Source organism: Setaria viridis, chromosome 9 (assembly GCF_005286985.2).
Source record: "Setaria viridis chromosome 9, Setaria_viridis_v4.0, whole genome shotgun sequence".
NCBI classification, from domain to species: Eukaryota; Viridiplantae; Streptophyta; class Magnoliopsida; order Poales; family Poaceae; genus Setaria; species Setaria viridis.
In genome coordinates, this window is record NC_048271.2 from 11013509 (window position 1) to 11082438 (window position 68930).

At 46.4% G+C, this 68930-nt stretch overlaps 7 protein-coding genes across 9 annotated transcripts; 2 read left to right on the forward strand and 5 right to left on the reverse strand.

The window, feature by feature from the left end:
* Positions 1–3227: 3227 nt before the first annotated feature.
* LOC140221081 (small ribosomal subunit protein uS12m-like) lies at positions 3228–5558 on the reverse strand. Its single transcript, XM_072290408.1, has 3 exons — positions 5469–5558; positions 4352–4573; positions 3228–3639 (listed from the first exon to the last, which is right to left on the reverse strand). Exons 1-3 carry the CDS (start codon positions 5556–5558, stop codon positions 3247–3249), a joined length of 705 nt encoding a protein of 234 aa, XP_072146509.1. The 3' UTR covers positions 3228–3246.
* A 1888-nt stretch (positions 5559–7446) lies between these two features.
* Positions 7447–11652, forward strand: LOC117839572 (B3 domain-containing protein Os03g0619600). The gene is made up of 7 exons (XM_034719938.2): positions 7447–8051; positions 8365–8507; positions 9423–9870; positions 9954–10159; positions 10310–10670; positions 10759–10985; positions 11199–11652. Exons 2-7 carry the CDS (start codon positions 8370–8372, stop codon positions 11448–11450), a joined length of 1632 nt encoding a protein of 543 aa, XP_034575829.1. The 5' UTR covers positions 7447–8051; positions 8365–8369; the 3' UTR covers positions 11451–11652.
* Positions 11653–13774: 2122 nt separating this feature from the next.
* On the reverse strand, positions 13775–18100 carry LOC117839573 (B3 domain-containing protein Os03g0619800). Its single transcript, XM_034719940.2, has 7 exons — positions 17771–18100; positions 16478–16563; positions 15555–16090; positions 15264–15472; positions 14842–15145; positions 14544–14776; positions 13775–14269 (listed from the first exon to the last, which is right to left on the reverse strand). Exons 1-7 carry the CDS (start codon positions 17771–17773, stop codon positions 14018–14020), a joined length of 1623 nt encoding a protein of 540 aa, XP_034575831.1. The 5' UTR covers positions 17774–18100; the 3' UTR covers positions 13775–14017.
* Positions 18101–26053: 7953 nt separating this feature from the next.
* LOC117837087 (B3 domain-containing protein Os03g0619800) lies at positions 26054–33772 on the reverse strand. The gene is made up of 9 exons (XM_072290409.1): positions 33761–33772; positions 32852–33307; positions 32566–32796; positions 31924–32281; positions 31626–31849; positions 28840–28925; positions 28416–28633; positions 27999–28204; positions 26054–26439 (listed from the first exon to the last, which is right to left on the reverse strand). Exons 1-9 carry the CDS (start codon positions 33770–33772, stop codon positions 26179–26181), a joined length of 2052 nt encoding a protein of 683 aa, XP_072146510.1. The 3' UTR covers positions 26054–26178.
* A 13835-nt stretch (positions 33773–47607) lies between these two features.
* LOC117836607 (B3 domain-containing protein Os03g0619600) lies at positions 47608–51187 on the reverse strand. Its single transcript, XM_034716075.2, has 8 exons — positions 50916–51187; positions 50676–50823; positions 49722–50160; positions 49429–49640; positions 48818–49187; positions 48646–48741; positions 48335–48567; positions 47608–48053 (listed from the first exon to the last, which is right to left on the reverse strand). The coding sequence occupies exons 2-8, from the start codon at positions 50814–50816 to the stop codon at positions 47802–47804; spliced, it is 1743 nt and encodes a 580-aa protein (XP_034571966.1). The 5' UTR covers positions 50817–50823; positions 50916–51187; the 3' UTR covers positions 47608–47801.
* Positions 51188–52782: 1595 nt separating this feature from the next.
* On the reverse strand, positions 52783–58055 carry LOC117840182 (B3 domain-containing protein Os03g0619600). 3 transcript variants are annotated; one of them, XM_034720642.2, is made up of 9 exons: positions 57739–58055; positions 57231–57402; positions 56885–57072; positions 56543–56679; positions 55196–55643; positions 54905–55113; positions 54293–54653; positions 54025–54218; positions 52783–53272 (listed from the first exon to the last, which is right to left on the reverse strand). In XM_034720642.2, exons 4-9 carry the CDS (start codon positions 56672–56674, stop codon positions 53018–53020), a joined length of 1599 nt encoding a protein of 532 aa, XP_034576533.1. In that variant the 5' UTR covers positions 56675–56679; positions 56885–57072; positions 57231–57402; positions 57739–58055; the 3' UTR covers positions 52783–53017. The 3 variants fall into 3 exon arrangements, with proteins under 3 accessions (XP_034576533.1, XP_034576532.1, XP_034576531.1); XM_034720641.2 differs by having other exon boundaries at positions 56885–57082; XM_034720640.2 differs by having other exon boundaries at positions 56885–57402.
* A 3675-nt stretch (positions 58056–61730) lies between these two features.
* Positions 61731–63154, forward strand: LOC117836757 (uncharacterized). Its single transcript, XM_034716245.2, has one exon. The coding sequence runs from the start codon at positions 61862–61864 to the stop codon at positions 62801–62803; it is 942 nt and encodes a 313-aa protein (XP_034572136.1). The 5' UTR covers positions 61731–61861; the 3' UTR covers positions 62804–63154.
* Positions 63155–68930: the final 5776 nt, after the last annotated feature.

The window sequence follows — 68930 nt, forward strand, 5'->3', positions numbered from 1 at the left end:
TCAGACGTTACTGTGCAAAACGCGAAAGTCGGCCCAGCCGCGAAAAACGGCCCACAGCCCGTTCCCGCGCGCCGCCCGCTTGCGCGACGCTGTCGGCCCGCTAACGCGGCCCACGAAAACCGGCCCAGCGCTCGGCCTCCCGCGCGGCCGCGATAGGCAGGCCGTAACCTGGGCTTGGGCCGCGAAAGCGGCCTGCCGCCGCGTCCCGCCTGGGTCGAAAGTGGCCCGGACGATCACGACCGCCCATCCAAATCCGACGGCCAGGCGTCAATCACGGCGGATCAAAACCAGCCGACGCCTGCCCCCGGAAAAACCCTAGTTCATTTCCTCTTTCCCCCGCGAGCGCCCGCCGTGGCGGCGGCGGCGGGGCCGTCTCTCCCGCGCCCGGCGATGGCCGGTGGCGGCGGTGGAGGGATGGCCCCGCCGGCGCACGGCCGCGGCAGCCCCCTCCTCCCCCTCTTTTCTAGCCTCCCCCCTTCCTCCCTCTAGAACTCCGAAAGGTCGAGATCCAGAGGGCCATGGCGAACATGGAGAAGGGCCGGCGCCACCGCGGGTCCCCTCGCCGGCGCGCGCGTCCACCCCGAGGGTTGGGCGCGCCGCCGTCGAGCGGTCCTTGGTGGTGCTGTTGAGCCCCCCCGGGCCCCGAGCGGATGCTCCGGCGGCTCGGGTGAACCTTTTCCCCGGCGAGCCCAAGGCTCGGCCGGCCTTTGCCGCTCGCCGTCGGTGGACGTGCGGCGGTGAAGGCGACAGCAGGTAAGTCTCCCCGCGTCCCTCTTTTCTTTAGATCTAGGGTTAGGGTTAGGGTTTCAAGTTTCTATTTCTTTTCTATCTTCTTCTTTTTCTAGGTTCACTTCTTTTCCCGATCTAGAAGGGCTTCTAGGAGGGCTCTGATACCATTGTTAGGGCCTAGCCTAGGATCTCTAGATGCACATCTAGTTGGGATCGTGAGAGAGATGAGGGTCAAGGTGTTCCTGGTGAGTGCCGAGTGTGAGTGAGAGGGAAATGGGGTTACCTTCACCCCTAGAGGTGGGAGCAGCAGAGCTGCTGGCCATCGCGGGTTCAGTCGGTGAAGTCTGCGCAAGGCAGCGACGCGCAGTGCCGAGCTCGATCGCCGGCGAGGTGGCGGTGGTACTTCCCGCCGCTACTGCGCAACCTAGATCGGTAGGTGTGTCGGTGGGGGGCGGCTGGCTACGGCGAACCTCGTGAGCCGAGCCGGGTCCCCCACCCTGTTTATATAGCGCAGCGCGACAGGGGCCCACCACCCATTGCTTGGGTGAGCGCCCCCGATCAGGGCGCAGATCAAGGTCCTGATTGGCCTTTGGGCCCATCGGGAATGAGATCAATCTAACAAGACTTATGTGCTAAGATCCAAAGCTTGGAGAAAGTCTCACTATGACCCAACTAGGAAGATTGATACTCAAATGGATTATCTTCTGCAAATAACTTCACTGGCATGAGCAACTGTAAGACAAATATGAAGCAGAATTTCAAATAATGCAACAATTTAACCTGATTCCTCAGATGAAGATGGTGAAGCAGCTGTTTCATTTGTAGAAGATTGAGTGGCATGATCACTAGAAGCACTTGAAGTATCAACAGAGTTTGCACTTTCATCTTGAACCATTATATCATTTTTAGTGGGAGCACAGGAAGAGTTTTTATAGCAACAGCACGAACCAAATATTTGAATGATAGTCTGCCACAAAAGTAGAGAAACGTATTTATCCCGAGTCTAAATTGTAAATTGAGCAGGCAGCTTCAATTAAGAATAGAGAACAACAGATAATATGAAATGATGTCGACTTTTTATGCACTTCCTGCATTCATGCAATGCATTAGTAAACCTACCAACCCTTATAAGTCATCCATTCATATCAAATTTTGAAGCACCAAATTTGTAAAAAAATCAAATAATGGAATGATAGATTGTCAATGGTATCACTACAATATGAGGATGTATCACGGTTGAGATAATTGAACACATGATACACTGAGAAGTATACTTCATAATCTACTAGAGCAACACTAATTAAATAAATAAACAATAAAAAAACCAAGAAAGTATGTTTCCCCACTATAAATGCCTAGAATCCTAGTGCATCTTTCACATACATATATCATATATGTTCTGACAAGGACCGCCTCAGCTCAAACTTATCTAAGTGCTAATCAAATGCTCATCTCCGCACTCCTAGTACTCAAGCACGTATAAGCTAGTGGTAATAAAATTGCTCACAGAAAAGCATTTAGGCACAAAAGTAATTAACTGAACTCGTGATGAAGAGCTTACAGTGCCATGCTTGCGATTGGAGTTGGCCTGACTAAAGAGATACTTCATCATTCCATCCGGATGATCTACACATCTATAATTTATAACAGTGACAGGACTTGTCCCTCCGGCAACCTCGCCCAGCCATGTAAACCTGAAATTTGAACCCTCTGTCATCAAATGCAGATTCAATAAATGAACGCGCTGTACATGGTTACATTACATGCAACATAGCACATATATTTTCTCAACACCGGAGTACTAAAATATGCTGTTTAGCATACCATATGCAGGGGGAAAAAATCGAAGTAAAACTGATACAAGAGGTTTCGTGTATAGATGCAGATGAAGAAAAAGCATATGGCTAAATGGAAAACAGAACAGGGGACCTGGGAGAAGAAAGTTACTGCTGCGGCGCTGCAAGGGGCTCAAGCTCAGTGGCCAAAACCCCGTGAACCAAAGGTAATCGGAAGCTCTTATTTATATATGGGCAAGAAGTCCTTCCCCAACAGTCACAATTCAAGTCAAAGTTAACCCCAAAAGCTGGAACTTGTGACCACAGTCCACGGTAGAAATGGTGCTGATTTTGAGCCTTGGAATGAATGCATGCCTCATTTCCAGTGCCGTACTTTTGACTTATTTTGTAGTATTCCTTTGACCCCAAAATGTACCTTCAAAAGTAAATTTGATAATTTCTCTTATACTATAGTATCTGGCAACGATCATTAGAATTTTGAAACGAACAAAATTATTGCAGTTACTAGTAAGACTAAGATTTTTTGGTATTCTTACCCCTATTTTAAAGTGCAATTGTGATTGTGCCCTAACTATTCACAAATCAGCATGTTTTTACCGAGGGTAGAAAGTCAACAAATGGATCATTGTAGCTGTCACAATCCCTGAAATCTTCTCGGCTGGAATCTACAATGGTTGTCTCCCGAACAAAAGAACCAAAAAGTTCCAGAGGCATCTTCCATTCATTTCGATTTTGGTCTTTCTGCACCATATTTAGATCTTCCCTTTCTACGATCCGGAATTCCCAGCAAATCCTTGACTCCTCGAATACGATGGGATTTCACACCTGGCGAATCTTTCACTCTACCTCCTCTGACTAAGACTATAGAATGTTCCTGCGAATTATGACCTTCGCCTGGAATGTGAGCAAATATATCATGTCGATTGCTCAACCGTACTTTTGCTATCTTACGTAGAGCTGAATTAGGTTTTTTCGGTGTTCTCGTCGAAACACGCAGGCCTACTCCTTGCTTCTGGGAACATTGATCCGAAGCTCGAGTATGGTCCGTGCGCCGTTTTTCTTCTCTACCATGACGAATCAATTGATTTTTATAGGCATTCCTCTTTCCTATGTCCTTCCCCCCTTAGCCCTTTCACTAGTGGTTACTCCCGATCCGAAGCACCCCTTTTCCATTCATAGAGAGATCCAATCGTCAAAATCAATAAAAAGGCCATCATGGACCAAGATCCAAACAGATCAATCTTGTTAGGAGGTACTGCCCAAGGAAAAGAAAGAGCTGACTGTTGAGCACATGGTACACTTACGATCACACTCTTTGTTTGATGGAGGAAAGTAGTAGAGATTGGTAGCAACACACAACAACACTGATTTATTACCCAAAGTTACTACTCCCTCCATTTCAAATTGTAGGTCGTTTTGATTTTTCTAGGTTTATAGATATTATTATGCACTTAGACATACACTATATCTATGAACTAAAAAAGCTAAAACGACCTACAATTTGAAATAGAGGGGGTAGTACATAACTCGAGATAGACACTTTTGAGAGCGTCTGAACATAGAGATACAAACAAGGAAAGGTGGCACATGTTACACTTACGTGGATATGATATCCAATTATTTAAACTATTTTTTGCCATTTTGTCAAAAGAGAAAGAGATATGCAAACACCAAGAACAAGTGGCTTCAACGTGAAATTCCCTTTTATGCGCTTGCTGAAGAAACAACGGTGGTGGTGGTGGTGGTGGTGGTGGCAGTGTCAACGTGCTTGGTGCAGAAGCGATAGCATGCTTCGTCGCAACGGTCCACAACATCCTCTTCATTGCCGATAGCTTCATTGTGGAGGCGTCGATGGTGATGTCGTAGGAGCGGACCCCAGATTTGTCAGGACATGGGTTCGGGCGCACGCTCAGGAAGCGGTCGGTGACGCTGTAGAGGCCGCGGTTGACCGTGCCGTCGCTGCTCTCCACGGCGACGATGGCCGCCGTGAGCCCCGCCAGCTGGATCCGCACCGACAGCCGCAGCGGGCGCTTGGCCGTGGCCCGTGGCTTCAATGCCGCAGCAGAGAAGAGAAGTGAAGATCTTATGGTAAAGCAGGTCCTGAGCTAAGGACGGGGCTTTGCACTTCCGGAGGGAATGGAACATGGGCGGACGGTGGCGGCGCGGCCGCCGCCGGGGCCGGAGACGGAGCCGTCTAAACCAGGGAGGGTTCTTTGTGCAAATATACATGTTCGGGATTTTACAAACGGACCCCTAATTGTTGATCGCGATCCAAAACGGGAGTTTTATGAAAATATTTGATCCGATATTTATAAAATAACCTCTAATTTGAATCGTGGTTAATAATCGCGATCCAAACCAAGGGCTGTATGAAATATATCATCTTGATTTTTACAAATGGACCCCTGGATCGGATCGCGATTATTGACCGCGATTGGTGTTTCAAAAATATGATCGGAAACGTTTACGAAAGAGCTCCGATCGTGGCTGTTCGGGCGTGCTCCGCTCCAGGTTTTGTATCTCCGCTCCAAAATCATCTTGCCAAACACCTCCAGCTCCAACTATACCAACTTCAGAAAAAAGGTGGATCTGGGGGGCAACTCCAAGATTTTTCTGGAGCTCCTCAAAGGTGCTCCCAAAAAATTAGTTTCATACCTTCTCTTAGAGTTGGATGAAAATTACTCACCAATGCTACTAGTTACACATACCGCTTCGAGAAAAAAAAGCCCTCCCTCGCGAGACCTCGCGACGCCTCTGCCTCCGCTGGCACCGCCATCTCCCCTTCCTCTGGCCGATCTCCATTCCACCTGCTGGCGCCCATGCCCATGGGCGGGCGCGGCCTAGCCGACGACATCCACCCCTGGCCGGCGCTGATTTGGGCCTAGAGCACACCCTAGTCGGCGTGGCTGGGGCGGCTGTGGCTTGGCCGGCACTGAGCCTAACCTCGAAGAGGCCCTGGACGGAGGGCTCGCCGGGGGCGGCTGTGCCCAGGCCGGCAGCAGCCAGCTCCTGGCCTAACCTCGAAGAGGCCATGGCCGAAGACCTGGCCGAGTGCGGCCGTGGCCTTGAAGAGGCCGTTCTTGGTGCTGAAAATGCAAGTGTCAGCCATGGCCATGGGAAGAAGCGGCCAGGAAGAGGCTGGGGTCACGGACAGAGCAAGAAGCCCTCCAAGGCAGCAAAGAAGAATGAAGAAGAGGAGGTATGTGAATTGTCCTTAATGTATGTCCATCTATGTTGATAGATTTGCTATGCATATATGAATGTGTCATGAGTGTTGTGATATTTGAAAAATTGCTAGTGTTCCAATAGTTGAAAATACATGTGAATATCATGGTCAGGGAGATATGATGGACTGGACCGACGTTGATGTGGGTTATCCTAATCACTCTGGGTATCTAGCTCCTTACAAGGGTGAAAGGTATCATTTACCCGAATGGCATAGGGGTACGGAACCAAAGACTCCTGCGAAAAATTTCAATCGTGTTCACTTATCTATTCGCAATGTTATTGAGCGATCATTTGGACTATTAAAATTGAAGTGGCAAATTCTCTACAAGATGCCACCATATCCCATGTACAAGCAAAAGATGATTGTTGTGGCTACTGTGGTCCTTCACAATTATATCTGTGAATATGAAGGTGAAGACATTGACTTTGATCAGTTTGATCATGATCCTAATTACGTACCTACTATCCCGGAAAGATATAACAAATATGCAGTTTCTCCCTTGGTGTCCGACTGGTCAATTTCGAATGCCAATGCTCCAACTATGGATGTATTTCGTGATAAGTTGACCACCGTCCTTTCTCTTGCTTGGAACTAGTTAATGTTGGTGTGGTTGATTTTGTAATTTCATTTGGTACCCCATATTAGGTATATTAAATTTTTATTGGAACAATGCTGGAAGCATCGTGGACGCGGCACTGTTGTCTGCGTTGCGGACCAAGAACATGTCCGCCGTGAAGTGGATGGAAATAGAATATGTTCTTGTCCGATTCTCTTGTCAGATTCTATTCTTGCGAGTACTAGAGCTCACGGAGTAAATAGAATATGATGCAAATTTTGGTCAAATGTTGGTTGATATTACTTGTTTAAGCCATGCTTGTACTAGTCCGTGGACCGTGATGGAATGATACGGTGACAGTACAACCTTCAGCTAATGATATATACGGTGACCGTGAGATATATATATATATACATATATATATATATATATATATATATATATATATATATTATTTTCATTGCCACTAGTTCCTGTAGCGTCGGGTACTGTAGCAGCGTGGGAAAAAAACCATCTAAGATAAGAGTGACTATTCCCACTGGTTCCTACAATTCTTGGAGCTGGATTTGCATCCGGTAGCCAAACAGGTATGTAACTTCCTATTTTCCTGGAGTTGGTGGAGTGGAGCTATAAAAAGGTAGAGTTGGTGCAGTAGAGCTGTTTTTTTCGGAGCAGTCGTAAACAGACCCTAATTGGTTTCCTAACTCCTTAACATCAGGGAGTTGTCATTTGATCTCTTGGGAGCTGATTGGGCGATGTCTTGCTGTGCTTCACCGGAGCTTATTTTTCTAGATTTTTTTTCTCCTCCCTCGCTACTCGCCTCAGTAAGGACTAAGGACAGGACGGGCTTCTTTGATTAACAAATGGCAGCGCCTTGAACTGCTTTTCTAGAAATATCAAAATTTCTCCTTTTAATCCTACTGCTTTTACAATGGCCGAGAATTTGACTAAAGTGCAACAGGGATGATTAACAACGTACTTTTCCAGAAATGGAAAGAAAAGAATCTCCAATACAAATATGAGTGCTTATCCAATAGACGACAGATTTGGGATTCAGAAGGCACTGCCTAGTGGCTAATGTCAGGCCTGATGACCTGATGGTCGTGTCTGGCTTCGTATTAGGACAGTCCCAGCCCATGATGCCTCCCAACCCTTCGTTTCCTCGGGTGGGCCAACAATCAATTCTATCCGGCCCCTCTCTCTTTCCTTCCTCCCCGTGCTCCCATTTCATCTCTCTTTCACATTTTCTGACCTTTCATTTCCTCCCACTTGTGGCTTGTCCCTCATAATCGCCACTAGTTATTTGCTGGGTGGGATTTTACTATTTTAGTTCATCGGGCATCAAATACACTTCCTGGAAGTTGAAATGCTTCAACTCTGAAGCGGCGATCCACAGTTCGCAATATCAACGTTTCATTTCAAGCTTTTTCACCTGCTGGGCCACAGTAAACTTGTGAATCTTGGAATTGCTAGTTCCTAGGAGACAAAATCGTGGCAACTCGTGCAGATTCCCTGTTGGCATCTTCTCTCGTGTTTGTAGGCTTCGTTCTGAAATACTGCCTGCCAGAAGCTGTCTTCTGAACTGTCTTTCATGGAGTTCTTTTTCAGAACATCGAGATGTGGATACCTCTCTGTATCTGTTCGTTGCCTTGTTTGGTAAAGAGATTCCTCATCTCCCAATACATTATATAGAGGTTTCTCCTCCGCGTCGCCATTATCCGTTGGAGCTTCGGTTGCAAAGGTAAGGTCGTCCCTGATCTCTCTGATACCCATCATGAAAGTAACAGAGCTAAGAAAACAGGTTCAATTTTCTTCAGTTGTTTAGTGATTACTTACGTGGTGGTTATGGGTGAGAGTAGATTGCAGCGTCTTGGAGAAGTGCACACATTTGCTATGTTGAACAAAACATATGCGGCATTGCAGTAACTAACGCAATGGCCTCGAGGCAAAACAAATTTTATTATGTAACTTTTAGTGTGTTAAGATTTCAAATTTTTGCTGGAAGGTTCTGTACTCTTATGGAATATCAGTCCAATATGAGCTTCAAATTCCAGGTGACATGGCTAGAACTAGAAGTGGTTCCCGAACGAAGAAATCTTGCGATTGTTGCAAGAGATACATGGACCATTTGGACGGAAAGGATCAAAAGATGAATTATTTCCTTAGGCGTATGACCACCAGTTCAAAACATAGCATGGTAAGCCTTCACAAGTTCAATTATCTTGCTTGTGTATCCGCGCATCTTTTCTTTTCCATTCAGTCTGGTATTGTTGATTGGCTGCATTAGTACTCCAAAAAGGAGCTGTAACAAACACTAAACATCCTACGGGCCGTGTTTGGGCCAACAATCAATGCAATTTCAGGTGGGGGATCCTCTCCCCTTCCGTTGACCGTAAAAAAAAACATCTCCAATCCTTACAACAGGAGCACTGCAGATATTAGGCAGCTTGTTTCTCGCTTGATGGAAATTAATTTGTTTCATTTTCTTGCCCTTCTTGCACGCACCATTGATAAATGCTGAACAAAGTTAATGTTATTTGCATCAATCCCATGCTTGCTATGCTCTTCAAAATTTGGTCAGCCTTACAGACCTCCCATGTCTGACACTTAATGGCACCCGTCAAATCAGAATAGTAGATAGCTTGCTGATTTTTGTGCCGATTTCAGAATGTTCATGAAATCGAGCCATATGCTCCCAGTTTGTTTCAACAAAAAAACTAATTCATTCATATTATTTTCTAAGTTGATGTTATTGACTTCTCTGTTCCATAATCTCTACTACTGTGAATTTCGTACATGACAAGACCATATGTTATTCTGGTATTAAACTTAATAGTTTTTCAGATGAAGGATTAGCATTGTCCCAGCCACTGTCAACCAAGGATGCACATAGTCACTCCTTATTACAAATTCAACCAAAACACAGGGTAACATACAACGATAATTCAACCAAAAACTTGCTAGTATTAAATACTAAACATGTAAGCAATCTCCAATTATTAATACATTTCCTTACTAGAGAAAATAAGTCTTGCATCATGTATACATCTCAAAGACACCATTGCAGGAATCACTCTGCTTAAAGCAATAATTCTTGCCCTTGTTACTACAGATTGTGCCAAACAGATTTCTGAAGCATTTTGCAAGAAAGCTGTCAGGAACCATCAAGTTAGAATCTCCCGATGGTAGTCTGTATGACGTTGAAGTTGCAGAGCGCTTTAATAAGGTAGTTCTCCGACATGGATGGGAGGCATTTGTTGACGCCAATGGCATAGAAGAGAATGATTTCTTGCTGTTCCGACACACTGAGCAATCCTGTTTTGAGGTTTTGATCCTCGATTCTGATGGTTGTGAGAAAGTGTTTCCCTGTACTGGCATAGTTAACATACCGAGTTTTAAAGAAAGAAGTGTGGATTCTGTTGATATTTCAAGCAGCTCTCATGATGAGACCACAGAATCATCAGAAAGCGAAAGATTCACCAGGTGTCAGAAGGGTAGTTCCTATCATCGTAGGAAAACTGCAAAGGTGACTGCAACATCCTCGTCATCTAAGGAGTCAGGTTATACTGTTAATTAAGTTATTTGCATTTATGCCTCGAATTTTTTACATAATTCTTGTAGTTCTCTTTGTAATTTTGTACAGGAGACATTCCATCTGAAAGCGAATCTTATGAGTCGGATGATCTTCAGACATCCCCAGGGGATGATTATGTTTTATGCAGTAGAAGTTATTTATCTGAAGCACAAGAGGAGAGAGTAGTTGCACTTATCCGGGAAATTCAACCTAAGGTTACTGCTTTTGTAGCAATCATGCGAAAGAGCCATGTCAAAGGTCCAAGTGCTTTTCTGGTGAGTTCACTGCTTACTGCTCTTAATACTTTACCTCTTCTTGATAGTTGTTGACTTTTCCCCTTTGCCTTACGATTGAAACAATCTTGTTTAGTACTACTAGTGTGATTGTTTGTTGACAGAATCACATCATGTTCCATCTTTAAACAGGCTCTTCCCAAGGAATACGCTTCTGCACATTTTCCACATGAAACCACGAATATTACACTTCAGAGGCCAGGCAAGAGCAAGAAGTGGCATCCCAAATTCTATAGAAGCAAAGATATAAGGTTGCACATGCTTAGAGGTCAATGGTTAGACTTTGTACGAGACAATCATGTGCAATTGGGAGATATTTGCCTCCTTTTACCGACAAAGGGTGTGAGAAAATTCGCATTTACGGTCCATCTGCTTCGCACAACAGCACCTCATTCCAGGGTCAGAACTAGTTTTCAAAGTGTTAGCTCATGCCATGGTATATCAAGTCCAAAGATGGCCTCAGTGGTCCATATTAAGGAGGAAACAACTGATGGTATGTATTAGTATCATAGAAAAAGATTGAAAATAATATTCAGAGTTTTTTTTATTAATACTTTCTTATAGCCTAAAACGATTTGCAGAAGAATATGTTTCCTCAGAAGGTGGCATGCATGGAATTTCAAACAAATATCTAGAGAACAAGGACCCTGGGGGATCTTTTGAGCCTCCCTACATTATATCAGTCAGAAGCTGCTTATCTGAATCCCAAAAGAAGATAGTTGAAGAGAAAGTGCGAGCTATCCAATGTGAAGTTCCCATTTGTGTAGCAATCATGAACAAGTGCAGTGTCAGCATTCGCTACGAGCTAGTAAGTTTTTTTTTTGAATTATTATTTATAGTCCTTTAGGTTATGGTTCTTGCCATCTACTCATCTTATCCTGCAGTTTGTTGAACTGAACAGTCTCAATGTAAACTACACATCTGTTTTCATATCAGCAGAATTGTTTTCCACTAAATCACCGAGAATTAGTTGCCCAGTCACCGAGATGTGCATCTAACTTCATTTTCTGTAAAACATCAGGAAATAAGTGCACGGTATGCCGCTGCAAATCTTCCAGACAGAAGGCAGAGTATGATCCTCCGTTACATGGGGAAGTCATGGAGAACCCAGATGGTGGTTCGTAGTGGCAGCAGGTGGTTCCTCTGTGAAGGTTGGTTCCAATTCGTTTGTGACAACGGTCTGCGTGTCGGTGATGTCTGTCTGTTCGAACTGGAGAAGAATGAGAGCAAGCTTACCATGACGGTCCACATCATTTTCAGTGAGCAGCTTTAGTTTGTGGTAGAAGAAAATGGCATCCCCTGTTCTTTCTGCTGGTACTGTTGGTATATTTATTGGTCTCGGTCTGTACTCTGAAATTAAACCATGGCTTGTGGCTAACAGGCTAAGCTCTGCAAGGAGTTAAGAAACCAATTAGTACGATCAACTCTGTAATGCACTGCTTGTGGATTTAGGAAACCTATTATGTTTCGCTTGAGATTGCTTTGTTTATTGCAATTCCAAAACTTGGCCTACCGTTTGAGATGGCCAGCGCGCGTCTTCCTCAACGAGCCCGGTCACCGACGGCTGCGGCGGCGGAAGGGAGGAACAAGGAATTTGAATCCGGCGAGCTGGTAGCAAGAAACAAAAGCAGCGAGCTCTGAAGAAACCTGTACTGCTATGCTATAGCTCCCCCTCACCGTCTCAGCCCGAGAAGCTAGCAACCTGGATGCTGTCCAATTGGCTAGAAACAATTTACCTACATGACTGATTAGGTTCCCAGCTAATATATGCACTTGATTGCTTACATTGATGATTGATATATGCATCAGGTGTGTGGGGTCAGGCAGGTAGGCTTGACGCCATCGTATTGCCATCGTGATTGGATTGGTTCATCTTCCTTTCCAGGTGTATAGTTTTTCCCTAAAGCTAGGACTGCCTTGAGGGAGATTTTTTTTCGCATTTTGTTTGTTCTATATTTTTGCTCTGTTTATAAAAAATTGCAAGATTGCATTGCTTTAAAAAATGTTGGGTCCTTTTTTTTTCCTCTATCAAGGTTCAGCCACTTGCGGGAGCACATGTGAAGTAGCTTCTTCAATGCCAGATTTCTTATGACAGTTACAATTTGCTTGTGCATTTCGTAAAGATTTCTGAAACCTGTAGTTTTATGAGCGTGCCCCTGTGATAAGTACAACCATGATGGTTGCACACTGATAGATGTCATGTGTTTTCTAATTTTGCAACTGAAAATGGTAGAAAGATACCTGGTCTTCATATTTAGCTATGTATGACTAAAGAATTGCTATTTGTGTGTCATGTTTATGGTTGAAGCTATCAGGAGATTTTTTACTAACTCAAGCTATGCTGGTCACTTTGTGCCAGGCAGCGGATGCTTGGACATGGAGCTGGTTGCGCGTGATTGTGTGGAGGTACTTGTGATTCTTCTACGGCTCTACGCTTTAGGTGCAGTGCTCTGCTCCCAGACTCTACTGATAAAATTGTGAACCAAATAAAAATCAAATAGCAGCACTGCATCCGTGCAAACCGAATAACCGAATCAGAAAATGAATCTTGCTTGCTACGGTCAGGGCGTCATGCTAATTAGAAGAAAAAAAAAGAACTGACGACATTCGCACGGGACAAGTTTGATTTTACTCTGCCGCACATCAATCTTTTGGCATTCAAATATTGTTCAGACTACTTTGTAATTGACGCATAAAAACACCTGCCATGGCAGTGATATGCCAGACTCCATCACGAAGGCCAAGGCTGTAGGGCTCCTAACTACTACTCTCTTTATATTCTAATTTTCACATGCTTGTTTCAACCTGTTTAGTGTAAATTTTAACCGCCAAGAGTTAGTTATCTGAAAGCTCGGAGGGTAAAATTTTGGAAGATAGAAACTACTGCTTAGTGCTTGCACTTGTAACTTGCTATTTGAAATGTATTATCCTTAGATGTTTCCTTTTAAATGGAAAATAGTGGTACATGCAAAGCCATATTACTGTCACTTTGCAGTGAAAAGAAACTCGAACAGTATACTGAAAAGCAAAATACTACAGGTTCTACTACTGTAAAGTTTGAAGGTACCTTGCTAAGGTTGGAGATATCATGACGGAAGAGAATTACTATACTATTATTTTTTTAGTTTCCACTATACCTAGAATCTGATTAGTACAAGACGTCTGCTTGTGAGCATAAGTATTGAAAGGATGTTTGTACACAACTGATGAACCATCATGACAAAATAAACTAATCCCGATGAAGCCTGACACCAAAATCCTGCATTGCGATGATAGGTAATCAACATATGTTCTTGCTCAGGAAATACGTTGAGGCCTTAAGATTGAGGGCACTGGAATTGACAATGATCGTCGTATCGATCGCTTATGCATAGACATGCATCACTCCTTGGAATACAGTGACATACCTAGCTTGATTTAATTCAGAAACTATGCTCTTAATTCAGAAACTACGTTAGTCTAATAAATACTTTTTAAATAATTGTACTCATTCTCGCACTATTATTGTTTTGTTAGATGCACCGTTTATTGCAATATAAATAATTTGTAGCCCGTAGCAATGGGCACGATCCTAGTTTTTATAAAATACAAAGCAAATGCAACTGTCTGCTAAGTGAACTTAAGCACAAGCAACGCGACTATTCGGCGTTCCTTACACAACGGATTTCTAATGATGTTTACAGATAACTAGCAACAGATGTTACAGTTTCGTTTCTAACTCCTTGCGGAGATCAGCCTAAAACATGCATTAACTTCAGAGCACAAAAACAAGCAAACTAAGGCCCAGAGTACAAACAGAAAGAACAGGGCACATTTTTCATCTTTTTCATCTGCGGCGAACTAAAACAGCTCCTTGCGAATGATATGGACCGCCATAGTAAGCAGCTTCTCCTCCTTCTTCAGTTCGAATAGACAGATATCGCCGACACGCAGGCCATTGCCACGAGCAAAATTGGGCCAACCTCCATTAATAAACCACCTCCTACCATTATGAAACATCATTTTGGCCTCCCATGTCTTCCCCCCACACTGGAGAATCAAGGTTTGTCCTTTAGTTGGAAGATACACTGAAGCATATCGTGAACCTAATTCCTGATGCATTGTGAATAGATAATTAGCAACACATTGCAAGGTTCAATAACTTTGAGATTAACCCAGACAGCTTCTAAGTTTTATATTGGTGGGGAAAATATTGCATGTTTATGATTTACAGCAATCGTTTGCTGATATGAAGGCGAGTGAATAGGTTAGCGCTCAAATGGGGGGAAAGATGCCAACTATAACAAAACAAGGTTAAGATGACAGGAACTGCAACCTTAGAATAAAAACAACAATTCAAGACAAAAAAAGAAAGAACTGAACTTACTAGCATCCAACGCTGAGCGACACCGACATTGTTGTTTTTCATTACTGCTACACAAAGGGGAACTTCAGATCGGATAGCTCTCACTCGCTCTTCAACAATCCTCTTTTGGGATTTAGATAGAAGGTTCTTGCATGGTACAAAGTATGGGGGCAGAAATAGACTATCAGAGTCTTCGCTCTCCAAAGATTCATGAGGAATTTCAAGCGTACCACTTTCCTGGGAAGCATGTTCTCCTGCAGAGAATTTTAGGCCATAAGTAAAATAATCTAAAAGGATACTATTTTTTTTGCTACACTACCTGTTGTTGGTTCCTCAATATGGACTTCTGAAGCCATACTAGAATGAGTTGCTGTTTCATGCAGTAGATAGACCGTAAAAATAGATCTATTCCCACCCTTTGTAGGTAAGAGGAGGACAATATCTCCCTCCTGCACATGATTGTCACGGACAAAGTCTAACCACTGCCCCATAAGAAAGTTCTTTCTACTTTCGTCTCTTTTGTAGAATTTGGGATGCCACTTCTTGTTCTTACCAGGCATCTCAAGTGTGACAGTTGTGCTTCTATCTGGGCAATGTGCCAATGCGTATTCCTTGGTAATTCCCTGATAAAAACAGAGCATGAAGTTACGGCTCACCACATCCTGAAGATCGTAGCTAAATTTCTCATGTAACATTGGAACAGCTATCAACAAAAAGTTAATATTGAGAGAAGTGAGTTACCAGATAAGGACCCGGAGATTGAACACTGGTCTTCCGCATGGTTGCAATATAAACAGTGAATTCAGGTTGAATTTCCTGGATAAGCGTCATTACTCTCACCTTTTGTGCTTTAGATAGATAAGTTCTATATGATAAAACATAATCAGCCCCTAAGGGTGATTGAAGATCATCCGATGCCAAAGATACATTTTCTGAGGGAATGTCTTCTCCTGGGCAAAATGTCACAACAGTGTTTAACAATAAGGGATATACTGGAGGCAAATATGCAAGTAACTTGAGTAATGTTATAACCTGACTCCTCAGATGATGAGGATGCTGCAGCCATCTTTAAATTTTTCCCGCGAGGATAGGAGCTACCCTTCTGATACTCAGTGAATCTTTCACTGCTTTCTGATGGTTCTGTGATATCATGTTGAGAAATGCTTGAAGTATCAATGGAATCTGCACTTCTGTCTTGAACACTTGGGATATTTTTTATGCCAGAACAGGAAAACACTTCCTCACAACCATCATTTGGTGAATATGGCATGTTTGACTTATTTTTAGCATGCTTCTTTCGTGGCGAATAAATTTTGTTGTGAGATGCATATTTGGACACAAATGATTTACGTTTTCTATTTCTCCATGGCACTGCATCTCTTGCTGACTCCACTCTCTTGGTAATTGGCTGATGTACTATAGAACCAAAATGAGCATTACTTGACGGCCTTTCACTTGGCACCTTCTCTAGAGATCTGATACAAGTAACTTCACCACGCCTTTGTAGGCATTCGTAACAGAACCACTCTATTAATGAAGCATCAAAGACAACTTTCTCCAAACAGTATCTACACAATGACAAATCATAATAAGAAAAGGCCAATCATAACTAAATAAGCTGTAACAACATAATTACACTACAGAAGGTACTTGATTATTCTATCTCAGGTAATATCTGATTTGCAAATATCCATTTCTAATTATAAATCAATGGAATGTGAGGATAGGAATAAATACATATATTCTGTCTACTCGACTTTCAAATCCAAGAGGGGAAAAATAATGAGGGAAAACACTGTATTAAAAATCAGACCTATCCCTTTATAATAGCACGATTTATCATAGATTCCCACAAGGAACAAATTCTTGTTGGCTATGCCCGTTAACATGCGCCACATAAAATCGAATTTAATAAAATAAAGCATGATATGGGTAAAATGTAAAAGAGAACATACTGGTGTATAGCAGAATGCTTGCAGTCTCCGCAACATAGCAGAAGATGCCTAAAACCAATATCTCCGCATACTTCACACAGAATGTCCTGCATAAATGCCAAAAGGATTGCTGTTATGAATTTATACAAGTCATAATATGATCATCAAACTGCTTTAAAGATATTCCAATTTTTGCTGATAAAGTATCTGGGTGTTACATCAATAGATTATTCAAAAGACTGCCTACAAACACTAATCGAACGATCAAACATTATTTAGCCATGCACGAGCATAACATGTTTCTCTTTATATATCCATCTCTTCTGTTTCCACTTAAGACGTCTTTTTTCCTTTCTTACATCTGATCCACATAACTGCACTTAAGTTGCCAATGCTGCCCATAAATCAATATAATTGCCATAAAATTCAGTAATAGCAGGATTTTTGAACGAAAACCACACTTTTCCATTGACCTCCAGAAATAACAGATTTCGCGAATCAATGCTGGAATTTTGCTAAAATTTCAAACCCTGGTCCCGCACCACTGATGTGCAATGAAAGGTATTGAGACAGATGGACCATGATCACACAGAAGTGAACAATTGGAAAAGTACTCGCGTGGTGACCCAAAGGCAACTTTGGAGGGAATTATGGAATACCCGAGTAACAGAACCAAAAAGAAAAACTTGCATTACACCACAATCACAAAAAGATCGACCAACCTAAGAGGAAATAGGTGGCATTTTGGAAACAAAAGGGGAATCAAACATGCACCCAAATTCGAGTCCAGGCCAGGAACCTGAGGGGCTCGCTTGCAGTTCGTGCCTCTGCAATTGAGTCACTGACGTGTGGAGCCGGATCCACGTGCAAGTGACTCACTCAACCGCAGGGGGACCAAACTGTAGAGGATCCTCTCCACCTGGGTGGTGGTGTCCGCCTCCGCCCACACCTCCTACCGACTGTCCTAGGCTCGGTTCCAACATTGCACCACAATAATGCGCTCTTATACAACACCAATCCCCCACCAAAAAAGCATCCTGTTGCGCGATGAGGGCAATGGATACCATTTGAGATTTAACATTTCAATGGCCCTTCCACCCTGATTGATACCTGCGCCTGACAACAGTTATGTCCTAAACTCGTCGCGCAACAGGAACATCCAGATTCCAGGCCAAGGCCATTCCCCCTTCAATCAGTCGACAAGGAAAAAAAACTATCTTTTTTGGTCCGGCCACATCGTCCAGAATCGAGGGAGGCAGGAAATCACAAGAGAACAAAGAGAGGATAAATCGAGTATATACACTGCATACGTACCATGTTTCCTTCCAGCTGCCCCCACCACCTCCCGGCTCCCAAGAAGCACTAAACGCCTCCGCGCCCTCAGCAGCTCAGACGACCGATCCCGACCGCGGAACCTCCAGGAGACCGGCGGGGCGTCGGGCAACCGGGGGCTCGCGCATTTGCGAAGGGGTGGCTCCACGGACGATGAGGAATTGTAGAAGGCGGCGGCACGGCGGGGTGGTCAAAAGGAAGGCGGTGGAGAGAGAGAGAGAGAGAGAGAGAGAGAGAGAGAGGAGGGGAGGAGACGCGCGCGCCGTTGGATTCGGCTTCGGACGACCGTGTCCGAGTAGGGTAGGGGGAGAGATTCTGGTTCTAGAGACTTGTTTCCGCATTTTTGCCCTAAAAAAAAAGACTTTTTCCCGCATCGGGGAAGCCGGGCCCCGCCCCGTCGGCCGGATCACCAGATGAGGAGATTTCGTCGGGCCTGCGCCGAGTCAGATACTTGAGAGAAGAGAGCAAAGCAATCCTAGTACTGTACCGAAGGCGTCGAACACGCTCGAAAGAAAGAAGAAATCACAAAGCCAAAAACAGCGCACCCATGTCGGGACAATCTAGAAAGTTCCAGACGGGAAGCACAGCCGGATGTGAATGGGAAAGAAGCACGAGCACAGAATCCACATCCACTGGAAATCGGGAACCGTGTGATCCCCCGAATCTCCCCTCTCCAAGCACATGCATGCCAACAGTTAATAAAGGTGTATTTTTATATAATATGGTTACATACAAAACGTCAAAAATATAAGAAAAACAACTTGTGCAATTTCATCTTATAAAATGGGAAAATAACTACCAATAAAAAACATTTTTTTTTGGATATCGATAAAAAACACTTAACACACATATTATAAATAGGGTGTACACCTCTCACGCACCCTACAAGTCCAAAAGTCTATCTTCATGCGCCATTACATTCTTCTTCCACGACAGCAATGGCTGGCAAAGAAAATGCAAACAACCCCTCTCGGACAACATCCACTTAGGGTAGCCCTTTAACACACTCTGTGTTGGCAATTCTGCACCATGAGAAATCTGTGTTCTTCCTGTACAACAAACTCCTCCATGATACACACCCACGAACCGAGTTGGGAGATTGATGGTGCGTTACCTCATCTTCCACCATGGATATCGTCGCCAGATCCAATCCTCCCTGGCTCCTACTAAAGCTCTAGCTTGTAATACCAGTGGCACACCTCAACTGATGCAGGCTCCTCTACCCGGCAGCCCATCATGATCTCTATTTCCATCGCCGCTACCTCAAGGCTAGCAAGCTTGGCAATGGAGGTGAAGGCTGACGAGATGAGTTGTATCGACAAAATTAAGAGGTGATGGTGGCAGCAGGTGATGCAGGAGAGGGAAAGGAAAACCCTAAGCTACCGATCTCTTTATAGGGCGACCAAATTCAAAGCGGACCAAATGGGCCAATATCCTGAGGCAATGCCTATTTCGCATCATAGACTATAAGAATTCTTAAAATAATAGCACCTACAAAAATTTATTCGCCCATATACATTTAGCCCTCCTCTATGATAAATATTGCGCTAAGTATTAATACCACATAAATATGCATTTTGAACCCTTAAATGTTAGAAATTGCACTAAAATATATTGAAAGTTTTCAATACGGATGAAAATAAGCCAGGAGGGTCATTTCACGGGAGCTGGAGGAAAAAAACGAAAAATGAGAAGAAGAAAAGGAGAAAAACACAAAACGAAAAGAGAAGAACACCCTGATTCGATTCGAGGAACATCCCGGACATCCATTCTGGCTTTGAGACTTTGAGCATAGGTCCAGCGACATGTTTGTTGGTAGCTCCGATCCCCTAAGATTTAGCTTTCCAAGCTTTCTATAAAATTGGCTTTTGACTTTTGCATCCTAGAAGGATGGTTTTTCGAAAGCTGGCTTTGGAAAAGCTAAAACCGTTTGGCAACCTAGCTTTTAAAATGATGAAATGGAATGTCTTCTCTGTGGGGTTCACATGTCAGTCTTTTCTTCAACCTTGGAGCTCCCCTGCAGCGGCTTCCCGAGCCCGCCGGATCTGGCCTCCTCGGCGGCAGGCGGAGGCGAGGCCTACCCTAAGTGGATGTCGTCCGAGAGGTGGGCTCCTCGATGTTGTCCGGAGGTGGCGGCGCTCCTCGATGGAGGTGGGCTCGGAGATCCAGACATCGTACTGTGGCGGAACCGTCCAAATTAAATCGGCTTAAGTGTAGTAACCATCATCTTAATAGTCAATATGATCATCACACTTAAAACGGTGTAATCCAACAGTCCATCGGGTCAAGCCCGATTCAACCACTGAATATATCGATCGAAACAACATGCAACAAGTCTCACACGAAGGTGAGCACAGATGATACAACATGGTATTTCAGTTTACAAACATAGAGCTCAAAATTAATTTATAAACTGAGTTCAAATTCATGAAAGATTACAAGCCAGAGTTCTCAAAATAAAATACAGCGGAAGTTTAAACAATAAAGCGCGAATATAGATACATGACGACATGAGTAGCCCACCACATGTCATCCAACACGAGACCACCTCAAGGCGAGATTGGAGACCACTCAACCAACCACCCTTCATGTAAAGGACGGCCATCCCAAGGTTGACCATCATTTCTTCACTAATACCTGAAAATAAACAACAAAGCAAGGCTGAGTATAGTAATACTCAGCAAGACTTACCCGACTATGGCATATACTTAGCCGACTTCTAGTATGGAAGGCTTTTGGCTGAGGGGTTTGTTTTGCCAGAAAGCAACTAAGAGTGGATCCTTACTTTCAAGTTTTAGCATCCAATTAAACTTGAGCTAACCATTCTAAGTGAGCAACATTTTCAAAACTTTTCAGTCTGGAAAAAAATAATTGATTAGATAACAACAACATCATCATTTCATATTTACTTTCATTCCACTTCTTACTACGATGTGACGCGGTGATCAAGGTTCTCTTAACCGAAAGCGGCGGTGAATCGATTCAATTTATAACCTTGCAAGGTAAACCCATACACACGACATATGCATGCCCCGTCGAGCCGCATATGGCAAACAATCCCCTTAGAGAACGATGGCGGTTGAGAACTCCTGCGATCCTCGAGTGCTAATTCCCACTGGTACCTCCCTAGGCCTGTCGTGAGTTACTGACTAGCACACGAATAGGAAACAGGACCAACTCAATCTACAATCGCGCCCTAAGGTACTAGGTTTTACCAGTTTCAACTATCTCTTACTTCCAGTATGTGTATAGTACAATTCAAACTCGATCGCAGGGCCACAACGAAGGGACCTTAATCGACACAGGTGAAGCACAACCAAAATATTAACTTCAACTTCATTTCTATCTCCGCCTAGCCTCTAACTTTTCTTTCATCGGTGATTCATTCTCAAATAACTTGCCATAAATATTGAAAGGCCCTATGTCTCGCGAGCGATAGGCAATCACTTGACTTCTACTGTTCTTAATTAAGCATGGCACTTCTATCGACCTACAAATACTAGTATTTTGAACCTGGGGGATCCTAGGGATCATGCAACTAAGGTTTCATTCAACTTCTAGGAACTTAATGCGTAAAAGTAAACATGTATTTAAGATAATTGCATAGTTTTAAAATTTGGGGTTATGCTCCGGGGCTTGCGTTTCCAATTAGCCTTGCGCTCTTTTGAACTTTGGTTCAGGTCTTGGGATGTTTCAATAGGAGAGGCTTCACACTGCTCACTCTCAGGCACAGCGATCAATTCATACAGTCCGTCGACTAGCGGGTTATCTACATGAAAATGTATATGTATGAGTTGATTAAAAGGTGATGACACATGCATGAAGTCAAGTTTAGAGAGTGCAGCAACTCAATCATAGAACATTTAAAGGTTAAAGAAGAGCATACAAGTATATCATTATCTATACAAGGAAACACTAGAGTTTTCATGCGAGACATACTCTTATCAAACTAAGCCAATAATATTTCAGTAACTTTGGTTGCATCATGGCATGAATACCAGGTCCTAAATAAGTGACTTAGCATGTCATGATGGCAACAGATCTAGGTAAAACATGCCTGTGAGTGAACTATAGCAATAACATATACTAGAGGCCAAATAAATGACACATACAAGCAACCATAAAGATTCTGTTAGCAAATTTTTCAAGGATGAACACGCTACTGATAAAGAGTATAAAAATAATTCATTAGCCTAGAATTCCAGCAGCAAGTATTTTTACTAACTTAAACTAGTTTATTGCAAGAATAATTATTCAAGAAGCATTCTATGTTATATGAACATAAAACATTTACAGAAGCTTTCGCACCACACCTAAAGTTTGCTGTAAAACTTTGAGCATGATTGGATTAACATAGAAATTACTAAAAATCAAACATGGTGACATGGTAGATTATCAAGAATAAATTATAACTGGAGTTATGTCAGTGATTTGGTGCTAAAAAACTCTCAGAATAGTTTTTATCACTAATCTATACTACTAAGAATTTAACAAGATTTTATGAGCACAAGAACTATTTATTCCATAATAAGGAGATTAAGCGACATGCATTTTAATCAGTAACAGAAAGATAGACTTCTCATGAACAAGTATTTTTCCTAGGTATATATGAGCCTCAGGAAGCTAACAAAATGTATTTCGTATTTTTATCATTTTCCTATGTTTTTTACGGATTTCCAAAGTTTTAGCCATTTCAACTAAAATTAAACCTGAAAAAGGAAAAACACTTTTGCAAGAAAACCCTTCAAAACAACTTCTCCCAACAGATCCGTCCTTCCTTTTACGAACTAGCCCTGACTCTTGCACTTAAGCCCCTCGACAAATTCCCACCTCACACTTAAACCTAGAACTTTAACTCCTAACCCCCTGAACTTTCTATTCTCTCGCAACTCGACCCTCGGCCTTCTTCCACCTCGGGACAAAGCCCGGCTGGCAGCTGCGGCGCATCGACGGCGGCACCCCTCCCTGGTAACTAGCCCGCGAGCCTCCCTACGTCAAGGCACACCCGCTCCCCTAGTTATTGCCTCAAAACCTGAACCCTAGGTCTACTTTGATGGGCAGCAGTGAACGACCAGTGGTAAGCTCGTGAATGAGCACGGCCACTACCCTAAGGAGTCGAATCAGTGAGAGCTTCATGGTCAGGGGCTCACCGAGGTTCGGTTTTGGTGGTTTGTGGGAGTAGAGGAGGCTGGGAAGTGGAGTTCGACGGTGGAATTAAGCTCGGGTGGGTGGCAGCAATGGCAGCACTAGAAGCTTCAATTCCCGATGTTGTGGACCATGGTGGCGGACAAGAGGTGGGAGGGGGGGTGAAGCCTAAGAGGTGGCGGAGGTCCTGGTGGCGGTGATTTGGTTCAGGTGGAGGGGATGCGGAGGATTGGGCTGGCGGACGGCGAAGGTGTGTGCAGCTCTGTTTGCTCGGTTTTTGGCCGTGGGTGGAAGTGAGAGCGAGAGGGAGAGGAAGGCCGGCAGCTTAGGAGGGGGGAGATAAGGCTAAGGCGCTGTCGTTAATCGCCCTGGTGAGCAGTGGAGGCTCAGGTGCAGTAGTGGTGACCAGGCACGAGCAGGAGCGACGAGGCGCGGCAGTAGTGAGCACAAGCGAGCCGTGCCGTGGCATCATTGGCATGGCGCGGGGGAGCGGTCGGTGATGGGACGGCGGCGTACGGCGCGCACAGGGCTTGAATGCACGTGTGTTGACCGAGAGGCCAGTAGTGGAGACAGGCAGTGACATGGTGGGGGTGGGGGATCACCCCTGCCATTTGTGGCAGAGCTACGGTATGGGAGGAAGGAGAAGAAGATGACGGGTGGGCCCGGGCTATTTCTTTTGGAATAAAATTGCCCCCTTCAAAAGATCAAGGTGTAGCTAGCCAAAAATTGTCCAAAAATTTCCATTGGAAAGATAAAAACACAAAGAATCCAAGGGAACTTGAACCAACTATAAATCTAAAAAGTATTGCTCAGAATTTGGAAAGTAAAGCAGATAAAATTGAAACTTCACTGAATTTTTATCACTAGCAAACATCACCCAAAAATTATAGAAAATTTTGTAAGTTCATCATTTTGCATCTAGTATTCAATTAAAATAAAAGGAGCCATAGTTATATTGTAAAAATGAAGTTTCTTTACAAAGTTGCATTTGAACAATAAATGTCAATTTGATGGAGTTTTAAACTGACGCAATGACATGATGCTCATTATGCACTAATGAAGTTTTCTAATCCTAAATTTAAAACTCAAGGTGTTACACGTACGAGGAGGCGTGTGTCGGTGGGGGCTGCTGCAGGTGGCGGTGGGAGCGCTTGCGGCGGTGGTGGTTGGCGGCATCGTCGGAGGCGGGGCGGGGCGGCACGACGGGGTGGGGTGGGATGGCGACGAGGCAGGGCGGGGTGGGTTGGCGATGAGGTGGGGCGGCATGACGGGGTAGGGCGGGACGGCGATGAGGTGGGGCGGGGTGGGTCGGCGAAGAGGCGGGGCGGCGCGACAGGGTGGGACGGGATGGCGACGAGGCGGGGCGGAGCGGGACGGCGACGAGGTGGGGCAGGACGGCGGGATGGGGCAGGATGGTGACGAGGCGGGGCGGCGCGGGACGAGTGAGGAAAGAAAAATGACCAGTTCGCAACATAAACGATGGCAGGTAGGTAATTTTCGCGACCTTGACGTAGAAAGCTGCGGAAAGCTCACATTTCACTGCTTCTGGGCTTTCCATGTGATCATAGCTTCTGTGGGCTTTTGGCTTTCGAAAAGCTCAGCCCAGAAGCTAGCCGTTTGTTTGAGCTTTCGGCTTCTTAGGGTGGAAAGCTGCTGGAAAGCCCAAACAAATAGGGCCTAAGTCTGGCACCACATGGCTCAAGGCCCTAGCCTTGGCGACGCTGAACCGAGCCATGCACTCGTCGTCCAAACCCCGAACACCACCCACTCCGCCAACACAATCCCGAACACCACCCACCTGCCTAGCTTACTCCATGCTGCCCGAGCGCATCACGGGTGATGACTTTGCAAGCGGCGAGTCGGATCATGTACGTCGTGTCAATGTGTCCGATAAGGTTTTGTTCCTTAACTTTGAGGAGATTTATTGCCCTTGCCTATGATGACTTGAAGAAATTGGCAGAGTTTGTTCATGGGCTGTGCATTTTCATCGTTGGAGAAGGGATGACTAAGAGGGAGGAGTGGTGATGGATGTTTGAAAGTCCCTCACCTGTTACAAAACCAAAGTGACCCATCTTTTTCCTGGCTGAATCCCGCCAACTTTCCTTTTCTCTAAAGGTGTGTTTGGTTTGGAAGTTGGAGGGGGTTGGAACAGGTTCGACCCCCTTCGACCCCTATGGACCCGCATTTGGTTGGAGAGGGATGAGGGTTGGGTCAGACCCAATAGGGGAATATTCGGGGAATATTCGGCCGAGATGCGGGTCGAATGCATCCACCCAAAACGAGCGGATGCACTCGACCCGCATCGACGGCGTGTGCGTCCGTCCGTGCGTGTGCGGGAGGAGGCGGCCTAGCGCGGGGGCGGCGAGGCGGTGGCTGCCGGCGCGGGGGCGTGGAGGAGGCAGGGCCGGTGTGGAGGCGGGAAGGAGGCGGCTGGCACTGGGCGGGGAGGAGGCATCCTAGCACTGGGCGGCACGGAGACGGGGGAGGAGACGGCCTAGCACTGGGCGGCGTGGAGATGGGGGGAGGAGGAGGCCGGTGCCGGGGCGAGGAGGAGGCAGCGGGCGTCGCCAGCGGAGGGAGGGAGCGGGCAGAGGAGGAGTAAAAGGAAAAGAGGAGGATGACAGATGGAGCCCGCAGCTGACAGGTGAGACCCGATGCTAACAGTGTTAAAATGGCATCCATCATATCCCTCTCAACCCCTTCAATCAAACAAAAGACTGGAATAAACCCATCCCTCTCATCCAAACACGAGATGGGTCGACCTAACCTAAAAAGGGATCGTACTCCAACCCAACCCAACCCACGTCGTTCAAAAACAAACATAGTTTCTCCGGCTAAAATTGAGCTTCTGAAAGGGTTAGGCCCAGCTTTTTTCTTTTGAAGCCCGTTAGGCCCAGCTTCGGGTACATGGTGCTTGAAACTGCCCCCAAATTTTGCACATGTCAAGCACATGCCACCCTCTGCAAAATGTAGCAATGCCATGTTCCGGGATGTAAGATGTATACCCTCCCTGCTTAATAAGCACACACTAATGTACCAGGTAGTAGCTAGCAAAAGATGCTGCATTTGCAACCCTGAGAAACTGCTCATCATGTACGCAGAGAAAGCAATCACCAAACGTAAAAACCACTATGTCACCTCAGGATGGATAGCGCATTGCCGTCAAAGAGTTGGGCATGTATCAATTTCAGAGTACAAATCAAAATAACCTGCGAGATACCAGCAGAAAGAACACCATTCTTCCTCTACTTTAAACTAGACTGCTCCCTGGAGATGATGTGGACCTTCATGGTAAGCTTCCTCTTGTTCTTCTTCAGTTCGAACAGACAGATGTCACCGACTCGCAGACCATTGTCACGAGCAAATCTGACCCAACCTCCGTTGAGAAACCACCTTCTACCATTATGAATCACCATCTGTGTTATCCATGTCTTCCCCATGCACTGGAGCGCCACAGCTTGCCCACTAGCTGGAAGATGTGCAGCAGCATATCGTACACCTAATTCCTGGTGTGTTATGGATGGAAAGTTAGCAACACACTACTATGACAGGCCGCATAACTTTGTGATTGAATAAATTTAAACGTATTGGGTTTTAAATGTTGACTCTATATCGCTGATTGCTTCGACAGGAACATGATATGACATAATCGCAAATAATTTGCTGATATGAAGGAGAATGAATAGTTGCATTCAGATGACAAAAAACATACAACTTAAAAAGAAGCAAGTTGAGATTACAGGAAGTGCTTTGACAATAAAAATAACATGTGGGCATGTGGCTCGTCCATGATAACCTCTTCGGATTTGCGTGAACTAGCAGACTGATCACTGAGTGGTTAGTACCTCCAGCATGAGCGAACCTTTTCTGAACTGGTTAGGAATGGGCACCACTAATTTGTTATGGGGGCGTCAGCCAAGGGGGCAGCCCTCCATCACATTAGGATCTGATAGGATTTGTAAGGCTTGGTCAAGAGATATGGTCATTAGGAGACAAGGTTGTTAGGATTTGTTAGGAGGCTCCTCTATATAATCAGAGGCATGACAGTCATTTGGAAAGAATCAAGAAAGAAGAAAGAAACTCCCCTCTTCAATCTAGTCCCCCTCCAAGCTGACTCTGCCTGGCTATCTTAGGACCATAACATAATTCAATACCAAAAGAAGAGTTAGAACTTACTAGCATCCACTTCTGAGCAACACCATTGTTATTCTTCATTACTGCTACACAAATGGGAAATTTGGCTTGGATGGCTCGCACTCGCTCTTCAACAATCTTCTTTTGGGGTTTAGATAGAGTTCCTACATGGTACAATGTATGGAGGCTGAGATAGACCACCAGAGTCTTCGCCCTCCAGAGAATCGTCAGAAATTTCACGCATGTCAGTTTCCAAGGAGATGTGTTCGTCTGCAGACAGTTTTAGGCCATAAGAAAGGAACAATCTAAAATGCTACTATTTTTGTACTATTTTTTTCTATAATACCATTTGTTGACTCCTCCATAATATGCACTTCTGAAGCCATTTTTGTACTAGATCGACCAGGACATGGGCAAACCATTTGAAAACCAGCTCTGCCTATGGAATGAGTCGCTGATGCGCAAAATAGATAGACCGTAAATGTGTATCTTCTCCCACCCGCTGTTGGAAAAAGGAGGCAGATATCTCCCTCCTGCACATGATTGTCACGCACAAATTCTAACCACTGCCCCATAAGCATGTTCTTTCTACTGGCATTTCTTTTGTAGAATTTAAGATGCCACTTGTTGCTCTTGCTAGGCGTCTGAAGTGTGACATTTGCACTTTTATGTGGGAAATGTGGAAATGCATATTCCTTGGAAATACCCTGATAACAGATGGAACATGATGTGCTTCTGTTAAAAAAACAAGAAAAACAAAATAGTTTCAATGGTCAAGCAAGAAAAACAAGTCATTTGTCCATGCATGTTCATAAGATTCATGATGACATGAAGATCATAGATATATTTCCTATGTAATTTTGGCACAAACTATCAACAAGTTAATTTTGAGAGAAGTGAGTTGCCTATTCAAAATGAGTAATGAATTTACCAGAAAAGGGCCCGGGGGTTGAACATTCCTCTTTAGCATGACTGCTACAAAAACAGTGATTTTAGGTTGAATTTCCTTGATAAATGCCATTACCCTTTGCTTTTGTGCTTCAGATAGATAACTTCTATATGATAAAACATAATGAGCCTTTGAGGATGCCTGAAGATCATCCGAGTCCAAAGAATATTTTGCAGAGGGAATATCTTCTGCTGTAAAAAAAATCACAACAGGCTATAAGGGATGTAGAAGTCAAGGAAAATATGAAAGTTATATTGGCACCAATGCTTCTCTAGGGCGACTCATTGCTAGTCCTATAATCCTGTTGGAATCTGACCTCCAGCTTTTCTCTTTCCAGCATCAAGCCATCTATGACATTGCTATTACTATCACCATGTGTTTTAGTCACATACAATTTACCTTTACTTTTTCTCCTTGGCCCTGCATTCTTTGCTGACTTCACTCTCTTGGTAACTTGCTGCTGTACTGTAGAACCAAAATGATCATGATTTGGCGACCTTTGACTAGACACCCTCTCTAAAGATCTGCTGCAAGGAACTTCACCACGCCTCTGTAGGCATTCATCACACCACCATTCTGCTAATGATGCATCAAAGATAACTTTGTCCAAACAGTATCTACACAACGAAAAATTATAGTAAGAAAAGGCCAATCATATTCAATGATGTACAGAAGGTAGAACATCTGGTGTCATTTATCACAGATTTTTTATAAGGGACAAACCTATTGTTTGTTTAGATTTGGACTAATTTATTGTGGAGTATGCCCATTAACAAGCATTACACAATATAAAGTATCATTAGGGTGAAAAAAGAAAACATACAGGTGCACAGCAGAACACTTGCAGTCTCTGCAGCATACCAGAAGATGTTTGTAACCAATATTTCCGCACACTTCACACACAGTGTCCTGCAAAAACTACCACGAGGTTTGCTGCATTATGAAATTATCAATTATACAAGCAACTCACAAAACAATCATCAAATTGTGCTGGCGATATGCCCTGACCGTTGGGTGCAAATGAAAGACAGACAGGTCGAAATCCTTCATGAGTCACCACTGACAACACCACTTCTAAGCTCTCATGTGACCATTTCAATAAGGCTCATGCCCAAGCGAACTATTGGAGGAGGACTAACCCTTCCCGTGACCGGACCACGAATTCGATCCTCATCGAATACCAGAGGACCAGAACTAAAGGAAGGAACAGTAAACCACAATAGTGCTTCACAACACTGATGCCCCAATCTTAATGCGCAATATCACAGCAACAACGAAAATATAATGGGATTGGGCGCAGTCTTGGCATTTCAATAAAATTCAATGGCCTTAATACCGAGCACTAAACCAAACGAACGGTACACCAGGGTAAATGCGCCTCACTGCCTCACAACAGCAGCAATGCCCAAGCCTTGTTGCACAACGGGAGCATCCAGACCAAGGCCAGTCCAAGCATCCCCCGTCAATCGATGGGCCTGCCACATCTCCATCGTCGAGAACCGAACCCCAAAAACAAAAAGGAAGAGAGGAGGAATCGAGTGCACGTACCATGCTCAAGCCGATCCAAGTCCCCAACCCCGGAATCTCCAGGAAGCTGCTGCGGAGAGGGGGGGGGGGGGGGGGTGGTCCAAGGCAGCGGTGGAGAGGAGAGGAGCTGCTGCGGCGCGCCGCCCGTTGGTCCGGCGGCCAGGAGAGTTGGAGGCTTCTTGTTTCCGGCGTCGGTCCAGGTGGGGGGCCCACCACGACGGCAGGTGGTTTGGGCCGAGTTATACTTGAGCAGAGTTGCCCAGGATCAGAAAAGAAAAAAAAACGAAGAGTGTTCGAAAAAAAAACTACTCGGCCAGACCAAGTTCTCGGGTTAATACGCCGGCAAGCGTGTAGGACTCCTTTAGGAGGAGATAAGTTTTTTTATTTTAAGGTTGTTTATTTATCTTTATGCGCTAGTGTTTAAACCTATATTCCTCTTCCACTTAAATGCAAGGCAGTGCTCCTGCCAATGTTTAAAAAAAAAGAGAGCAAAACTTTATATACAGAAAAAGAAGGCTAACAATATCCACTGCAGATAGCACCCACATATGGAAACTATGGAGAGTATTTCTCAAGAGTGCTCTTGTGCCACAATTTCTAGTAATTTCCTAACTACAAAAGGCTTGTAATTCCTAATTTTGCTCTATTTTGTCGATCTGCGACTGTGACTCTGACTGTTAGCAATCTGCAACCGTGTCTACTCAACGTCCATTGTCCGATCGGCTATACTGAAATCATGTGTTGCTATTGCTCCCCCATGTCAGTGTCATTTCTCCCAGAATTAATTAGACCTGCAACGAATTCACCTACTTCATCCGTTCCAAATTATTCCAAATTGTATTCCAAATTGTAGGTCGTTTTGATTTTTTAGTTTCATAGATATTATTATGCACCTAGACATAGTGTATATCTAAACTAAAAAGTTAAAACGGACTATAATTTGGAAAGAAGGAAGTATTTAGCATTAGTAACAGTGCTGCAGGTTTTAAATTGCCTGCTCTGGCTCTCTGGAATGTGTTGCATGTTCGGCTATATTCCTTTTCTTATTTTCTTGAGCACCCTTTGCATCCCTGTACATTTTTATTCTCTCAAGATGGATGTTCCAAAGTGTATTACGTGCTTCCTTTGATGTTTACATCAATCAGGATCTTCCTTGTTCAACTCAAGTTTTCCCCAGGTGAAACTGGGCCTAGCCTTCTCAATGATTTCCTTCATGAAATAACCTTTTTCTTGAATAAGAAAAGTTTTTTTCCTAAAAAAACATTGCAGTAACCACACACAAAATTAATGCTTCCATCACTAATGGAAAAAGGGTACATCCTACAGCATGAAGAAACCTATGCAGCTTCCTGCTAAGGGAACTTAAACACAAGCAACCACAAGTAATAACTCACAAAAGATGTAGCATCGCATAAAAAGTACTAGATTGCTCAGGATGGGTACTGATGTGCATCAAACCATGGATTATTTCAAAGCACAAAACGACAAAGTAACCCACAAGGTACCAGCAGAAAAAACAAGGGTCACCATTTTCTACTGCTACTAACTAAAGCTGCTCCCTGGAGATGATATGGACCTTCATGGTAAGCTTCTTCTGGTTCTTCTTCAGTTCGAACAAGCAGATATCACCGGCTCGCAGACCATTGCCACGAACAAATTTGGGCCAGCCTCCGCTTAGAAACCACCTGCGAACCCTTTGAAACACCATTTTGATCTTCCATATCTTTCCCAAGCAGTGGAGCACCATGGTTTGCCCTTTAGCTGGAAGATGCACAGCAGCAGCATATCGCGAACCAAATTCCTGATGAGTTACAGATGGAGAATTTAGGAAAACATTGGCAGGTTGACATTTGAAGGATTAAGTTTTAGGTTTATACTATTGACTTTGTATGGTTAATCTTCTTGGGTGGAATAAGTTATCTCAATTATGTGGTAACAAATACTTTGCTGATACAAAAGCAGATGAACCGCCTGGCATTCATACGAACAAAAAGTCATGTCCACCTTAAACAGGTTAAGATGAACGGAACAAAACCTGAAGAATGGAAAACATAATTCAAGATAAAAAAGAATTAAACTTACTTGCATGTAAGCAAGGCTGCTCTTCGTCATGATTGCTACGTAAATTGGAACCTCACATTGGATGTCTCGCACTCTCTCTTCAACAATCTTCTTTTGGGATTTAGATAGACGACTCTTGCCTGGTAAAATGTAGGGAGGTTGAGATGGACCACCAGAGTCCTGGCCGCTCTCCAGAGATTCATGAGAAATTTCATGCATGTCACTTTCCAAGGAAACATGTTCTCCTGCAGATAGGTTTAGGCTGTAAGAAAGGAATAATTCAAAATGCAACTGACTTTCTACTATTTTGCTACAATACCGTCAGTTGGTTCCTCCTTATGGATTTCTGAAGCCATATTTGCACTAGGTGCAGCAAGGCATGGGCCAACCCTTTGAAAACCAGCTCCACGCCTGCCTGAATGAGTAGCTGTTGCACGAAGTAGGTAGACTATAAACGTGAATCTCCCGCCATTTGTCGGTAAAAAGAGGCAGATATCTCTCTCCTGCACATGATTGTCACGGACAAAGTCTAACCACTGCCCTCGAAGCATGTACACGCTCCTATCTTTTCTTGTGTAGAATTTGGGATGCCACTTTTTGCTCTTGCCTGGTCTATGAAGCGTGACATTTGCGTTTCCATGTGGAAAATGTGCAAATGCATATTCCTTGGTAATAGCCTGATTAAAGATTGAACATGATGTGATGTAAACGAACAACCAAGAATATTAAACAAAATCATTTCAGTTGTCAGTAAAAGGTTTGTTCAAAAAAAATATGTTCGTTGTCAGTAAATGAAAAAAAGTATCATTTGTCTGCAGTCCACACATGTTTAGAAGGCTCATGAGAATTTGAAGAGATAATTGAATTTCACCCATACTTATGGCAGCATGTACTGCAACAGCTACAACAAAAGAATTAATGTTGGGAGGAGTGACTTGCTATTCGACAGAAGTGAACTTACGACAAAAGGATTCGGGGGATGAACATGGCACTTCTGCATGACTGCAATGTAAACAGTAATTTCAGGTTGAATCTCCTGGATAAGCGCAATTACTCTCTCCTTTTGTTCTTCAGATAAATGACTTCGACATGATATAACATAATCTGCCCCTGGGGGAGTCTGAAGATCATCTGACTCAAAAGATTCGTTTTCAGATGGAATGTCATCTCCTGCACAAATTAACACAACAGGCTACAGGAATAAGCAGCATAAATTCTGAGTCAAATATGCAAGTAACTTAAATAACTGTATTACCTGACCCGCCAGATGATGAGGATGTTACAGCCATCTTTGATGTTTTCCCGTGTCGATTGGAGCTACCCTTCACACACCTAGCAGCTCTTTCACTTCCTGACGATTCTGTGGTATCATATTGAGAGCTGCTTGAAATATCAACAGAATCTACACTTCTTTTTCCAACATTTGGTGTAGTTTTTATGCCAGAACAGCAAAACATTTTCTCACAACCATCAGAATCAAGGATCAGAACCTTGAAAACAGAGTTCTCAATGTTCCGAAACAGCAATGAATCATTCTCTTCTATATGATGGGCATCAACAAATGCCTCCCACCCATGCCTTAGCACCATCTTCCTATAACGTTCCGTAACTTCAACATCATATAGACTACCATTAGCGGATTCTAATTTGATAGTTCCAGACAACTTTCCTGCGAAATGCTTCAGAAATCTGTTCGGTATGGTCTGTAATAATATCAAAAGGAATTGATGTAACTAGAGTAGCTCCTTGCCAGACCAACCTTAAACAATGTAATCTATGACATGTTAATCAGGAATCATAAGTAAACAGATATTGGTTACATGGGTAGTTTCAACACTGGCGGTCAGTAGAACCCACACCACGAAACATATACTCATGAGATGCACAGAAACCAGGAGGTGCAACATTTAATTAACAATACAGCATCTATACTATTCAGATTGACATGATTTGTCAACCATCAGAAGATTTGTAAGGCAAAACAAAATGATGAGCATCATGTGCGTGCGATTGATGCAGATGTTATCTACTTTACTCAGCAAGTAGTAATAATCAGTATGTGCAACGATGCTAAGATACATGAAAAGCTTTGCCTAATGTGGCACGATATAGAAGTCAACACTTGATGAACCTCTGCAATTTAAATTATCTCTCACTGTGATGACCATCGTAGGGGTGTTACTTTTCCCAATGTTCAGGTAGCAGTAACACACCATTCAGTTTGGCTAGCTCAAATCAAGTTAATCAAAGTGCTAAGTACAGTTCCCACTTTCTAAATCCAAATTTACGTTGGTATGGAAATATGAAAAAGACAAGGTATGATAACAAACATATCAAACATGGGGAACGATTACCATGCTATGTTTAGTATTGGCAGTCATCCGCATGAGGAAGCAGCTCATTGTTTGATTCTTTTCATCCAAATGGTCCAAGTACTTTTGGCAGCAATCACAAGGTTTCTTCATTCGGGAACCATCATTCCTACCCATGTCAACTGGAATTATTACAGTTTATATTAGATGCATATTCAATTAGAAATCTTTGATGCACTACTCGCACGTTTCCAGTAGAACAAAATCTTAACACCACATCACGAAGGTAGTTTGCCTCCATAAAGACGAGTTCCTTGACAAAGGAATCACCTTTCTTTTTTCTGGAGCACATTACAGAGGTTGCAACTCTTTGCTATGCATCGTTCAACAAAGCAATGTGAATTACATTTAGATGCTGCAAGCCTGCAATCGAGCACCCAGAATATAACCTATTCTGGAAATCAGCTCAAAAGAAGCGGTTCATATGCTACTACCACAAAAAACCAGGCTCAAAATCAAACAAGAACTACCATGCAAATGGCTGAATAAATCGAAGTTTCTCTTCACTCGCTCTCTCTTACATTACCGATGCTCATAGGAGAAGAGAAAACGCCTTCACCTTTGCGTAGCAGCTCCACCGAAGAATGGTGATGCAGAGGATAAGCCCCAAAGCTACTAGGACCATATATACACGCACAAGCCATGAAGCCAGTCATTCATCATTACATGGATAGAAAAAACAAGTGGTGGATGCAGAGGTAAACATTTCTCTTTTGGAAAGAACTTGATGGAATGACAGTACAGCAAAAGATGGCAGGGAATCTGCAGAAGCTGTCATGATTTCCTCTCCTAGCAACTAGCAATCCCAAGAAATGAAGAAATGGAGTACACTTGAATTTCTAATTCAGTAATAGATTCCGCAGTACAATAGAATAAGAATTAAGAAATGTAGTATACTGTGGCACAGCAGATGAAACAACTTGAAGAAATGGAATGGTAATATTACAAAGAAAATAAGGTACCTAAGTTAAGGTTTTCTATGCATGCCTATGCCTGTGTCCAATCGCTTCTCCAGAGTTGCAGCAATCACTCCTTGCAACACGGTACGTCGATATCGACCATTTGTGAGGGGAGAAGAACATGGAGCCCAGGAGTCGGAAGCATTTCAACTTCCAAGTGCATTTAATCGTATGAGTTAAAGCCCTCACAGACGTGATGATTAATGTGGGGGAAGTTGGAGGGACTAAAAGATCAGAAAATATGCTCATGTGAACTCAGCCACGAGCCCATAGAGAACACTGACGACTTCAGAATCTTTCAGGGGATTTCCTGGGCAGCAGAGTAATATACCATCGAGTCTTTTTTTTTTAACGAACCGGAGAGCTGCTAATTATATTAACTTTACAAACTGTAGGCTTGGCCTGGAAAAAGAAAAACGAAAACAAACAACCGCGCGGCACAGGACATGTTAGGTCCGGCCAGCAAGAGTGGCGAGGTGATTAGCCCCCGCCATAATCCAGCTATCTAAGTCATCTCTAACTCTGAATAAAACATTGTCGCTTGTTGCTTCTTTTCGATAAAAAATCCTGGCGTTTCTTTCCTTCCAGATTATCCAGGAGGTTAACATGATTAAGGAGCACATGCCTTTGCGCGAGCTGGTAGCCGATCTTGCCATTCTTGTCCACCACTCATGTAGGTCACCATCTTGTTGCATCCATTCCCTCGGGTGCACTGTTGGGATTGCTAGCCATTCCGAGATTGATGCCCAAATCTTCTTAGTGAATCTGCAGTCGGCAAGGAGGTGTATCGCCGTTTCAGACTGATTCCTACAGAGTGGGCACGTTGATTGGTTCGCCCAGCCTCTTGCTTGTAGTCTGTCTGCTGTGCACAGCCTGTTTTGAACGGCCAGCCAGTAGAAAATCTTGCAGCTTGCGGACGCCCACGTCCGCCAAATGAGCGTGTCAAAATTTGTTATCACGGATCCAAGGAACTGAGCATTGTAAGCCGATTTGGGCAAGTAGTTCCCATCGGCCGTGAGTTTCCAAGTGATTTCGTCCTGCGTCCCCTAGTTTAGGTTGATGGTTTGGGTTGCCTTCCATAGGTCGATAAATTGTTGTAGGTGTTGTAGTGAGAAGCCTGAATGATGGAGGTTGAGGTCCTTAATCCAGTTGGAGTTCGTCAATGCATCGCTAGCATTCTTTGTTTTTTTCTTGGAGATCATGAACAGATTCGGCGCGAAGTCAATTGGCCTCCGACCTTGAAACCAGCCGCTGTGCCAAAAGGATGTCATATTCCCGTTGCCAAATGTTATTGTTGTTGCTGCCGCAAAAAGCTTCTTGTCTGTTTTGTTGCACGGGATCCCCGATCCTATCCACGGCTTGTCCTGTTCTTTTCATTCTTGCCATAACCACCGTAGCCTGAGACTTCTAGCAAATTGCTTGAGGTTGAGGATGCCCAGGCCACCCAACCGGGTTGGCCGGGCGGAACGTATCCAGTTCACTTTACATTTCCCACCCGTGATTGCTACCGCGCCGGCCCAAAAAAATCTCTTCCGTATGGTGTCAATTTCTTCCAGTATAGCTTTAGGCGCATCCATTGCTATTAGGAGGTAGACTGACTGTGACGTGAGCACTGCTTTGACTAGGGTGAGACGGCCCGCCGGTGCTATGTTCTTTGCAGTCAGCTTCCCGATGGCTTTGTGGCTCGGTGAGGACACCAATGTCCTCTTTGGTCGGATTTACGAAGAGTACCGTGTCATCCGCATACATGGAGATCCTGATGTTTAGGCTTCTTCCTCTTAGTTTGCTGAGTAGGCCTTTCTCCGTCACCAAGTGCAACAGCGCTCTAAGAGGTTCAATAGCGATGACAAATAGCAGCGGGAAGAGCGGATCCCCTTGGCGGAGACCTCGTCCGTGAGAGATCGGCCCATTTGGGATTCCATTTAACATGACCCGCGACGAAGAGGTGGATAGGAGTGCCGCGATCCAATCTCTCCACCTAGTTGGGAAACCCAGCTTCTCCAACAAAGTTAGCAGATAGTCCCATCTCACCGAGTCAAAAGCTTTGGCGATGTCAAGTTTTAAGAAAAGCGTCGGGATTTTGTTGCAATGGAATCGTCTGGCCATGTTACGGACGGATAGGAAACTGTCATGTTACTTCTTTTTTTTGATGAAAGCGCTTTGCGTTGGGGAGATTATTGTTCTGATGTGCGGGGCAAGCCTTAGAGCTAACGTTTTAGTGATAATCTTGATGAAAAAGTGGACGAGACTGATTGGTCTGAAATCCGCCACTAACTCAGCTTCGTATTTTTTTGGCAGTGGAACAATGTTGGCCATGTTGATCAACGACAAGCTCCCCGTGCGAAGGTTGTGGAAGGCATTTGCCGCCTCTACGACATCAACCTTTATGATTTCCCAGCAGCCCTTGAAGAAGGCCCCTGTAAATCCATCCGGTCCAGGGCCTCGTCGCTCGGCATTTCGAAGAAGGCCCTCTTTAGCGTGGCCTCCTCGAAAGGCTCATCCAGATTTTGAATGTTTAGTGTTGGTAGCTGCAGTTTGTTCCGGTCGATATCCACCGCGCGTTGGTTTGGCTGGCCCATCATTTTTGCGAAATGATCCTGCACCACCTTTGCCTTTTCTTCATTTTTGATTGCCCACCCCGCTTCATTCTTTAGTCTCTGAACATGATTCTTGCGCCGCCTGCCGTTGATCTTGCGGTGGAAATATTTTGTGTTTGCGTCCCCTAGCTTTAGGTTTGTAACACGTGACGCTTGTCGTGTCCTAGCGCGCTCAATGACTGCAAGGCCAAGTACCCTGCGCTTGAGTTTTTGACGCAGCGTTGTCTCGCCAGCGGAGAGTGGTCAGAGCTCTTGTTCCAGTTGGAGAATGACGTCCGCGGCCATGAGAAGTAAAATTCTGACATCAGGGAAATTTTTTTTGTTCCATTCGCGGGAGTCCTTCAGCTACGGCGCCGAGTTTATGGTATAGGCGGTTGAAAGGTTCATGATTCTTGGTTGGAGAATTCCAGGCTGCCTGGACAACTTTAGTGAACCCCGGCAATTTGAGCCGGTGGTTTTCAAACTTGAAAGTTCGAGGTCATCGCAGGCCACTTTGATTTGTTAGTAGCAATGGGCAGTGATCCGAGTGTGACGTGGATAAAGCATGGAGGACGTGCATTTGGAAAAGAGCGTCCCACTCCACGTTCCACTCCGCGTTGCGGAAGATGCGGGCTTGATCAGGGTCGGGCTCTGTTGCTCATTGCTCCAGGTAAATTTGCGGTGTGGGAGGTGTATTTCCTTGAGCTCGCACTCACTAAGCGCATCCTGAAAGAGCTGACATAAGACGACGATTTAGGTTTGAGTTGTTTTTATCGATCGTTTTGTAAATGAGGTTGAAATCTCCCGTGATGACCTATTTCGTTCCCTGTGCCGGCACTATGGAGCACATTTCTGCTAGGAAGGCGACTTTGTGGTTGTGTCGTGACGGGTTGTAGACGTTTGAGAGGTGAAACCGGGTGCCACATTCCCGTCGCTGTATCGTTGCCGATATGTAATAATGACAATTTCTAAGACGTCCACCTGATCATCGTTCCACAGGAGAAGGAGCCCTGCTCTGGTTCCTGACGGCCCGTCGGCAGGTTTGAAGACATATTTCGTTAGCTTGAAACCTCCCAGGTAGCATGCAGTGTGTGCATCAACAGATTGGAGCTTAGTCTCCTGAAAGCAAGCTATGTGGCAAGGTGTGGATGCAATGGTCTGGTGAACCAAGTCCTTGCAAGCTTGCTGGTTTAAACCGCGGACATTTCACCGTCTAGAGGAAAATTGGTTCTATAACATCGAAAGATTAGCATATTCAGAAAATACCATAAAAAATTTGTCGCTCCGTAAAATAGCATCGAAAGAATGAACTGTTACCCTAAACTACCACTATGTCACGTTTGCCATTCACGCCGTCTGTCCGTACGTCAAAACGCCACTTCCTCGCCCTCCCGAACGACCATGGCAGGTTCTGCGCCGGGCGCAGGCCCGCGCGCCTCGCCGAGAGGCCGCGAGGCTGGCATCTGCGCCTCCGCCCGCGTTGAGCTCGCCTCCCCTGCGAAGCTGAAAGCTTGGCACGTCGATCTCGCGGTGAAGCTCGAAGCTCCACATGGCCGCCACAGCCGCGAGTTTCGCGGAACCAGTTGCAACCTGCCAGTCTGCCGCTGTCGATGGCATATAACGCGTCGGCCTGCACCGTGGAGGTGGTGACTGCGAGCTGCAAGGAGCAGTAGTCGATAGTGCAGTAGGCCGGTGACGCTATGGCGACCTGACCCAAGGGACCGCGGGGATGGGCGTATGCTGCGAGCAGGCGCCGGCAAGCTCAGCGTGGGCCTTCAAGTCACTGACTTGCTTCTGCGGCTGGCAGTCATTGACCAAAACGCTAAGCAGCAGCAATCCATCACCAAGCTCCAGCTCCTCTGCAAGTCTGCATCCGAGCTCCCCTTCTTTCTATCTCTCTGCACCAACACATGCTTCCTCAAATCCACCAACCAGAGCAGTAAGAACTAAGAATGCTATTTATCAGGCAAAATAATACAACTACCACAGCGCCACCAGGATGTTCGATGAAATGCCGCACCTCGCACTCGCCCTCGCGCTCGCGCTCTACCTCCGCGCATTTTCTCCGTCCACGCATATGCTCTTGAGTCTCGACTGCCACAGCTGCAGATACTGTCACTACTTGCTCACGTGGGAGAACACCGGAAGAGAGAGATGAGGGAGAGAGGCCCCAAGCTAACTGGCCGCCAGGGAGAGAAGAACGAGCGAGTGTCACCGAAGCCGAGCCTTGCCTTTGCCAGGCACGGAGCGCACGATGGCCACGAACGACGAGCGCAACCTGGGAGCGGATGTGCGACCGGCGGGGACCCCAGCCTCGCGGGGTCGCCGCAGGGCAGCAAGCGTCTCGTCCTGTCCAGAGAGAGCCAGGGGAAGCTGCCATGGCCGTTTGGAGGCGGAGGAAGTCATCGATCATGTGCTAGGAAAGAAAGAACGGACGGCGTTAACGGCCAACATGACAGAATGGCAGTTTAGGGTAACGGTTTATTCTTTCGATGCTATTTTACGGAGCGATGGATTTTTTATGGTATTTTCGGAATACGACGATCTTTCGATTCTATAGAACCAATTTTCCCAAACTCCTCCAGCAAAGCATGTCGATGCCAGGGGCTATCATAATTGGGGAGGAGCAGACTCTGATGGCAATCTGGGAGGCATCCAGATGCGAAGAAGTTCATGGTGGCGAGAAGTTTTTTTCCTCGCGATTACAACCAAATCGAAGCTTACTACCCAATCGAAAAGCAGCTGGAGAAGCAAAACAACGCCGCCGCCACCAAAAGAGTTCTGTGGCATCCCGACGCAGAACAGAGGCTACAGGCACATCCAGGGGCGGATCTAGGTGGAGTCCCTTTAACATATGTGGTGTTTAGCCTAATAAAATGAGGCTTAGGAGACAAGATTAGATTGTTTTGGGCGTGATTCAACAGCTCAGCCCGGGGCGCAGCCCCGTTCTAGATCCGCCCCTAGGCACATCTTGTTGTCGTGATACATGATGGCAGGTAGAGACCGCGCGGGGTAGAGCGGCAGCAATACTATGCTGCAGCAAGGACTGCAGCAGCGTCCTCCACGTCGCCGATGCCGTCGCCCACCATGGCTGCCATGTCGATGTCCATCTGCTCCACCTCTTCGTCATCTAGGTTGAACAGGGCTGTGAGTGCAGCAATGATCTCCGTCGGCAGCAGCCAGCTGAACATCGCCAGGTACTCCTGCAGAACACGCTCAATTGGTTCAAGATCATCCTGAAGCATCCCTAGCTTGCGGTAGAGATTGCGTTGCGCGGCGGACAACATCCATCTGCGGCGCATTGGCCAGACGGGCGCTGCGGCGTACGGTGGACATGTCAAAGGTGCGTTTCTTGCAGCGTCTTGGAGGTGGATGGTTGTCACTTGCCTAGCGTGGCAATGGTGATGGCAGCGGTTGACGCAGCAGGCTGCGGTGGCGTGACGAACAGGCCGGCGATGTCGGGGAGGTCGGCGGCGGCGGCCGCCGGGGCGTGCAGCCCGGCCTGCCTAGCAGGTGTAGCATTCTGGACAGCCCACTCGTCTGTTGGACTGTGAGCCACAGCCCTAATCGGCGATTCTGGGAGGGGCTCGTAGAAAGGCAACCCCTCACGGCCTTGGGCTTACATCCTCTATAGAGCGGCCTCGACGTCGTGGTGGGAGGCGCCGGGTTCATGCCGCAGCGCCGTCTTGATGCGTGCGAAGACGCCCCGCACCGGCACCACAGGCGGGGCGGTCACCACACGGCTGGCGGCACGGCCCTCCTGCATTCCCTATCCGCCGTTCGCCGGCGCCATAGGGCCGGCCGCAGAAGCCCCCATCACCTCCTACGTGAGCGGGGACCAGGCTTCGTTCCTGTCACCGCCGCGCAACAAGGCATCTCCCATGCCCAACTGTGCAGCCAGCGCCACCGCCTTGAGGATGTAGTCCTGCAGGAGGTGTGCAGCGGCGTGTGCGCCACCCCCGGCCCCTCTCCATAGGCCGCCAAGAGATTGTGCATAGCGTCCTGGAGCGCCGAAGCTTGCCGCACGAAGAGGCCTTGCAGCTCCACCATGCCTCGAGAGCGAAGGACTTGTTCGTTAGGAAGTGGAGGCAGCTGAGAGCCATTTACCTTGGTGTGCCGTCGCCCCCCGCCGTGCCTGCCGCTGCCGCTCCAGTCGCGCCTACGCGGTGAACGTTCCTATTCACGGTAGGCGTCGTTGTGCCCCACCTTGTGCTGGTGCTGGGACCGTCTGTTCCGCGCGTTCCCATCACCGCCGAAGCCGTTGTCATCGTCGTCGGGCCTTCTTTGGTTCAGGTGCCTGTCCGCATCTGGGTGGTCATTGTTGTACCCACACCGGCCGCACGACTCCCTATCCTTGTCTCGGTGCTCCTTCCTTGTCTCGCCTCCTTTCTCGCCGCCCTTGCGAAACTGGTAAGGTTTTGAGGGAGGAGGAGGGTGGTACAGGAACGTGGCTGGGCACCTCAACACCCTCAGCCACACCAAGATGCCACTTTGGCAGTCGGCGCTTCGCTGGCGTCAAGGCGCCGTTGTGGTCGACCATCATGCGGGTGTAGTCGTGGATCTCGTCGAGGTGCACATAGATGCAGTACTTGCATCCTGCTGCCAGTGCTTTGGTGGCGTCTCCACCACGAGAACGGAGGTCAGCTGCTTGTCGCGCGCTCTGCTGGTGAAGGTGAGCTAGACCTTCTTGGATATGGCGCTCGGGTCCGTAGTCCATGCCCACAGATCGATCATCTTTGTCTCTGCGGGATGCATAAGATTGGTTCCGTAGGACTTACTGATGATCTTCTTGGCGATGTCCTCCGTCCACGCGTGCCCCGGGACACCGTCCAGGCATAGGCGGACGTCCCGTCCAGGCATAGGCGGACCCTGTACAGGAGCATCACGCCCAAGGCGTGGTTCAGGCTGTGCCACTTAATGATGTGGATCTCGACTCCCTGGCAGTTGGTGTGGCTCTACTTGGCCGCCTCAGCACAGTGCCTGCTATACTTGAACCTGACGAGGAAGGCTTCCGGGTGGTGGTTGGTGACGGTAACTTCATCTTGGCGCAGCCTGAACTCCTCACGAACGGTCGTGACAACCTCTGCAGCCCCAGTGCCCGGCAGCGTGCGCATGGCCCAAGACACCAAAGCGGTGCTCTCCCACTTGTGGAGGTCCGCATCGATGGTGTAGGAGGTGGGGACGATGCAGTCCTCCTCCTAGGGGTGAATCGCGGCGTCACCCACCTGCAGCATGGTGCTCCCTTCCACGCGCGGCGGCGGGGGCGGGAGCACTTCTTCTTGTGCTAGGGCGTCGCGGCGCGGACCCAGATCTTGTCGAGCGGGGCTTGGCATCCACGAGCAGGCGTGCTCCTTGTGGTGGCCCTGCAGTCGCACTCCTTGTGGCTGGAGCAGCGACAACGGAAGCAGTGGACTAGGTCACGGCAGGCGGAGGCGCGATGGCGCGTGCTAATGTAGATAAAGCACCTACCCAGCATCTTCTAGCGGAAGGCTTGTAGACCCGATGAGGCAGGACCGTCCCGAGTTGAAGTGGGGCGTCGCCCCTGCCTTGAATGCATCGTACTCCGCCGTACCTCTGATTGGTGACGTCCTGAGCGACGTCAGCTTTGAACGCAGCTCTAGCCTAGCTCCAGCTCCTCTACAGGCTGAGGTGGGGGTGACGCCGCACCGGGGTAGAACGGCGGTAAGCCTGCTGCGGAGGTGACCGTGGAGGTGATGGGCAGTGTTGGGCGAAGTAATTGCTCCCGGGTGGGATAGTAATGGCGGATTGGAGCTGCTGTCGTGCTGGCCGTTGGGTACACGGTGGAAGGGATGCATGGCACGCCCTGACCACCTTCGCGTAGGTGCATTGCACCTCCTCCAGCGTGTCGGGCACCAAGGACACCTCACGGGGACGCGGACGGCCGCAATCCGGCGGGGGCGGCAGGGTCTCAGTGAAGTACCTGCTCAGACCTAGTTGTGAGAGTGGGAGGGGCGTCCGCGGGCTGCTGCACAGCTCGCTGTGGGGGCTGCTGGAGGAGGTCCACGAGGCGACCATGACGCTGCAGGGTGAGGATGGGCAGCAAAGGAGCTTGAGCTTGGATGGCGGCAGCTGGGGTGCCGACACCGGCAGTGGGTAGGGGAGCAGCGCGTGCGGGGGTGGGCGAGCCATTCCAACATTAGCCTGTATCTAAGATGGTAGGACACTAGGAAACCTAACATAAACCCACCAAATCTCATAATTGTAGTTTGTTTCATGAATATTTCTTCAAGAATCCTAATTGCATTATTTCTAAAATGGCACGCAATTCCTTATTTTGCTCTGTTCAGTCGATATGTGACAGCTAGCAATCTGCAAGCATGTCTATTAGCTTTTTTTAACGAACCACATGTGAGTTTTTATTTATATAGCAGAAAACACAAGACTACGATCTTGGGAGGCCATAGTTAGGAAAAGGAAAAGAAATGAAAAATAAACAAGACCCACCTTGTTGGATTGGAACGTCAACGCGGGTAACCACACAACTCAAATTGCCCGGTTGGATTGGGACGTCAACACAGTGAGCATGCAAACTCGACACATCGACAAACCCGACTGGTTGGTTTGGGACATCAACACGGCCGAACCACTCCACTCGACGACAACGACGGCAGAACCGAAGCCTTACCGCGGCGCGTTCCAACCTTCTCCCGCTCATGTAATCGCCATAACCTCAAGACGCGGCTCCGTGGCGATTGGGAATCGAGAGAAACAGACCGCACCGCACCGAGAAGGCCACTGCCATTCGGGACCCATCACTATAGTGCCGCTGCAACAGCACCCTCCACTTGATGGGGTGAAACCACCAGATCCGGACCTCTTGGAGGCTGCCTCGCAGTCGCCATCGCGATAATACAACGCGCGGGGGCCTCGCCACACCCGCCGTTGGACTCCACCTCACTCTCATCCCCTCAAAGAAAACACCGCACACGGGGGCCTTGCCACATCCACCACAATACTCCGTTTCACGGATTCGTTTCTTATGTCGTCATCAGAATGATTAGCAATGTTGCCCCATTTCCTAAGATCACCATCAAACAACCAAACCACTGCCGTAGGTCGACATCACCTCGTCGCTCCACCCGTGCAAATAGACTTCACCACCATGCCCACATGCCAAAGAAGTTGCTTGCGCCATCTTCCGACGATGTACCACACCGGAGTCACCCAGCGAGGCTGAGCAACCCGCCGCAGTCCGTTGCAAACCTAGTCATCTCACGATGTCGTTGCTGCAAGCCCCGTCCTCTGACGTAGTCCCACGCCGCACAACGCCAGCCGTCGCGGTCCGCTGCACGCAGCCAAACTAACACCCATGCGACAACCCCTGGCCGCCACCATAACTGCGATCGCCTCCACATGAGTTTGGCAACCCCCCGTCAAGCGTGCCATCCTGCACCAAGCCACCTTGCCGCGCTGCTAGCCCATCATGGTGGGACTGCCGCCACCGGCTACAGCCTCCCATGACCAATGGCGTCACCAGCAATGCCACAAACCTAGATTGGTCTCTAGAGACAACGCCTCCAGGGAAGTGACGATGCCAATAACACCGCCGTCGCTCATCCAGAATTTGGACAGGGTTTTCACCCAGAGAACCTCGTGCAACAGGGATGGGGATCCAAGATGAGACCCCCAACGGGGAGAACGACGCCCTAGGGCGCTGTCGCCTTCGCCACCAGCAAGATCGTCGGCAAAGACTTTCACCCGGAGTATCCCATCACTAGCCGCTGCATGCATACAGCCACGCATTCCCAGGACCGCAGCCACGGAAGCCCTCCCAGGGGTGGCGCCGCTGTCGTGCCTCCTCGCTCCCTCGTGGTGCCTCCTCCCAGCCGCACCTGCGTCGCGCACCCTCACCCTCGCGCCCCACCTCCACGCATCCAGTAGCCCACACGTGCTGTCACCGCACTGCCGCCAGCACGCCTCCGCGGCTTGTGCCACTCGCCCACCTTTGCGGCCCGCGCCGGCCGTCACCGGCCATCACCGGCGCACCACTACGCGCCTTCGCGGCCCGCGCCGCTTGCCGCCCGCGCGCCGCCAGCATCGCACAACGGAAGCAGGATTGAAGCGGAAGGCGTAGTTCCATCCGTACTCGCGTGTAGAGGGTACCCGCGGTGCCACCCAACTCATGCAGCACGCCATCACCACGCCATCACCACGCCGTCGCTGCCTCGCGCGAGCATGCGGAACAGGCCCACGGCCGTCGACCTGCCTCGTCGCCCCCACGTAAGGCCGCGCCTCCACCGGCTGCCATGGCCGCAGCTCCACCCAGGGAAGGCACAAATCCGGTATGGGGACGGCAGATCCACCCTAGGGAACCGTGGATCTGGCCACCGAAGCGCTGGAGAAAGGCCCACCTTGCCGGAGAAAAGGGTGGCGCCCCCTGCCCGGCGTGCGTCCATAGCTCGTCCGAAATGTGCCGCCGCCACCTTCCTTGCGGGCGTCGGACTTTTGGCCAGCCGCTCTGGCGACGGTGAGGTGGGGAGGGGGAGGGAGGAGCCCAGCGGCGGTGCGACGGTGGGAGCCCCCCGTGTCGCGTGCGGGAGCGACGCGGGGGCGGGAGCTGTCTATTGTATCTAGTGGTTTCACTCCATCGGGTGGAGGGTGGCCTATTTCACTCGATTCTTGTCGCCGTAGGGTCGCGCCTCAGCTCAGTTGTCTATTAACATTTGGTTGGCCCGTTTTATTTGTCAGTATCCATCGTCCAATTGCACGCGTCTCTACTGAAATCATGTATTTACTGAAATCATGCATTGCTTCCAGGTGTCGTTTCTCTCAAATAAATTCACTTATTTAGTTTTGGCAACAGTTCTGCATGATGCTTTGACTCTCTGGAATGTGTTGCATAGCCGATTATGGTATCCCTTTTCTCATTTTCTTTGCTAAAAAGCACCCGTTGTCCCCCGTACATTTTGATTCTCTCAAGATGGATAATGTTGCAGTGCTTCCTTTAATGTTTATATCGTCAAGAAAACAAATTCTTCTACGAAACAAAAGTTCCCTATTTTCTTCTTGGTACCTCCCACAAATATTGGCCTTTATGAACAACGTTTCAGGGGAAACTGAGCCTAGCCGTGTCAATGATTTCCTTTTTGAAACAAAACTTTTCTTGAATAAGAAAAGTTTTTTTTCCTAAAAGAACATTACATTCAGTAATAACCGCACAAAAAAATATATGCCTCCATCACTAATGAAAACAGGGTACTTCCCAGAAAGTTCTAGGTTCTATGTAGTCCTATTAGTTTGCACAACATGAAAAACACATGCAGCTGCCTGCTAATGGAACTTAAACACAACAATAACTTTTCTTTGCTACCACAAGTATTTGCATTGCATTGCATAGGTCACCCAAGATGGATAGTGATAGAGTGCACCAAAGAGCTGCACAGATAAATTGGCCATAAGCCCACAACCATGGTTTATTTCAGAGTACGAAACAAGATAAATAACCCAAGAGGTACCAGCAGAAATAACGAGGGTCACCATTTTCTTCTACAAACTAAGCTGCTCCCTGGAGGTGATATGGACTTTCATGGTAAGCTTCCTCTCGTTCTTCTTCCGTTCAAACAGAAAGATGTCAATTGTCAGTGACTCGTAGACCATTACCGCCAAAAAATTTGAGCCAACCACCTCTTAGAATCACCATTTTGGTCTTCCACATCTTCCCAATGCACTGGAGCACCATGGTTTGCCCTCTAGCTGGAAGATACACAACAGTAGCATATCGCGAACCTAATTCCTGATGCGTTGCAGATGGAGAATTAGGAGCACATTGACAGGTTGACATTTGAAGGATTAATTTGTAGGGTTTATATTATTAGAGTTTTCATAGTTAATATTTTCTGGAGGAATAAGATATTTCTAAACGAAAGCAGGTGAATAGTCTGACATTCAGACAAAACAAAAGTCATGTCCACATCAACAAACCAGGTTAAGATGACAGGAACAGAACCTGATAAAAGATCAGAAAACAAGCTCATGTGAACTCGGGCTCAGCTACGAGTTTGTTTCTTCCATGCAAATGCAATTTAGTTTTAAGACGTTAGAAGTCATACTGGTAGTCGAAATGAAATGGGATCTGTAACTGATTAAACTAGTTAGATTATACAACTATTTATTAAGGGCCAGTTTCCTAAGTCTCAGGATGGCCATCAGAGAATTAGGCAGACAAACTGAATTCTGACCTCTTCCGGCACGGTTAATTTCAGAGTACAAAACAAGCAAAATAGCCAACAGAAATAACAGGGGCGCCATTTCCTTCTACTTCAATTCAAGCTAAAACTGCTCCCTGGAGATAATTTGGACCTCCATGGTAAGCTCTCTCTCATTCTTCTTCAGTTCAAAGAGACAGATGTCACCAACTCGCAGACTGTTGTCACGAACAAATTCGGGCCAACCTACCCTCAGAAACAACCTGTGGCCATTACGAATCTCCATTTTCGTATTCCATATCTTCGCGTTGCACTGGAGCACCATGGTTTGCTCTCTAACCGGAAGATGTGCAGCGGCGTACTGTGTACCAAATTCCTGATATGTTACAGATTGGTGGTTAGAAACACATCATATGAGTTAATGACAAACTGACATTGTCGAAGCAAACTGATTTCTAGAGTTTATATTCTTCGATGCCATAGAACCTCTTTTCAGGGTGCATATCATATGGCATTTCTGTGACATAGTTGCAACTTGCAAATAGTTAACAGTTGACATTAGGTCCAGGAAAAAAACATGTCCACTTCAACGCACCAAATTAAAGATGACAAGAACCACAATCTGAAGAATACGAAATAAATAAGAATGAAACTTACTAGCATCTTATTATGAGTGACATCAACGCTGGTCCTCTTCATTATTACTACGTAGATGGGAACTTCGGATTGGATGGCTCGCACTTTCGCTTCAACGATCTTCTTTTGAGATTTAGATAGGCAGCTCATGGCTGGTAGAATGTAGGGAGGGTCAGAAGGACCTCCAGAGTCATTGCTGTTCAGGGAAGCCTCAGAAAATTCTTTCATGCTACTCTCCGAGGAAACATGTTCTCCTGCAAATAGTTTTTCGAAAATAAGAAATGGATGGTCCAAGAAGCTACAGATTGTTGTTGTGTGTTCATCTTTGGTACCATCTGTCAACTCCTCAGAAGGACCTCCAGAGTCATTGCTGTTCAGGGATCCATCAGAAACTTCTTTCATGCTACTCTCAGAGGAAACATGTTCTCCTGCAAATAGTTTTTCAAACATTAGGAAGGAATGATCTAAAATGCTACAGATTGTTGTCTTGTTCATCGGTGATACCATCTGTCGACTCCTCCTTAATATGAACTACAGAAGTCATCTCCGCACTTGATCTATCATGGAATGGGCCAACCCTTGGGAAGCCAACAGTTCCGCTTCCACCCCTTGGACAAGTGTCTGTTGCATGAAGTAGATAGACCGTCAACATGAACTTTCTCCCACTCTTTGCTGGTAGGAGGAGGCATATATCCCCTTCCTGCACATGATTGTCACGCACAAAGTCTAACCACTGCCCTCTAAGCATGTACACTCTTCTGTCGTTTCTTATGTAGAATCTGGGATGCCACTTCTTGCTTTTGCCTGGCCTCTGAAGTGTGAGAAATGTGGTTTCGTGTGGAAAATGTGCCAATGCATATTCCTTAGAAATAACCTGATTACAGATGGAACATGATTAGATGTTGTCGACAAACCATCAAGAATACTAAACAAAATAATTTGGATCATCAATCATAATAAAAGAAGATCATTTATCTACAAAAATGTTCGGAAGGTTCATGATGACTGGAAAATAGCTCCTTATGATATCGGCAAGATTTACATCAACTATCAAGAAAATTTTAAAGTTGAGAGAAGTGCATGACCCAGCAGCCAGCAGAGACTCGTGAACTTACCAAGTAGGCGCCCGAGGTTTGGACATTGCTCTTCCGCATGATTGATACAAAAACAGTGACTTCAGGTTTGATTTTTTGGATAAGTGCAATTACTTTCCCCTTTTGTGCTTCAGATAGATACCTTCTACATGATAAAACATAACCATCCCTGGGGGGTGTCTGAAGATCATCACCAGACTCAAAAGATTTGTTTCTAGAAGGAGTGTCTTCTCCTGCACAAAATTTCACAGGAAAACTATCAGTATAAGTAACATAAAATTCAAGGCAAAAATGCACCTAATTAACAGTATAACCTGACTCCTCAAAGGACGAGGATGTTGCAGCCATTCTCCGACGGTGACTGGAGCTACTCCTCCCACACCTCGCAAATCTTTCACTTTCAGATGATTCTGTGGTTTCATGGCAAGAGCTGCTTGAAATGTCAACTGAATCCAAACTCCGTTCTTGAATACTTGGTGTGTTTCTGACGCCAGCACAAGGAAAAACTTTCTCACAACCATCAGAACCAAGGATCAGAACCTCAAACCGAGATTTCTCAATATGATGAAAGAGCAGGAAGTCATTCTCTTGGACGCGATTGGCATCAACAAATGCCTCCCATCCACGCTGAAGCACCGTCTTATTATAGCGCTCTTTGACTTCAACATCATACAGCCCGCCATTAGGGGATTCCAAGTTGATTATTCTTGACAACTTTCCTGCAAAACGCTTCACAAACCTGTTTGGTATGATCTGTAATAGCAACAGCGAAAGGTTTTGATGTAAATAGAGCAACCCCTGTAATGGCCAGAGTAACAGAAAATATATGGTGTGATGCAAGATGTATTTTCTATGGTCAGGAATGCATTTGCAGATGGAGACTACGCAATTAACTAGCAGCTATGATGCCATAATACACTCGTGTTTTCATGTACAGAGTTCACGATAGCAAAGAACAGGAGCAGAGCAATGTCAACAGTATCATTCGGAAGCTGGTGTGAGTAAATTAGTTTTGTCGGGGAAACAGCTTGGGAGCTGCACTAGACTTACTTACAGAATCAAATGAGCAGTTTGGGCTAACTCGAATCAAGTTTACTTGACAAATCTTTGCCATTTGCATTCTGTTCAGTTAAAAGCTCTGGCTAGCTCGAATCAAGTTTATCAAAAGTACAAAGCAAGTATTGACTTACTGCTTCCAATGAATCGATCATGTAAAACGAAACGAAGAAGACAATATATGTAGGAACACTGCAAGATTTCAAACTTACCATTCTATGTCTAGAATTAGCATCCACACGCCTGAAGAAATAGCTCATAGGTTGATTCTTCCCCTCCAAATGGTCCAGGTATCTTCTGCAACACTTGCAGGGTTTCTTCATTCGGGAACCACCACTTCTAGTTCTAGCCATGACACAACTACCATGCAAACGGTGAAACAGATGAGAAAACGTCAAGAAATGAAAAGCTTTTTGTACTGCTCAAAAGAAAGGGGAGATGCGTGCCCTTACTTGGCTGAGAAGCTCCACCAGGAAGTGAGGATGCAGAGAAGAACCTCAAAGCTACTACTGTTGGAGTAGTGCAGCAGATGAGAAGCCGTCAAGAAATGCAACGTTTTGCAAAGAAAGCTTTGCCCTTCATCAAAGTCACTCCTTGCCTGCAGCACTGAATACTAGTGAGCCCAACGTCGGAAGCACGCACTTCTAGAAAGTGTATTCAGTGCAGGAGTTATATCCACCAAACAAACTACGGATGGCTATTGATGCAGAACGGGCCGGAAGGGTGGAAAACAAATTAAAAATCAGACCCGTATCCTCATGTGAACTCGGCGGCCCAGACTAGAGAGGAAGAGAGCACTGACGCTACAGGATACACAACTAGGTTGAAATTATGGCGCAGGCTTAGATGTGACCCATCAGGACTGACATTGTCCAGTGCCTTTTTCTTTTTTTTTTGAGGACTCAAAATTTAATTGTTGATTAGGGGTGTACAGATATTCGGATGCTAATTAGGAGGATTAAATCTGAGCTAATTATAAAACTAATTGCAGAACCCTGTGCTAATTCGCGAGACGAATCTATTAAGCCTAATTAATCCATCATTAGCAATGGTTACTGTAGCACCACATTGTCAAATCATGAACTAATTAGGCTTAATAGATTCGTCTCGTGAATTAGACTCCATCTATGCAATTAAATTTGTAATTAGCCTATATTTAATACTTCTAATTAGCATCCCAAATATCCGATATGACATGTGCTAAATTTTAGTAGGGTGTATCCAAACACCCCCTTGGAGAGCAGAATGCATGCATAGATCAGGGTAAAGCTCCCTCGTTGAGCGTTTCGAAGTGCCGTGAGCACAGGACACAAGTCAGTGTGTGTGCATTTTCCTTGGGAGTTCCTTCGAAGTGCCATGATTCCTATGGTCCCTTGATTTTCTGTGACATGATGGTCATCATGTGCTTAATATCAGTTATCGGCATGAATATTTCAATTTTTCAAGCCCACTAGTATTATTTCAAAACCTTTTCATGTTCCACAAAAGGTTATCACTTATCAGTTTCCTTCTGCAAATGCATTAGTGGGCCTGAGGTAGAGGTGATCTTATCACCATTAACATTGACAGGGTTTCTGCTGCAACTTTTCTACGTTCATCGAGCTGGACCGAGGTAAAAAGGGACTGACACTAAGTTTGGAAGCGTAACCACAGAAAGATAGGATCAATCAGCCCTCCAAAGTCAAATCTGGCGAGGCCTTCAGCTTCTTCTTCTTTTTAGTAGTAGTAATGGACTATATTAAATCATAAGCAGCTTACAGATGTGGGAATGAGTTGTTCCCACTCAAGTTGTTGCAATGCTATTGCACTGGGCAAGGAGTAGCATGACTAATTCTAATTGCTTGAAAGGAAATGAGCATGGCCGATGTGCAGGGAATGAACACGAAAGAAAATAAAAATCACAAGAGATTTGAAGTCGCCGTGCTAATGATCCTCTCTTCTAGGAACTGTCCTAGGCCCTTTAAAAAAAAGAAAAAATGAGCTGTCCTAGGCTTAATTGGTGCACCACCTAGATTTGACTCTTCTTATAATCGAGTTTAAATGCTTATTTTTTTTCAATTAATGAAAAATTGCTTAGCTCCTGCTTAGGTTGGTTCTCGTGTTTTTATCATCTGCTGAGACTGGTCCGGTATATTTTGGATACTTCTTCATCAATGGAAAGAGGGCAAGAGCTATTAAGTTATCGTCCCCGCATCTCGCATTACTTTTCCAAACTGTAAAGCAAGAATAGTTTTAAGTTCATTTTACTCCCATAAATTTGAACAACATGCAAAGGACATCCAGCATTCTGCTAAATGTAAGTAAGCACACAAGTCTTAATTAGCACAAGCTGGTGTAATACTAGCGAGCAAAAGACGTTGCATTTGTCAACCTGACAAACAGTTCATCTACACAATAACACGAAGCAATCACCAAAGAAAGACAAACACCGAAATTACTAAGCCTCTAAGGATGGATAGTGCATCGCCATAAGAGAGTTGGTGGCCTGGCCATACCAAATGGACCAATTCCAGACTACAAAACAAGCAGAAACAACAGGAGGTACAACATTTTGCTAAAACTGCTCCCTGGAGATGATATGGACCTTCATGGTAAGCTCTTCTTCAGTCTTCTTGAGTTCGAACAAACAGATATCACCGACTCTCAGACCATTATCACGAGCAAATGTGGACCAACCTCCTACAAGAAACCACCTTCTCCTTCCACCGTGAATCACCATTTTGGTCGTCCATATCTTCTTCATGCACTGGAGCAGCACAGTTTGCCCTCTATGTGGAAGTTGTGAGGTCGCGAATTGTTTTCCTAATTCCTGATAAATTTTACAGGCAGAACGTTAGAAACATTTACAGTTAAAAGGTTGACTAGCTTAGCTATTGAAACAAACAAATTTCTAGGATTTACATTGGCACACACTATATACTTGATTTTTTTCTCGAACACGCAAGAGAACTGCGTATCATTGTATTAATAGAAGAAGAAATGAGACCCCCCCCCCCCCCCCCCCCCCCCCCCCCCCCCCACACACACACACGATAGAGAGACTTAATCGCCTTTTGCAGAAAAGAGCGATCCGAGACCTGGGACATCAGCCTAACCAACATCCCTAACCGAAGGAAAGGCCCTTAGCTCCTGCCATAGCCCACAGCTGGGCTTCATCCCTGGCTTGGCTCAAGGTATAGTAGTACCAACGCTTGGAGCAGTTCCATTAAAGACGCAGTCATTGCGGTGCTTCCAGATGCACCAAGCGCCAAGAATGATATACTTGATCATTTCAGAGGAATCATGATATTTCTGTGATGCAATAGCAGATAGTTTGCTGATCTGAAAGTGGGTGATTATATTGTGGCATTCATATTTCATATGATAGAAGTCTGCCTACTTTAATAAGCTAAAGGTTTATGATAGTTTGCTGATCTGAAAGTGGGTGATTATATTGTGGCATTCATATTTCATATGACAGAAGTCTGCCTACTTTAATAAGCTAAAAGTTTAAGATGACAGCGAACATAATAGATAACAAATATATAATGTTATAGGATCAAACTAAGAAAGATAACTTACTATCAAGCGGTAACGACGAGTGACATCAACATTTATCTTCTTCATGATTGCCACAAAAATTGGGACTTCAGATTGGATGGCTCCCACCATCTCTTCAACAATCTTCTTTTGTGATTGAGATAGACAACTCTTGGATGATACAATGTAGGGAGCCTCAGAAGGACCACCAGAGTTGCTCTCGGAAACATTGTATGCTGCAGAAAATGTTAGGCCATAAGAAAGGAATAATCTCTATAGTGCTACAGATTCTTATGTTTTTCTATGATACCATCGGTTGATTCTTCCTTAATATGAACCACTGAAGCCATCTTTGTGCTTGATCTACCATTGCATGACCCAACCTTTTGAAAAGCTGCTCCACCCCTGGAATAAGTTGCTGTTGCGCGAAGTAGATAGACTGTAAATGTGAATCTTCTCCCACCCTTTGCCGGTAAAAAGAGGCAGATATCTTCCTTCTGCACATGATTGTCACGGACAAAGTCTAACCACTGCCCACTGAGCATGAACATACGTTTATCTTTCCTTTCGTGGAATCTGGGGTGCCACTTCTTGCTCTTGCCTGGCCTCTGAAGTGTAACATTTGTTCTTTCATGCAGGCAATGAGAAAATGCATATTCCTTAGGAATTGCCTGATTATAGATGGAACATGATGTGAGGCTCTTAACAGAACCAAGTACAATAAAGAAGGCATTTCAGTCCTCAAGCAAAGAAAACGGTAGTTATTTGTCCCTAAGTGTTAGAAGGGTCGTGAGAATTTGAAAAGGGATGAGCTTACCTTATTATAATATTGGGAACGTAAATGTAAAGCATTATTTATCAAAGAAATCTCATACTGATAGAAATGAGTTGCCTTTTCAACAGGAAAGGGTAGTTATATTACCAGATAAGGACCTGGTTGCTCAATATGGCACTTCCTCATGACTGCTACATAAACAGTACTTTCAGGTTGAATTTCCTGTATAAGTGCAATTACTCTCTCCTCTTGTGCTTCGGACAGGTAACTTCCACGTGATAAAACATAATCCGGCCCTGGGTTGGTCTGAAGATCATCCGTCTCAAAGGATTTGTTTTCAGATAAATTGTATTCTCCTGTACAATATTACACGACAAACTGCAGGAATAAGTGGATTTAAAATTCGAGAAAATTATGCAACTGAATTAACAGTATAACCTGAGCTCTCAGACGATGAGGATGTTGCATCCATCTTTGCAGTTTTCCCACAATGACTAGAGCCACCCTTTTCACATCTAACAAGTCTTTCACTTGCTGATGATTCCGAGGTATCATGACAAGAGCTGCTTGAAATATAAAGAGAATCTACTGTGTTTTCTTGTAAACTTCGGTTGTTTTTTATGCCAGCACAGGAAAACACTTTCTCACAGCCATCAGCATCGAAGATCAGAACCTCAAAAAGTGAGTTCTCGATGTGTCGGAACAGCAAGAAATTGTTCTCTTCTATACGATGGGCATCAACAAAATCCCCCCATCCATGTCGGAGTATTACCTTATTAAAGCGCTCAGTAACTTCAACATCATATAGATTACCGTTAGGGGACTCTAACTTGATGGTTCCTGACAACTTTCCAGCGAAATGCTTCAGAAATCTGTTTGGCATGACCTATAGTAACAATTGCAAGAATATTGATGTAAACAGCACAATTCAGAGTAACAAAGTGAAATAGCAGGCACAACACCAGAGAGCATATACTGTCATGCACAAAATCGACAGAAGTAAAGATTGGTTGTGAAACAAAGCTATGTCAGAAGCTAATATGAATAAATTAGTTTTGTCAAAAAATAAGCTGGGGCGTGGCCACACTGACTTATCAAAAGTCTAAAACCATTTGGCACAACAATCAATAACAAGCTTTATATAATATTCTGACTGACAGGATTTACCAACCATTGGAGATTTGTAAGGCTAAATAAATTTTGATGAGAAATCATGTGCGTGGGATTGATGCAGATGGTATTTACTTTATTTAGCAGTGATCAACAGTATGCTCTAGAAGACTCAGATACAGGAAACATACTAAGTCTCTGGCAAGTTGAAGCTGATCCTAATGCAGGGTGACATACAAGCCTCTGCTACTGTTTTAAGATTGTACATGTCACAGAAACACTGAAGTCATTTATGAATCTTGGAAATCTGCATCATCTTCAGTTAGCACTAGCAGTTCTGGCTAGCTCGAATCAAGTTTACCAAAGTACTAAAGGTCTAAAGCAAAGTATGTGCAAGAAGACTCATACATGAAAAGCACTAAATCTCAGGCAAGTTGAAGCTGATCGTGATGTAGGGCGACATACAAGCCTACTCTGCTATTGTTTTAAGCTTCTCATATCACAGGCAAGTTGAAGGAATATAAAGTTCTGGCTATAGCTCGAATCAAGTATACCAAAGTACTAAAGGTTTAGAGCCATTATATCCACTTATTAATTCCAACAAAGGAATCATGTCAAACAAAAAGGGAAAAACAATGCATGTTGGAAAACAAGCAAGATATCAAACTGGCTTACCATGCTATGCTTAAAATTGGCAGTCATATGCCTGAGGAAGCAGCTCATATTTTGATTCTTTCCAGCTAAGTGGTCCAAGTATCTTTTGCAACAATCACAAGGTTTCTTTCGGGAACCACCATTTCTAGCCATGACAACTGAAATTTGCATTTTACACGATAACTCAGATGGCATATTCATTCTTCAATAAAAAAGGAAACAATGTTGTGTTGTACAGAAGAGCATTGTATAGCCATAAAATCAACTAAAACTACCATGCAAAGTTGCAAACAGCCGAATAACAGCTCCTGGCTCTAATACTTTCATTTCTTGCTACTCAAAAGAAAGGGTAGATGGGCTTACCTTCTTCACGAAGCTCAACCAGAAAACGGTGATGTGGAAAGAAAGCTGGAAGCTAGGTACATATAGAGACACCAGTGACGCATTCATCACTGCATGACCAGTAAACAGAAGTGATGGATGGGTGAAGTCGGCGCAAGCATCTTTTCCAATCAAGGCATCCACCAAATGCAGAGGCAATCATATCTCTTCTGAAAGGAGCTTCATGGAATGACAGTTCAGTATACTCTAGGCAAAGAAGTCTAAAATTCGGATATTCACCCAAAGATGAAAGGGAATCTGCAGAAGCTGTCATGACTAGCAAATCAAGTACAGAAGAGATTCCCCAGTACTCTAGTCTGAAGTGTACCTGCATCAAGATCCCTTCTTCAGAGTTGGGATCGGTCCTTGCAAACATGATACTTTACTGACCATTATATGGAGAGAAGAAAATAAAGGTGCTTAATGCTGATGCCAACTCAGCCACCAGTCTCCAGAGCGACACTGACGTTTCAGGTTCTTTTGGGAGATTCCCTGGGCGTCTGAAATTATGCAGGTTGCAGATGCGTCAGATAAGACTCATAGCCAGTGCCTTCTCCTTGGGACATGGTGAAATGTATCGAAGTTCTACAGAAAATGTGAACTTATATACACACGATGGAATGTGTTTATTGAAGTATTCCCGTATAAGCAAACAAACCAGGAAGCTTAGAAAATGAATTTCATTCTGCAATGAAAATGATTTTATCACCATGGACAGCCTGAACGATACAACTCTGATTTGCTCCTGGACTGCCCATTTCCGCCCAACCCACAAGTATCGCCGTCGGCGAGAAGCGAAGGGAGTCGGATCAAAAACAGATGGGGCAAGCTCGGACCTGGATTCCGTCGGCAGCGAGCCTTCAGGTGGCACGCGCACAAGGAGAGCTGGTGCCCTCTGCCCTGCACTCTCCGAGCAGGGCAACGCCGAGCGGTCTCGGCTTCTCCCCACGATGCCGCTTCCTCCAGTCAAGTCATCGCCTCCTCCACGTCCGCGCTGTCTCTCTCCGCGGAAGCCCCGGCGAGCATACCGCCGAGGCGGGGGCGGCGGAGGGCAGGGGAAGCCAGCGCGCCCGGGTTCGGAGCAAACGGCTAATTTTGCCTTGACCATACCCTTCGGGACTAGGATGAGTTGGATCAACATAACGTCCCCCGGTTTGGAGAAATTTCCTGATTTAAAAACTTGCATATGAAATCCATGTAAATATTCTTGCAATTTAAACGGACGCTGAAGTTCTCAAAGCGAGTCCATAGAACAATTGAACTGAACACAAATGCTTATAATGGTTAAAAGGGAACAATTAATTGTTAAGTTTTCCGGTGGATCCGTAAACTCCGAATTTTGAGAAATTTCAGTTTCTTGTTTAAGACGTACTCAAAGCAGGAGGAAACATAGTTGAAGATTAATCAGAAGGAATCATAAAATATGAAAAGGAGAGATGAAAGGAAGAAGAAGCAAGGATGGATGGCACGCGCTCGCTGATGCTGATGGGTCGGTCTCGTCGTGGGGCCCCTTGCGTGCCAGTTTAGGCCCAGCCCATTTGAACCAAATACTCCAGCAGGGGGCCTCGTCGTGGGCCCTTGCGTGCAAGTTTAGGCTCAGACTATTTTGAACCAAATAAGCCACTCCCGACCCATCAGGAGGAGCGCAGGGGGCTCGTCGTGGCCCATTTGACTATTAAGCCGACGTAAGGCTTACGCTCGCCAGTCAAAGTGCATGCATGTGGGCCGGTGTGCAACTATACAATTATTATGATGCTAACCTGACATGTTGTTGACCATACAAATGATTGCTAAAGTAACGGATGAAATGCTTGTGGCACCTGTTTTTCATGCAGCAGGCATCTGAATATCTGGTATTGGATCCAAGCACCTGCTACGGAGGCCAAATAAATCTTTCAGCTAAATTTTAATACTAGGTTGGAAAAGGACAATTCGTAATAAAAAAAATATATTCACGCGAGTTGGAGAGGAACCTGTTCGCTTCAGCTTATAAGTCGGCTGAAAAGTTGAAACGGCTGATTTGTTGTAAGAGAAAAATACTGTTTAGTAGCTGATAAGCCGGCTGAATAAGCTGAAGCGAACATGTCTTATCGGGAACGCAAAAAGATACGGCTATACGGGCAGACGGAAAATGATTGTGTGTAAGCGGCTGAGCCTGGGCGCCTGGCCATCTCCGGCTTGCCGAGCGGCCGTCGGCAGGTCGTCGTGCCACGCCACGCCTCTCCAGTTCCGCCGTCCAACGTCGGTCTCCGGTCGAATAATCCTGCCTCGCATCGCATGCGAGAAGAAAGCCATAGCGCGTGCCGGCGGGCCGGGCGGGCATATTGGCGCAGCCCAGGCGGGTCCAAGCGCAAGGCGCCAAGGGCGGCTAGCACCCGTAGCTAGCGTAGCCGCAGCTACGTGCCGACCGGTCGGCGTTGCCATGCAAAAGGAGGGGGCCATCGCCATGCCGCCATGGCCATCCCATCCCTTCCCGTGCATGGCGTTGGAATGCTAGCCGCCTTGTCAGGCAGCAGCTGCTCCTGCTCAGGCGTGAATGCGTGATCGATCGAGATGATGACCGAATTGGCGCCTACAGTGTACGTAGTGCGCTAGCCGATAGGCTGCTGTTGGCTGCCATGCATGCATCGGGGACGGCGCCGGCCGGCCCGGCGGGCGCGTATGCCGGCCTTGTCACGGCGCGGCGTGGCGCGGGACAGGAGCGAAGCGAGGGCCCGGCCGGGTAGGCGGTAGGCCGCCACGCCAGAATCCAGATGTGACCGGGCGCGTCAAAGGCTGCGGCGGCTCATGTTTCTGCCCGGGCCTCTCCTTGCTGGTCCTCCTGGCTCCTGCTGCCTCCTGCGGGTCCCGTCTCAAGGTGGGAGAAGAGGCCATGCTCGGTCGTGGTCGCTGGTCCGGGGTGCATGGCGGTGACAGCAACGCGTCGGCTGAATCGTCCGGCGGTCTTCCATCGCCTGCGATGCAGCATGGGGTCGGTCAAGGACCCAAGGACACACAGGGCGAGTAGGGATCGATCGGTATCTGGATAGGTGTCTGTTTGCCGGCCGGCCGGGCGCCGCCTCGGTTGCAGCACCCTTCAGGCTCGTCTCTTCTCGTTACGTCGTCCGTCATCGCCCGCTGTGCCTGGAGGACGGACTAGTACCATACGATTCACATGCACCTACAGGCTATAGTCTGTCCTATGTACTGAGTAGTGCTGAGTAACATTACAAAGAACCTGGCCAGGACGCATATAGAAACCGAATCCCATGGTGGCTCATTATGGGTGCTGGATTCCTTTGCTTATTTTTACCACGTGTCATATCGAATATTTAGATACTAATTAGAAATATTAAACGTAGACTATTTACAAAACTCATTATATAAGTGGAGGCTAAACGGCGAGATGAATCTATTAAGCTTAATTAATCCATCGTTAGCAAATGTTTACTGTAGCAACACATTGTCAAATCATGGACTAATTAGGCTTAATAGATTCGTCTCGTCGTTTAGCCTCCACTTGTATAATGGGTTTTGTAAATAATCTACATTTAATACTCCTAATTAGTATCTAAATATTCGATGTGACGGGTGCTAAAAATAAGCAAGAGTAACCAAACCCGGGCTATGTTCTTTCGTCGTCTCTATGACCTTGATTGGTTGAGATACAACCGTGAACGATGAACCACATCCATTCTTGTTCTTCGAACCATTCGTCAAAGTACAACACCCTCTTGCACTAGGCGGGGTACTATTACGAAGACTGAAAACTTGTAATGTGCCTGTTGGGTCTCATCTGATGAAACTCCTCTCTCATCTGATGAAATTTTTTCTCATAATAACCTTACTAAGTCAGCAATTTTGCTGACGTGATAATAAATTTAATGTTTATGAAATTTCTATGGAACCTTATTGAAACTGACCTTAGTTTCAGTTTCAGCCTTGGCCAAGCTTGGTCTTGGTCCAGGGTTCCAACCTCCAAGCAAGCAGCCCCTGGAACCGCCCGCAGCTCCGCTAGCTATCTCCAGCAGCACCTCCCTCACCTCCGACGGACAAGCCCCTGACCCTGAGCCGCCGCCACGAAAGCGTCCGCCGCCGTTGCCATGCCCCTACGATCTCACCTACTGCCCACAACGGACGACGACCAGCCTCCTGCAAATCTGCAATGTGATCGATCCAGCGGCAGGAGGCGCCGCCATTGCCCGGCCTCTTGCCGCGCCGCCACCCCTCTACAAAGGAGCTGAGGTAGGTGAACCCGGCCCGAATTAACCCCACACGGCGCGGCGATCCCGAGCAGCAACTGCTAGACAATCACAAACCGTGACGAGGTACAATCAGCGAATGGAGTCTGTCGACTCAGATTGTTCAGTCAGGCAACTGACATCATCAACACTCCGTTGAACGAACCTACCTAGTGTGTGACTCCTGATCGATGAGTGATGAGTGCAGGCTGCAATAAGAAGAAACGTCACTACTGGACCATAGCGAGCGATAGGACATTCTCCCTGTTGGCATTGTTTTGTTTGATCGGACGGCGCACAATCGATGATGGATAAGACCGTAGGAGTCCACTCAGTTCAGGATTCAGGAGGCGTGATCTCTGCTAGGATAGGAAGCTACTGAGCAGCTAGGATTCCTTGGCTGCGACTGCATGCAAGGGAAAGCTACTGCTCGGCGGTCCGGTGTGGGTGTGGCACCCCCACCAGCCTGAGCCCACTGTCCTGGCTGCGCCCTACGTACTGGACCCGTCAGCCTTCTGTCACCATCCGTACCCATCAGTCTTCTTCAATCTCTGTCCCTGTCCGCAGCCACCAGCAACTAGCAGCAGCATGCACGCGCGTATATATACCACCACTGGGCCGGCGTCCCGGAACAGCAAGAGTCAAGAAGCACAAGCACAAACGCACAGCGACCATCTGATAGGATCGTCCTCGTCCCCCAGTGGCCCAGTGCACCAGCTTCTCCAGCGGCAGGCATCCAATGGCGGGCCAAGTGATGGAGGCTCACGCTCATCATCAGGCGCGGCTGCAGCCTCCGGCAGTGCCGCCGTTCGCGCCGCTGCCGCCCAGCTGCAAGAACGACGTCCACCATTTCCCGGCCGCGATGGCCACGCCCGGCTCCAACGCCGCCGCCGCGGCCGACATGGCCGCCTACCTCCAGCAGCTGCAGGACACCGCGGCGGCCGCCGCCGAGGCGAACAAGAGCAGCAGCGGCGGCAATGGCGGCGGCGCGGCGCGCGGGGAGCAGTGCCCCCGGTGCGCGTCGCACGACACCAAGTTCTGCTACTACAACAACTACAACACGTCGCAGCCGCGGCACTTCTGCCGCGCCTGCCGCCGCTACTGGACATTGGGCGGGTCCCTACGCAACGTCCCCATCGGCGGGTCCACGCGCAAGCGCCCGCGCCTCGCGCATCACCACCATCACCACCAGCAACAGCCGGCGGCGGCCAGGCGCGCCCCGGTCTTCGGCCTCGGCCTCGGCGGCGGCGGCGGCGCGCATCCTCCGATGCCGTCCTCGTCGTCGTCGCAGGCGGGTGGCCTCCTCGGCTCGCTGTTCGCGCTCGGCGCCGCCGCGCCGCTGCTCGACGGCCCCGCGGCGCCGATGCTGGAGGGCCGCGGCGCGGGGTTGTTCGACCTCGGCCTCGGGCTGCCGGTACCAGGCGGGGCCGTGGGCGGCGCTGGCGATGCGGGCGTGCAGATGCAGGGCCTCGGGCTCATCAGGGGAGGCGGCGGTGGCCACGCCGGCGGGGCGTCGTCGGGGCTGTTCTGGCCTGCCGGGCTGCTGGACAGCGACAGCGTGGACACGTGGAAGATGCTCCCCGGCGTCGGAGCGGGTGCAATGTGGCCGGAGTTCTCTGCGGCGGCGGCGCCGGCGCCACAGGCAGGCGGGCTGCTGCACGGCGGCGCGCAGCTCATGTGAGAGTGCACGCGGCCGGCCGTCTTCTCCTTCGTTGGTTCCCCATACAGTATAAGCGCTCTATAGGCATGCAGTGCAGCTCTGCTCGCATGCGTACGTAGTCTGTTAAAAATTTTTGTTCAGGTGCCCTGCGATCCATGTCTTCGTTTGTGTCGTGTCCTCTGTGTCCTGTTGCCCGTGTTAGATGGCTAGAAAGGGCCCTAGTTTGCAGAGCTTTGGTCTCTAGCTAGTAGAGTGTGGTCATCTATATCTCTGTGATAGTCCTAAAGACTAGCGTCTCTTGTATGCATGTGAATGTTAAGCTTTATTATGGTATAAGTGATTTACAGGTCAACAAAATTCTGTTTTTGTTAATCATCTGTACTGTCTCGGATCAACAATTGGCCATCCAATTCCTGAGCGTGCACTCTAGCTAGGAAAAGAATTGATCACTGACTTCTCTGTATCGTTAGCTCATCGATCTGCACGTTTTCCTTCCAGAATTCGTTTCGACATGTATGTGTAAACTGTAAAGGTAGGTGTTTTGCTCTGAAATCCAAGGGTACCAATATCTTGACTTTTTTTTAATACGTGCATAGCACGTTTTTCATTAAGAATAAGAGAATTGCAATGCAACTTCAGGAGAGATCTCAAAGCGCAGGGCTACAAGAACCACCACCTTAGACCAACAACAGAAAAAAGAAAATCATAGCACCACCACCACACTAAACACAACCTAAGACGACTAAAACCTATAGGAAATAAGGACACCAATAACACACGCACATCACCGATTGCCTAACAACCCGGAGCCAGCAGAGGTACAGCGAGAATGTCATGCAGAACGATACCTCCAAGGGGGAGCGCCATCACTTGTCTATCCACCGAGGAGCAGACCAAGTCTTTACCTGGCAAAACCAAATGGATTTGGTGGCCGCAACAACGCCCCTAGTGAGGTGCTCTAAGGAACGTAACGTTGTCGGCACCGACGAATGCCGAGTAAAGCTTTCGCTAAGGCCCCAAAACCAACTCCACGCAACCGACCGCCAGGCCTGGATGAGAACCAAATTGATAGGATGGCAGCGAGCGATCCACGGCGACGACGATGGGGAACATCCGTAGGCCAGCGACCGGTATCATGATGACCCAAAGATGACCAGGGGCGACCGCGATGACAAAAAGACGATCAGGGGGGAGAGGGGAGCCGAGGGCCCCAACAACACTCGACGACGATGATTCGGGATGACCCATGGTAGTGGCAGTCGCCGTGGGATGGCGGCAACCCGAAGCACCATGGGGAGGATGAAGACCCATCCTCCCATCCCTGCCAGCGAAGAAGATGGCTAGAGGACACATGACCCACGAGCGACAACCATCGGCAGGAGCCAGTGCCGGTCCTAAGTTTTTAAGGGTCCTCTGGCGAACTCGTCACGAGGGCCCTCTAAACTATATATAAATTTTATAATATATATAAGCGCTATTTTTTCTTGCAAAAACAAATCTAGTAATATATTTTTAATTCAACATGTTTGATAATTATCGAAGAACAATAAAGACTAAAACTAATAAGATTACCTTAAGGAAGATAGAACTCCATAATATACATTGCTTCTCATAAAAATATAGTTCTTCGGGCATTTCTTGATGCAAAATCATCAAGGACGGTATTGAGATCAATAGTGTCCAAGATATCGCTCTCGATGGTGCACATAGCCAATCCATTTAACCTTTCTTGTGACATAGTTGATCTCAAATAGTTCTTCAACAACTTCAATTTTGAGAAACTTCTTTCTGCCGAAGCTACAGTCACAGGTACAGTTAAGAGGATTCGATAGGCAACTGAAACATTTGGATAGCAATCTGCAGCTATAACAAACTCCAGAATCTCAAGCGCTGACATCAAAGAATCCGGCAAAGTCACTTGTAGCACCTTTAATTCTGAAAAAAAATCATTGATCTCAACATCGGATGAGTTATCCTGAGAAATTTTTTTCACAAAATTCTTGCAGTGCAGCCAAATATCAGCTTCATCCAAAGATTTCAAATTTTTTGAGTTGAACAAGAACCCAAAAATGTTATCAAATTTTTTCATCTGCTCAAATCTACTAGTCAATGAAGCAATTGCAGCATCAATCATAACATTGAAGTACTCTACTCTAAATGAGTCCACAACAGATCGTTGTATTTCCTCATCTTGGTCATCTTGTTCATAAAATTGTTTCTTTCTCTTTCCTTGACGTTTTGTACAAAATTTTGGCTCTATATCCATTTCAGATGCAATATTTTTTCCTGTATCCATACTAGAAGTGAAACCTTCATCTCTATACTTCTTAAAATATGATATGACACCTTCAATATGTTTGAGAGTATCATCTATACTCACAATTTTAAATTGCAACTTCTTGCTCACCTTATCTATAGAGAATAAAATATCGTGCCAAATAACCAAACCAACTAAAAATTCAATATTCTCTAGTGCACTCACCAAAGATTGACATTCACTAACTGCCATTGGATCATCAGTTGAAGCCTTCTCTAGCACTATTAAAGCTGATCTTATTTGAGGAGTTTGGAATCTGATAGCTTGAACACTTTTTATTCGACTTTCCCAGCGTGTATTAGACCATGACTTAACTATCAATCCTGGAATATTGTCCACTAAAATCTTCCACCTTTTAGTAGATTTTGCAAACAATGTGTATATATGTTGGATGAGACCAAAAAAGAAATAGCTTGCCTGCAAGATTTAACAAATAGTAAGTTTGAAACTTTTTCCCAAAACATGACATATTATATGAAAACAATGTATAATAGAAATAATAGTTTACCCGCAAGATTTTCCCATATCACAAAGAGTAAGATTCAGACTATGACATGCACACGGCATGTATAGTGTTTTTCGATTAATTTCAAGCAAGCGCTTCTGAACACCTTGGTGAGAACCCTTCATATTTGAACCATTATCATAGCCTTGTCCTCTCACATCATCAATATTTAAATCAAGGGTGGCCAATACATTATTTAATTCATTAAAAAGACCCAATCCTGATGTGTCATCTACCTTCAAAAACTCTAGGAAGAACTCCTCTACCCTTGGAACATTCCTCGACATATTGACACACCGAATAATTAGAGTCATTTGTTCTTCATGGCTCACATCTGGAGTACAATCTAAAATCACAGAAAAATACTTTACATCTTTGATGATCTTTAGTATAGTTTTTTTCACACAATCTGCAAGAAGAGAAATCATCTTATTCTGAATTTTATGCCCAAGATAATGATGATGAATCTCATTATTTTGAATCTGCCTAATATGGTCTTGCATCACGGGATCAAATTCACCCATCATTTCAACTGTGCCCAGAAAGTTACCATTGCTATCTTGATATCGTTTCTCATTTTTCCCTCGAAAAGCCAAATTGTGTTTAGCAAGAAACTTGATAGCAGAAACAATTCTTACTAAAACTTGTCTCCAACGCTCTCTCTCCTTTGCAATTTCTCGTTGCAAATCATCATCAATCGTTTTATTTTTGCTCAATCTTAGCCTAACTTCATTCCAAGTATTCATGTTTGTTATATGCTCAGCACTGTTCTCATGTTGCTTAAGTCTAAGACTAAGATGTTTCCAATCCCTCAATCCATCATGTGCTAGCAAACTTTTGCTCTGACTTGATTTGAACAATTTGCAGCAAAAACAAAAAACTTTGTCCACATATTTAGAGTAAACCAACCATTTTCTATCAACCACCTCAACATTGCTTAACTTTCTGGAGTAGTAAGTATATGAAAAATGTCTATTAAGAGCATCTACAGGGAACTCAAGATTCAATTCTCTCACCGGCCCCTTTACAATCAATATATCTCTACCCTTATTATCAAGATTTTCCCAAATTCTAGGATCAAAGACATCATGAATAGAAGCTTCTTGCACATCATCAATTGAATTTTCAGGTTGAGAGGAAGGCTGTAAATTTTCATTCTTTGTAGCTTCATCAATGTCATCAACTTGTTCACTTAAATTATCATTAACTTGTTGCTGTTGCTGCCCTTGTCCTTCAATATCAAGTGCATCTACAGGATTATCATCAGGCACAACACTCCTTGAAGCTGAAAAAAACTTATGTATAGCACCTTTTTGAGATTCAATAAATTGATCTTCTACTCTTTTCCGTTTTCGTTTTTGAGATCCCGACAAATGTTTTTTAGGTAACATTTTAAGTTTCTAACACCTAAATTAGAAGAAAAATATGACTATATGAGTATCGAGTACTAGAAATCGAAGTAATTAATTTAGATTAAAAACGATAAGAAAAAAAGCCTGACGAGGAAGGGAGGAAGCACACTGCACCTGCACGAGCCGCAGTCCCGCACGATGTGTCGTCTGTGGTCTCAGGTCTGCCCGTCGCGGCGTCGCCGTAGGCAATCTGCGGTTGAGGTGTCGCCGTGTCGGGTCGCTGTCGCCTATCGCAACGCACGACAGGGGGCAGGGGGCACTGGCACAGTCATCGCGTCGGCAGGGACCAGGGGCATACAGAGACGACGAATTACGGACGGCCAACTGCGGACGGCGTGGCGTAGACCTGAGATCAGGCGACAGGCATTCGCGTCATTGCCTGTATACCTAAAAGGCCTATACGGCTATACCTATTACCTAGGGTCTTTGGCTAGGCCCCCCACTCCTGTGGGCCCTAGGTCGGTGCACCTCGTGCACCCTCCAAGGGCCAGCACTAGCAGGAGTGACCCAAGAGCAAGCTAACCACCGCGGAGACCGACATCACCAAAGAGGGCAACTACGTGGTTGTCCCCGAAGGAGTTGAAGCACAGGTTGACAAAGTCAGCCAACATCGGGTGGCAGGGGGCGTGCCGGCGAGCGCGTCGCCCTCCTCTTGCGTGGCCCGGCAACCTCCCTGCCGTCCTTCTCCATGACCATGGCACCACGAATGTGGTCGCCGTGCTGGGCATCCGCCATGAAGCCATCGGTGGGAGCCGGTGGTGACGAAGCGGCGACCTGTCGGGGGGAGCATGGTGACCCGGCCCATAAAGGCATGACCTTGGATGTGCTGATGACATCCTGACCCATCGGCGGCTTGATGGCGGGGAGGAGGCCTGAACCGGCCGTGCGCTGGTGGCAAGAGTAGCAGGGGCTGCCACCGCACTATAGTAGGAGGGCCCGAGCAAGCACGGATCCAGGGACGCCCCGCTCGTGGCCGTAGCAGAACCACCACCCCGACACCAGGGAGCCCCGGGCAGCAGATGGAGAGCGCCGTCCATGCTGCGGGTGCCCCGTCGGGTGGTAGCGCCAGGAGCAGCACTGCGGGGACAAGTGCGGTGAGAGGAGCGGGGGGGAGGCCGACGGCCCAAAGTCGCGCGGCGAGGCACGGGTACGCGCACGCCCAGCCAGCAGCCCTAGCTCCACGTGCTGCCGTCGTGGTAAGGTCCAGTGGTGCGGCGCTGCCGTGCTTGCCGGGCCAGGAAGACCCTCCCCCCTGGAGCTCGGGAGAGTCCAGATCTAGGCTCGAACGTAGCAGATCCGGCGAAGGGCGACTAGCGGCACCGGCAGCCAAGATGACCTTGATCAGGAGAGCAGGAGAGGAAGAGAAGGAAGAAGGAGGGAAGGAGACGCGCGTGGCACCGGCTTCGGGCCACTGCTGGCTGCCACTGCCGGTCGGCTACCGGCGGTAGTGGCGGCAGCTGGGCGTCGGTTTGGTGGGAGCGGCGACGACCTCTGGATGGGTCACCCCCGAGTCGTTCCTAAGAGCAACGTGGGGAGGGGAAAAATCCCAGTATCTTGACCTTCACTATAGAGTAGAATGTGCTTTGCCACACGCACAGAAGGACCACGGCCAACGGCGCCCGAGGTGCCATGGCTGGCCGTTGACCGTTGTGATGCAACCTCGACAACCCGACGCCATGATGGACGGGCCGACGCTCTGCCTTAAAAGATTGGGCTTGGGTCGTATGTACTGTGGGCTGCCTTCAAGCTTGTGGGGCCCAAATCCATCTTTGTCACCTGAGATTTCAAAAGAACAGCAAGTGATATGGACGATGGAAAGAAACAGGGATCCTGTGTTGGATCAGTCAGCTAGATGTGGCTGGTCAACTAATCAATGACACGTAAACTTTTAGCGTGTGTTTGGTTTGAGAGTTG

What these genes read in the sequence shown, in the direction of transcription:
- LOC117839572 (XM_034719938.2), top strand. Translation starts at nt 8,370, where the DNA reads ATGGCTAGAACTAGAAGTGGTTCCCGAACGAAGAAATCTTGCGATTGT. An exon ending in CTCGTCATCTAAGGAGTCAG is followed by an intron (nt 9,871 to 9,953) that starts GTTATACTGTTA and finishes AATTTTGTACAG; the next exon opens with GAGACATTCCATCTGAAAGC. An exon ending in TAAGGAGGAAACAACTGATG is followed by an intron (nt 10,671 to 10,758) that starts GTATGTATTAGT and finishes AACGATTTGCAG; the next exon opens with AAGAATATGTTTCCTCAGAA.
- LOC117839573 (XM_034719940.2), bottom strand. An exon ending in AATCTCCGGGTCCTTATCTG is followed by an intron (nt 15,146 to 15,263) that starts GTAACTCACTTC and finishes TGTTTTTATCAG; the next exon opens with GGAATTACCAAGGAATACGC. An exon ending in TATTGAGGAACCAACAACAG is followed by an intron (nt 14,777 to 14,841) that starts GTAGTGTAGCAA and finishes AATTCTCTGCAG; the next exon opens with GAGAACATGCTTCCCAGGAA.
- LOC117836607 (XM_034716075.2), bottom strand. Translation starts at nt 50,816, where the DNA reads ATGGCTAGAACTAGAAGTGGTGGTTCCCGAATGAAGAAACCCTGCAAG. An exon ending in TAAGGAGGAGTCGACAGATG is followed by an intron (nt 48,742 to 48,817) that starts GTATCACCGATG and finishes AACTATTTGCAG; the next exon opens with GAGAACATGTTTCCTCTGAG. An exon ending in TTCTGAGGAGTTGACAGATG is followed by an intron (nt 48,568 to 48,645) that starts GTACCAAAGATG and finishes AACTATTTGCAG; the next exon opens with GAGAACATGTTTCCTCGGAG.
- LOC117837087 (XM_072290409.1), bottom strand. An exon ending in ATCCCCCGAATCCTTTTGTC is followed by an intron (nt 32,282 to 32,565) that starts GTAAGTTCACTT and finishes ATCTTTAATCAG; the next exon opens with GCTATTACCAAGGAATATGC. An exon ending in AAGTGTTCTGCTGTGCACCT is followed by an intron (nt 28,634 to 28,839) that starts GTATGTTTTCTT and finishes TTCGTTGTGTAG; the next exon opens with ATACTGTTTGGACAAAGTTA.
- LOC140221081 (XM_072290408.1), bottom strand. Translation starts at nt 5,558, where the DNA reads ATGGCCTCTTCGAGGTTAGGCCAGGAGCTGGCTGCTGCCGGCCTGGGC. An exon ending in CCGTCCAGGGCCTCTTCGAG is followed by an intron (nt 4,574 to 5,468) that starts GTTAGGCTCAGT and finishes GCGGCATTGAAG; the next exon opens with CCACGGGCCACGGCCAAGCG. An exon ending in CCTCCACAATGAAGCTATCG is followed by an intron (nt 3,640 to 4,351) that starts GCAATGAAGAGG and finishes TAAGGGGGGAAG; the next exon opens with GACATAGGAAAGAGGAATGC.
- LOC117840182 (XM_034720642.2), bottom strand. Translation starts at nt 56,674, where the DNA reads ATGGCTAGAAATGGTGGTTCCCGAAAGAAACCTTGTGATTGTTGCAAA. An exon ending in CCAATTTTAAGCATAGCATG is followed by an intron (nt 55,644 to 56,542) that starts GTAAGCCAGTTT and finishes TTGTTACTATAG; the next exon opens with GTCATGCCAAACAGATTTCT. An exon ending in CTCATCGTCTGAGAGCTCAG is followed by an intron (nt 55,114 to 55,195) that starts GTTATACTGTTA and finishes AATATTGTACAG; the next exon opens with GAGAATACAATTTATCTGAA.
- LOC117836757 (XM_034716245.2), top strand. Translation starts at nt 61,862, where the DNA reads ATGGCGGGCCAAGTGATGGAGGCTCACGCTCATCATCAGGCGCGGCTG.